The 72,089-nt window shown below is 43.4% G+C and overlaps 1 protein-coding gene and 1 pseudogene across 1 annotated transcript; both read left to right on the forward strand.

The window, feature by feature from the left end:
* The first annotated feature begins 11,604 nt into the window (after window positions 1-11,604).
* On the forward strand, window positions 11,605-55,194 carry BARX2 (BARX homeobox 2). The gene is made up of 4 exons (XM_066639776.1): window positions 11,605-11,791; window positions 45,025-45,322; window positions 53,513-53,597; window positions 54,946-55,194. The coding sequence occupies exons 1-4, from the start codon at window positions 11,605-11,607 to the stop codon at window positions 55,192-55,194; spliced, it is 819 nt and encodes a 272-aa protein (XP_066495873.1).
* Window positions 55,195-61,098: 5,904 nt separating this feature from the next.
* Window positions 61,099-61,218, forward strand: LOC136662772 (5S ribosomal RNA; annotated as a pseudogene).
* The last annotated feature ends 10,871 nt before the right edge of the window (window positions 61,219-72,089 follow it).

A 72,089-nucleotide genomic window follows, 5' to 3' on the forward strand; every position in this document is an offset into this window, starting at 1 on the left:
CCCATACCTCAACTGCCTTGTGGCTGCATCCAGTTATGGAAAAGGCTTCAGGAGTCAACCTCAAGGCAAAATCCAGAGCCGGAGTCCCTGAGGCAGTTCATGGCTGAACACAGTCACGTTCTGGCAACTCCTGAGACGCCGCTGGAACCAACCGTATTGGCCTCTGCCTTTCCATTGGACCATTTCAGCGACGTGGAGAGGGGGGATTTGCTGCATGGGAAACAGTCTATCCTCCATATCTACTTTACCCAGGCTTTGCGCACTGGAGAGGACACTCTGTTCCAGAACCACAATTCAGAGCGCGATACCATAGTCTTCCAAGACTGAAGGATGCCAACAACAGTTCAAGGAAAAAATTTGACTAAAAAGGGACATTATAGAGATTTGCATAATGTTCCACAACGTGCAGATAGCAGAAAGAGAGCTAATTTTCTCCCATAGTAGAATATAAGATTATCTGATGAAACTGACTGCCAGTTCTATGAGGTTAAATGAAAGAAAAAACAAACAAACTTCATATAACTTTTCATAATCAACTTATGGAGTTTCTGCCACTCAGCACAAATGGGGTGATGGCTGCTAACCTAGAGGGGATTAAACTGATTCATGGGGGAACAGGTTTATTGATGGCTATTAGAAATCAGACATGATGACTAAATGGAATGTCATGTTCAGAGACAGTGAGCCCCTGAATAATATTTGCTTGCTGGGGAACAATGATGGTCATGAAGGCATCTGGGAGACCATGGTGGGAAACCGTGATGGAACTCAAGTTGGGGTATTCTTACATTTTCATGTTCCCATATTTATTAAAGGGCATTTTGTTTTGAGAGTCACTTCCCTGCTTTCACCCTCCAGCATCACAAGGACCATTTTATCACCCATGAACTCACCAGTCTATCCCACCCAGGTATTATTTAGAAATGGATACCAAAGAAACGCACAACATTGGACAGTCTAGATCTGCAAATGGGATAGAATAGACCAAGAGCCCTTGGCAGGCTGAAAATATTTAGAGAGATATTTATGGGGTGGTGCACATTTTCAAATGGGTGTTACATCCTCCTGGCTGGGGGCCAAGAAAGGTAGGGTTCCTTTTGACAGGTGTAAATTAGGTTTCTTTTTTTTTCTTGCACTGCGGGGGAGGCAAGGAGTTTCAGCAAGAAAAACAAACAAATGCTTTGGGGAATTAGGATATACGAAGGGGAACTGTTGTCACACACAAACATAACTGCCATATCAGCCCATTTAGTGCTCCAATATGAAAATGGTTGGCTGAGAAATATGCTTTTGCAAGCAACATAAGGTGAGATAAGTGCTCCTTTGTATTCCTCCCCCGGAGTGTATTGTCACCACGTTGAACATGTTAAGTGGAGAGAGGATGAAGCAAACAGAGGGGCTGATTCTGCAACTTTCTTAATATATTTTTCTCTCCCAGAGATCACTAAACCCAAGTCATGTCAATGATAAAGACAAGCCCGTCCATGAGGTCTGTTTCAGGGCTGGCCTTAGGAGCTGTGGGGCCCAACTGGAAACATTTTTGCAGGGCTCCAGGTTCACAGTCAGGGTCTGTAGAATCTTAGAAATATAAATGAAATTTATTATGATTATTATTAACTTTATTTTTACCCCGACTTTCTTGAGGGACTCAAGGCGGCTTACAACAAAGGTTAAAACAAACTAAAAAATAATTTAAAAACAGATAAATCAAACAGATAAAAGCATATTAACAACATATCATAAAAACAGTAGTCAGATAAAACTAGACTTTATATCTATTATATAGATAGATAAAAATAGACTTTATATCTTTATATCTAATAGATAGACTTTATATCTCTGTGGTAGAATGGAAAGTCATCAAAATGTGCGTGGAGAAACTGCATGTGAGTTAATGGATGAAATGGATCTGAGCACATCTTAAACTGAGCAATAAAATTGCATACATGTAAGCCTGCAAGTACAACAAAATGTGTAGCTTGCCTTTGAAAAGTAAATAGTTACAAAACCCCTTTTGTTTTTCTTTTGGTGACTGTGCAATGATTTAGTAAAAGTAATTAATTTTTTTTTGTTTTTACCCTAACGATCTTAGGCACAGAGCCCAACTGGGAACAATTGGTCCAATTAACTGCAAGCCAGCTTTGCTGTCCAAGAAGGGGTGTCTCCCAAAGTTAAACTTTACATTCTGGCTTAGGTCTCACAAACCTATTGGGGCTGTACCTCTTCAAATTGCAGGCTAGAGGTCATACACTCCAATACTCATGGGAGAAAACAAAATCCACACATGCAGAAAAGTAGCCTGTCAGGGCTCCCTGACATGCTACATTTCTTCATGAAGGGATTTTTTTTTTGTATGAAAGAGTACTCAACTATGTGAGCCTCCACCTGCTATTTGAAGTGGTACAGCTCAGAACCAAGTGAGGAACAGGCTTCTGCTTCACATCTTGTTTCCTCAGGAGCTTATTTCTGTCTCCTCTTTCCCCTATCCTTGCATCTGGTATTCCTGAAGAAATCCTGGGATAGGTTTTACCAGACAAGGAGGCCTTTGGTGGCTCCAACAGCTGTAAGGGGGTTTGAGCCCCCTCAGCAGATGTTTGCTATTCCAGCCACTTCATTACTGTAGAAACAAAAACCCTGATTATTTCTGACCAAACAAAGTGACCTGGTTTTGATTGACAGAGAGCGTCTGTTTTGTACCATACAAACCATATTCTTGCACAGGGCACTATTTCCTTTTTGAAAATCTCATGATTGAGAGATTTTCCCTGGAACCTTTCAGAGCACAAGAAGTCACCAATCCCTCCTTCCCTTTTGGGGATGCTAAACCCAGCTTCAGTTTGATCATGGGACGTGGTTGAGTTTAAAGATAACACAGGCCTACAAAACTGAGGGTCAGAAAAGTTTTTCCCAAACTTTATGGTGGTTTGATATGAATTTGGGGTGCCAGTTCCAAAAATGGCATCTGTTTTGCCCTATCACATCTAGCTTTGGAGATATAGTATAGCCTCGTTAGTGAATGGTTCAAGCAGCTTCCTCATGAGGAAACCATGGTGTAGGCTTCCTGCTTAAACCATTCACTAAAGAGGCTATGCCGTGTCTGCAAAACGAGACGTGAGAGGGCAAAATGGGTGCCATTTTTTTGAATCGGCACCCCAAATATACCCAGGAATTGGTGTAACGTTAAAGGAAGCAAAATGTGTGTTGGCCTGTGTAACATAGATTAACTTCAGGTCTCTTTCCAGGACTTTGTTTAGTCATTTATTATTTTTTACAAAAAGAGAGGGGAAAGCTGTCTTGAAGTCCTGTGGGGATGAAACAGTAGCTTCTCTAAAATTCTAAAATTCTAGAAAATTCTAGATTTTCTCAAGCTAATAAGAGAACGGTCATTATTCTTTGTCTCAGAAGCCTAACATGCATTCCAGAGTCAATGTCCAGGATCTTATGTGGATAATCTCATTAACAGCTAATCTCATTAATCCTAACCTGTGCTGGAACAGGCAGGCTGGCTGGCCTGTGTTGTATCCAGTGCATGGCTGGGGCTGGCTGCAGTTCGACTCAGGGTAGGGGGAATCACTTCCCCTTACCTTGTGTCATGTTGCTGTTGTTGTTGTTGACTTGTGTCATGCAAAAACAGCCCAAATGGGGCTACTTGGATCTGCACTGCCTAAAGGGGTTGCGCAGATCCGAGAGGTCTGGTGTAAGGTTGGGTCACCTGAGAGGGGGGTTAGGATCCTGCCTACTAGATTCTGGTCCTGTCCCCCTCCGGGGCCTGATCCTCCCATTGGATTACCTGCCACCTGCCCTCCCACCAGCCTCCCACCGCCCGCCCTCCACAGTTCCCCAGACTCCCCCCACCAGTCTAGGCAGGCCGGTGCGTGTCTGTGCACTAGCCTGCCTCCTTCCACAGTGGTGTAAAAGTGCCTTAGCAGGAGATTAGCACCAGCCTAAGCGAACCTTTGGATTGGGCCTTAAATTACAGCGGAAGTTCTCTGATAATGCTAAGCAAACCAGTAATTCATTTAGCTCTGTTTTATCAACACTGTGAGCAGTTCTCCAGGATTTCCACTGGGAATCTTTCCCTGCCTTACCTGCACATGCCAGAAATTGAACCCTGGGCCTTTCTGCACATGAAGCTGATACTCTACCATTGAAATGCAGCCCTGCTCTGAGTCTACGTCGCTGCCCCTGAAGTCCATTTTAAGACTTCCAGCTGCAGACCAATACAGAGATGTTTTCTCTGGGAGAGTCAAGCTAGAACACACACAAGCATCCTCGGATCATGGCCATAAGAAAGTTAGGTTTAGTGATGCCTTTGCCCTATATCAGTGATCTTCAACCTTTTTCACATCACAACCCAAATATTTTAATTAATAAATAAATAACAGTGGAAACTCACCGCTGATCCTGCCCCACTCCATTTCCCTCTACCTCTTGTGTCTTCACAACAATCCTGTGAGGTAGCACCCTGAGCAAAGCCAGCCTTAGGAGCTGCAGGGCAAGACAGCAAGAAGTGGCTGTGCAGGACTATATCATGAACTGAGTTTTGATAAGACAGTGCCCTGAATGGATTGGATTCAAGCCCCTCGTGCACAGGCTTTGAAAGGTTGCTGTGCCCCCCAATGAGACTTTGAGAACCCATTAGGGTTGCCACCCGCAGGTTGAAGAACACTGTCCTATCTGATTGGAGGTTTGACATCCCCTGGGCATCTCTTCCTGTCTTCTAGCCTAGAAGGTGGTTTTGGGTTTCCATTTGGCTAGTGCATGACAAACCCAGCAGGTAAGATGTCTAGACCCAATTGTTCTTGGGTAAACCAGAGAAAGATAACAGCAATCCCCCTTGATCATGCCTTGATTTTTCTGCAATGCGCCTTATTTCAAAACGTCCTTCAGTCAAAGCCTCTACCCTGTTGAACCTTAAAGGAAATAGATGAGGAAACAGGAGGGAGGGAAGAGAGAGATCAGTCATCACTTCAGCTCACACTATTTGTGTTCTCTGGTTGTTGCTCATGAATGTCGGAGCAGTAATAATTTTTATAGTGCTTTAAACAGTTCCAAAGTGCTGCGCAGGCAATATCTCAGCAACCTGTACAGTAACGCTGTAAAGGACACTATTACTATTATTCCCATTTCATAGCTGGGGAAATGAGGTCAGAAATCCTGCCTTTCATAGAATGGATTCCTGGAAGGACTGAGATGTGAATTTGGGATCTCCTATACTAGCTCTCAATGCATTTGTGGAGTGAATTATATTTGTGATGTGAATGCATCCTCTGAGCAGCCAAAAGTTGTACCCTTACATGACTAACTTTAAGAGCTAGGATGGTGTAGTGATTAGGGACTTAGACCTGGAAGAGCCAGGTTCAAATCTCTGCTTAGTCACGAAGCTTCCTGGGTGATCTTGGGCCAGTCACTTTCTCTCAGCCCAGGGTGGCCATATGCAATAGAGGAGAGAGTGCCTGTACTTTTAACCATTGTATAAAAGAGGGGTTTTGGCTGCACCTGTCAAAATTCCAGCAGCTATACAATGGTTAAAGGTACAGGCGCTCTGTCCTCCACTGTATATGGTCACTCTGTCTCAGCCTCACCTACCTCACAGGGTTGTTGTGATGACAAGAGGAACTATGTACACCACCCTGGGCTCCTTGGAGCAAAGGTGGTATTAAAATGTGAAAAATAACTAAAATAAAAATAACCTGACTTTAAGGGTTATTTCTGTCTGAAAAATGCACATCTGACAACACCCTACTTCAGATGTAAATCCCATTGTGTTCAGTGGGGATTACTCTCAGGAAAGTGTGCATTAGATTGCAGCCTTATTCAAAGGGTGCTTTGAAAGAAACTGTTTCTCATGGTAGACTGATGAACCTCACTCATCAGTCCTAAACCAGCACAGACATACAGCTGTTGGAGGGCCGGCCAGTGTAAAAAGGGCAATGGTTTCAGTTCAGGGTACAGTAATGTCTTCAGATGAAACAAGAGACTTAGGGCACAATCCTAGGCATGTCTACTCAGAAGTAAGTCCTCTTGTGTTCAATAAAGCTTACTCTCAGAAAAGTGTGGCTAGGATTGCAGCCTTACCCACTCAAGCTCTTAAAGGATGAGATGCAATAGACAGACACAAGAGTTACCATTGGTCAGTTTCACTCTTACTAGACACTTAATAGAGGGGCTCCAGCAACACAAAAATTCACTCCAGAGCACAAAACAGGAGAGCACTGCTGCCATGGGGGGGGGGGAGTTAAAACACCTTGCTTAACACATTTCCTGTTAGAGATCAAAAGCTCTGTTTAATCAGAAGCATTAAGCGAGGCTTACTCCCAAGTCAGAGTGAGTGCAGTGATCAGGTGCATATTTATTATTATTATTATTATTATTATTATTATTATTATTATTAACAGTATTTATATACCACTTTTCAACTAAAAGTTCACAAAGCGGTTTACAGAGAAAAATCAAATAACTAAATGGCTCCCTGTCCCAAAATTAATACCAGCAGACAGCCACTAGAACAGACAGTGCTGGGGTGAGGTGGGCCAGTTACTCTCCCCCTGCTAAAAAAAGGAGCACCCACTTGAAAAAGTGCCTCTTACCCAATTAGCAGGGGTATTTACTAGGGTGAAGGTCTCCTTCAACTCAGCGGGAACTTACTTACAAAGTAATTCACTAACAAAGCGATTTACTGAGATGAGCGAATCACTAAATGGTTCCTTGTCCCCAAAGAGCTTACAGCTGCTGAAGAAAGGCAAGCAAGAGCCCCTGGAAAAGACCCTGAACGAAAGAGACACAGAAGTAATTGTAGTCAATGGGGTTTACTCCCAGGAAAGCGTGGATAGGATTGTAGCCACAGCTACTAAAATATAAGCTACTAAAATATAAGAGGCCACCACTTTAAAAGGTGCCTCTTTGCCCATCCTTCGAGAAAATTCACTCCATTTTTAAACTTCACCTTTATGCCTTTCCATTCAATAGGAATACTCGGGTGCAAGTCAGCCACATCTCTTTCCCTGCGTGTGTTTTCACAGCATATTTGACTATTTGCAGCGTGTCTGTCTGTCTGTCTGTCTGTCTGTCTGCAGTTCTCTTGCACAAGCTCCATTGAAATGAGTTGCAGAAGATCTCCTCCCCATTCATTTCAATGGGATTTGTGCTGAAGGGACGTCTCACAGAATCAGTTCTCTGAATGGGGTTCAAATAAGGTGTTTTGAAAGTTGGAAACCTTCAGTTTCATTTTCAAGCCACTTTACTGGTAGAAGCTAAACCTGAAGCCCAGTGGTTTTGTTTTTCTTCTGACCTTGTTTGTGATTTGTTAAAAAATAATCATAAATAGCATTCATCATCATCATCACTGATGATGTAGATATTTTACTTAAAGTGAAATGAATATAAAAATGAATGAATATTATTAAAAACGAATATTACAAAAATAAATAGTATACAAATGAATATTTATATACTGTACCCAGTTCCAAGTTTGTGATTCACATTGGCATGGTGAAAGGTAGACTCCAGTTTTCTCCCTTCTTAAAAAGAATAAATAAATAAAAATAAAAATTAACAGAATAAATAATGTCAATAGCCACAAATGCCTACTTCATCCTACTTAATTGTAACTTATTTGTAACTTCATCCTAATTGTAATTTATATAATATATATTATATATATAATATGCTATAATATGATATAATTATATAATTATACTTATATTTATTTATTACTAAATGATTTGTTTATTATTAAATAAATCATAATACATATTTTCTATGCATGTTGACATGTCCAAATTCAACATGTCAAATTGCACCTCACCCCCAGATCTGTTCATTCAGAAGCCTGTCCTTCTGTGGTCAGGGGAGGTTTACTTCCAGCTGCTTAGGATTGCAGCTGCCACCCCAGATTCTGTGCTCTGCTGTTGGGAGCCCGGGTTTCCATTGGGATTTACTAACAAAAAAATGGCGCAGCCTTCACCTTATATATATATCAGTTTCCAGACCGGTGAGCCTTGCAAGCCAGTTGCAGTAAAACAAACAACAAACAAAGGGATTTATGGCACCTGAAAGAGGAGCACCTGGTTGCCCTCCATCGGATGCGTGAAGCCTCAGTAGATCCGATAAACCAGAGATCAAACCCAACATCAGTTAGTGGTGCAATTTCACCCTGGAGCAGAGGATGAATCAGGCAGGGCGTTTGCTTATATCATATAGTTTGTAGTTATCAACAAAATCCTTTAAATATTATTTTATAATATTATTGGATGTTATTTTGTAATATTATTTTATAATATTTGAATTCTATATTTTCTATATTTTCTATATTTCTCTCCAGGTTTTTTTTTTTCCTATATGTATTTCTATAGATCTATATTCCCCCCCCTCCCATGGTACTAATGATCCCAGGTCGACGTAGAGTATCTTTTCCAAAGTCCTTTAATCGATCTCTTCTCGGGTTTCAGAATCAGAATTCTTTTGGCTGGGAAGGAACAACCATCGAAGAGACTCTTCGCTGGGTTGATCTTAGTTCGCTTGGCCCCTGCACCATCCCAGCCCCTGGATCTGATCGCATTCATCCCTAGTCACCTTCTAGAGGACTTTGTCCATTTCCATCTGCCGGATTGGAGGATGGGGGTCAAACCAATACCAATCAGGTTGTTTTTACACTTGGGGGGGCGGCGGCCACTCTGGGCAAAGTGGCCAATTCAATTAAATTGTGTGTAAAACGAGGAACCTGTGGGAATTTCACTGGTGTAAACCCAAATAAATCCAAATGAACAACCCAATGGGAAAGGACATTGAAGCCCTCCTCAAAATGTCAAGATGGTTACTTTTAAACACACACACACTTTTTTTTCCTAGAAAGTACAGGATATACAGGTTGGTATTCTATGCTCAACAACCCCACCCCCTTTTAAAATGTATTCCCATTGATCTTAGTTCCTGAGAATGATGGGAAATAATAATGTATATATGTATTTTTTATTTTTTTTTAAGAAGGAGGGAAATCTATTCTGATTTTTGTGTTGTTTGTGTTGTATTCTGGTGTGGGTGAAGTGAGGATTTCGGATCCCTTCGCAATTACCTTCCGTGGCTCCCCAGGAATCAAGCCATCGAGAGTCCTCGTTTTAATGCATTGAAATGAGCGATGTGCTCCTTTCAGGGATTTAAAAGAGCGCTGCGCGTTTTTGACTTTTTCACCGACGCCTTTGTTTGCCTAGGAATCATTTTATTATCGGCTGTGGGCTTAGAGCAGTTGGCAGCCCACCCACCCCCGCCCCACAAACATTTCTGTCCCAAGGAATGCACTCCTATGGAAAACTTTCTTGGCATACAATGGGTATGCCGCATTAAAAAAATGTTAAGGACGCATAAATCAAGAGTGATCAGGGATCTTAGGATGCCATGCTAAACACATACATGGGAGCGAGCCCCATTGAACTCAGTGGGACTTCTTAGTAGGCATACCAAAGATTGGACGGGCGATTGTATTAATCTTCCAAAATAAAAGGCAGATAAGAACAGTAAGAAAATATATTTATGCCCAGCATGTGAAAGAAAGAAAGAAAGAAAGAAAGAAAGAAAGAAAGAAAGAAAGAAAGAAAGAAAGAAAGAAAGAAAGAAAGAAAAGCCCCCCTTTCTGCTTCTCTGTCTCTCCTTCTGGCCTCTCCATTGGGGTCTTCTTGCCTCTCCCCATGGTGACCCATGCTTTGTTCTCCTATGTAATGATGCATCTGTCCTCTATTATTGTACTTAAACAATATTTCGCTTAAAATAATTGGGCACTGTAGAGCCCAAGCCTAGCCATATTTACTCAGAAGTAAGTCCCTCTATAGGCAGTGAGGCTTACTCCCCAGGTTAGTGTGGAGAGGATGACAGCCTTAGTGAACCAAGTCCTTGCCCCTAAAGAAAGACCTGCCGGCGTGAGGGACTCCGAGATCCTCGGCAGTTCGTCCAAAGGAGACCCATTCCTTCACTGAACCGTTCTTTGCTCCTGCTCACTTCCTGCCCACAGCACAAGTCTCTCCGTGTCTACTCAGAAATAAGCCCCACTGTGTTCGGTGGGGCTTATTCCCAGGAATATACAGGATCGCAGCCTAAGAGGTCTCAGACCCTGTGAAGAAATCCCAATGAATTCAATGGGAATATATTTGGGTGGACAAGCGTGTGTGCCCGCCTGCGTGCCTGTACACATTGGTGCATATAAAGGCTCCCTCTCAATCGCTCTGTGAGTGAGATTTGGTTGAAAAGCGATATATAATAATATTATTAGGTTAATGTAAACACTATATAATGCTTTCAGGGCAACTAACAAGAGGCCAACGATGAATTAGCGAAGTCAGAAAAAAAGAAAGAAAGCACCAAACACTTTCTCTCTCCCCCCTTTCATTCTCTCTTTCTTTCTTTCTCTCTTTCTTTCTCTCTTGTCTGCAAGCGGTCGATTCCTTGCAAGACCTTTCTGGTGAGACCCCTGCAACTGAATGCAGAAATAAAGAAAAGAGGAGAAATGAACGCCAGCGAAACATGGGGGGGGAGGGGGGAGAGAGATCCAAGTGGTGACAGCGGCTGGGGGCAGAAGAAAAGGGGGAGAAGAAAAAGAGGGGGAAAGAAAAAAAGAGTAGTGAGAGCAGTGTCACGAAGCGTCTGGCTTCGCCCTTCAGACCCCTATTCCCCAAGTGTCGAGCAGCAGGAGAGGCGACAACGAGGACTTGGGGGTGCCTCAAATCAAGGAAGGAAGTTTTAGCCCCACACCCGCTCCCTCGATGGGCCTGAGTGGGCTTCTGTCTGTCCGGAGTGGGAAGGGGAGATCTCCCCTTTGGCCCGAGTCCTCAGAATCTCCACTCAACTCATCCTCTGGGGCTTCCTTCCGAGTAAATGTATTGGAGCTCACATCTGCCTGCTGATTTTACCAGAGCAGAATGACTGGGTATGCCCTCTGTAAAGCAAGAGGTGAATTCAGAACAAGATTAAACAGTGTGTGTGTGTGTGTGTGTGTGTGTGTGTGTGTGTGTGTTTTCAATATATGTATAGGTATGTATACATAAAAGCACACATCCCCTGACCCCAAAGAGGGGAATCCTACCCACACACACACACACCCTGGACTCAAAGAAGGGAATCTTACACCCCCCACACACCCCCTGACCCCAAAGAGGGGAATCCTACACCCCCCCACACACACACACCCTGACCCCAAGGAAGGGAGCCCAACACACACTTCTGAATCAACACACACACACACACACCCCTAGGCACCCGCACAGACACACACAGACCCAGACGCTTCCCTCGGAAGCCAAGGAGGGGACTCCAACACGCACAGCGCCTGCCCTGCGCAGCCCTGGCCGCGTTCCAGGGGAGGGAGGCAGGCAGCGAGCCGTCCCCACCCCCGGCCGGGCTCCCCAACTAGGGCGCTGCTGCTGCTGCGAGCGGGGCGGACGGCGCCTGATTGACAGCCGGTGTCCTCGGCGGGCTCGGCTATATAGGAGCCGGAGGCGGGGAGCGCGGCAGAGCAGGCAGGAGCGAGCGAGCCAGTCTCGTCTGCGCTGGCAGGAGGCAGCCCCGGCCCCGATCCCGCGGCTGGCTGGCTGGCTCGCGCCCCCCGCCCCCTCCAGCATGCACTGCCAGGCCGAGGGGCGGCTGGCCTCCCCCGGGCAGCTGAAGGCGGCCAGGCGGCGCTACAAGACCTTCATGATCGACGAGATCCTCTCCAGGGAGACCTGCGACTACTTCGGCAAGCTCTCCCTCTACTCCGTCTGCCCGTCCCTCGTGGTGCGGCCCAAGCCCCTGCACTCCTGCGCCGGTAAGAGCCGCCTCGCAGCCTTGGGACGAGCGATCCTTTGCGCTCTTGCACCACTGCAACTTTGGGGCAAGTGAGCTCTCTTGCGCGTTTGCGCCTTTGCACTTTGTTAGGGAGCATTTGCACTTTTGCAACTTTGTTACAAGCGAGTCTTTGCAGTTTGTTAAACGCGAACCCAATTAGGGAAGGGAGAGGAATCTGCTCCCAGGTGCTCCCAACCCAAGTCTGGTGGTGGCTCATGCCTTGACCCGGTTTGATCCTATCTCCAAGGAGAGCATCCGTCAGGTACAAACCATTGCCAGGCGCTAGAAAGTATCCCCTAATCGCTCAGTGTGAGAGCTGGGCAGTGCTGTGTGTTAGGGGTCAGCAACTGGAGTCCCTGGGGCCAAATCTGTCAATGGGCCCCCGCCCCAGTTGTTGACCATCCAGGTGCACGGCTGTGGTTAGGAGATTGCTGGTTGTCCAGGTCACAGGATCAGGGGCCCTTCACCACCTCCAGCAAGGAGCCCCCTGTGAAACTAGGTGCTGACCAGGACTGTATGCCAACCAAAGCCTTTCCGATGGGGCCAGTTTTCAAAACTTGGTGCAAAGAGTTGAAGGATCTTTCTCTCCATGAGTTCTCACCATGTCTCAGTTTAGGACATGGTCAGTCTTGGACATGGTGTCACTCTTGGCGCGGACACCTAGCAGGAGAATAAATTTTTCTGCTTCCGTCTCTTCTTGAAATCACTTAGAGCCCAATCCTATGCATGTCTACTCAGAAGTAAGTTCCATTACAGTCAATGGGGCTTACTCCCAGGAAAGTGTGGATAGGACTGGGCTGTTAGTCCAGTAAAGAACTAGAAATGACACAGAACTTGAGGGGAGGAAAGTGAACCCTTCGAATGTCAGAAGCCACTACCGAGCTCAGGTGGGAGGGAGTTCATTCAGTCATGATGTGTTCAGTATTGGTCAAATGCATCAGCTCCCTTGCTTGAACCACTGTTTTGATTTCCCAAGATGAGTGGTTAAAGGGTGGGGGGAGGGGTGGATTTCTCTCTGCCTCTCATCTATCAATTTATGTGCAAAAACATTGATCCTAACCTGCGTGGATTGTTGTGAACATGGAACAAAATGGGTGGTAATTTATTTTGGAAACATAAGCTGAGAATTGTTAATTCTTGTGTGTGTGTGTGTGTGTGTGTGTGTGTGTGTGTGTGTGTGAGAGAGAGAGAGAGAGAGAGAGAGAGAGAGAAAGAGAGAGAGACTAATGGGAATTTCAGACCTGGCTGGAACCGCCAACCTGGAGAAGAGTTGATGAAAGAGTTGAGGAGGGAGAATTCAGGGTCTTTGCCTTGATTTGGACATTTGCTAAGTTCCCACCATGTCTTCTAGTTCCTCCCATCCACAAACGTTCCACCTCACCTTTGTGCAAGTTATTCTGGAATAAGGTCCCATGGCTAGACGGCATTGGTACAAGATGGGGCAGCTGTTACTGCATCCAGGTGTTTGTGTACTTGATTGTATTTTCTTAGACATTTTGGATGGCATAGTCAAGGGAGATGCAGTTTCATTCATATCCCTGTTCAGCTCCATGGGTCACTGGTGATTTTGGATAACTCACGGCCCCTTGGCCTACCCTTTCTCCCAGGAGAAAAGATTGTGAGAATAAAATGGGATGACCCCAGCTATGCTATCAGGAGCTCCTTGAAGGAAGAATGCCAAAGAAATAAATAATGGCCTAATAGTTTCCAAGTAACATAATCCTAAAAGGTTATGAAATATTTCCTTGTGATGAAATAAGCTCAGCGAAGATCCGGTGAAAAGTGAATTGGAAACGGCCTGCATCTCAAATTCTCCTGGTTTAGATATTCCTGCTCACAGCTCTTTCAAAGCACAAGTTGTTGATTTGTGAGTTCTTTAAAGGAGCGGTGCATTGCAAGACTGGGATCCCAAATGGTTCTTGGTGGCCGATCAACTTATTTTAACAATGAGGCACTGGAATGAGAGCCATGCTTGTGAGTCATTGCACAAATGTTTTGATTGTTCAGGGTTTGGGAGTTGTTCGAAACAAGATGATCAGAGAGGCGCTTACCAAAAATCTTTCAATCCCTCCCCCCCCCCCACAAAAATATCAGAAATGGAATATAGTCTTACTCCAATTTTGACTGAATTTAACTTTTTTTTTTGATAACCACAAAGTTAATCACTGTTCAGCGCCATACATTTCAAAAGGAGCATTCTTCAACTGGAAGTTCCCTTTGAAAATATGAATTGACCTAGAGCACAATTCTCAATCCTACATTCATTTCACTGGAACTTGTCTGGGGTTTCCAAATGGAGCAAGGTTACCTTCTGAAACAGGCCACCTTACCTGTTGGATTCTTCATTATCTGCTGGACATTTTTGCCAATATCAGGCACTGCCAGACAAATCAACAGCTAAAACAGTCCCATGGACAAAATGGAATTGGAGCAATTGTCTCATTCCTTCCAGTTATATAGGACAAACTTGGGACCAAAAAAAAGCAAAGAAAAGACAGCTCTCAGCTGGTCAAAGATTTGTTGTTAAACTGATTGTTAAAGAAACATGATAAGGTTTTCAAAACTCACAAATTATTCTTTTGATTGTTGAACAGCAATTTCTATATAGAAAGTCAACAGAATGTCGGTCAAAATGAGACATTGAAACTTACTGAGAGTTCTGTTTTGCAATCCATTTTTAGGGAGTGAGAATGAAGAAATTATTCTCCAAGCTCAGCAGCATATGAAACAAAGGTGATTATGCCTGTGTTTTGTTCCATAAAGTGCCATGAGCATCAGTGGTGTTGTATGTTACTTACACATAATAGTATTGTATCACATACTACCATATACTGCAGTATATAAACTTTATGTTGTGTCAATCGGAATAAAGTAAAATGTTTACTGCATTGCTGTTCAGAAACTCTAGAAAGCCAACTTGTTTTGAAATTATAGCAGGGAATTATTTGCTTCAGTGAGCTTACAGAGCAATCCTATGCGTGCCTACTCAGAAGTAAGTCCCACTGACTTCAATGGAGACAAGTGTGTATAGGAATGCAGCCTTAAGGTTGTTGGTTGTTGTTTAAAGGGGCTTCACCAATGCTCATGAAAAGTCATGTTCCCAATAGTCTCCTTCAAATCCTCAAATAAATTTACCTGGAAGTCTGTCTTAAAGCAGAGAGTAGAATGTGTAACATGGGCTGATTGTTGTTTTAAGTAGGACTGGGAGAGACAGTTAAATAAGGCAGAACTGTGATGAACGCCTCCGTTGTGTTTTTGATCTTGATCATCGAGGTTACCCAGAGAGTTTGTAGGGACTGAAGCAGGTCTGACTTTGGGGGAGTTCCCTACAAGGACCCATGGATCTGTGTACAAAACAGGGGGACTGCACGTGGGATTATCTCACCTGCTGCTCCTCCTTTCCCCTGGGAACAAATCCCTGCTAGTTCTCGCGGCAAGCATGACTGGGCAGAGACTGTTTACCTTGGCGATGGGCCTACCAAAGGAAAATGACATTGATCTGTTTGTAAGTGAAGCATTTATTAAATTTGTGTTACAAAGTCAGGAACTCAGAAAAATGGGAAGAGCAAAATTAGAGACACTATCTTTGTTTTGGTGCAGGTCAGGGGAACTAGGGAAATATTTTCACTCTGTGAGAATTAGGGCTACCCTCTTCTTTAAGGGAAAAGACTTTGTACAGAAAGCCGTGCAGTTAAGGGTGCCACTGGTTGTTAGAAACTGATGGGACTGTACAGTTTACACAACATGATCTGACCAAAGTATATCTTTTTTGTCTTTATGGATCTGACATTATCATCAATTACATCCTCCTCCTCTTCCTCATTTATTGGCATTTCAAGTATTTTTTCCAAAGAAGGCAGGATCAAATGACTTGGTCTGTTCCCACCTGTTGCTGGAAATGCACATCTGAAGGAATCTAGAACAGAATCTAGATATTTGCCATCAATCTAGTTGAGAAGCTTCCAAAAAGTGCCCACATCTTATCTGAAGGTGTGCAGAATCAAATCATCCTTGATTTGAAAAGCAAGCAAAACGCATCTTGTGATTCAGCGTTGCTGACATCTTGTGGATATGAAGATGGACAGGGATTCTGCAAACACAACAACTTTTTCATCTTCTGTAACAGCCTTCAGGTCAAAGATGGATGAGAATAAATTTGAAAGTTTCTCTTTGGGCTTGGTGAGGGTTTGGAGCTCTGGAAGGAACATGGCCAAGACTGTGACAAACACGTCTGCCCTGAATTTATCATCAAGGGAATAGATTGTGTATTCTGTGCTGACTTGGAGATGCATCTACCTTCCAATACTTCTGAATTCAGTGGTGACACCAATGACCTTTGCTTCTAGTCCTCACCAGGAATTCTTCACTGCTAGATGTTCCCCAAGAGGCTCTTAACATATTGCACCCCATCTTCCAGTGTACGCCTGGGTCCCTGCAGAAATTTGCCACAGAAACAGATGCACAACAAGGATGAATTCAAAGGATTGTATTCACTCAGCAAGACCTGAAACATTGACCTGGCTTTCTCCACTGTAGACAGAGAAACCAGGACCCCTTGGTAATTTTTCACAAGGGGACTAATGACATCAATTCTTGAGTTCCACCTAGACGTTTACCCAGAGGGGAGAGAGAATCCTGCAGTTATCTGAAGATTTTTCTATCTTGCTATACTGCCTGAAAATGCAGTGTGCAGCTTCCATACATTTCTGAAAATTTTTTGACTCCATAGCTCTTGGTTTCATGGCAAAATAACAAGCATTCTGGTGAACACTGAGGCCAGGCTGGGGCAGGAACCCTTGCTTTTTGTGGGCTTTGGGCAAATGGTCTCAGATGTCCTCCTAGCTGCTCTGCTGTTCATGCCTCCTTGAGGAGGTTAATCCGGGCCAGAAGTTCCATTTGAAAGTCACTGAAGTTAGTGGAAGTTGAGTTGAGGAATTTTGACTCAGGTGGGAAAGCACTCATTCCTACAGTCACCCTCAAGGTCCCCAGAAAGGAGATCATTTTTTCTTTTGTGCAGATATTTGAATTCCTGGAGAAACATATTGCATAGTATAAACATAGTATATCGTTAACTGAAATGGCATAAAAGTACATGGAGACCAAGGCTGCAATCCTAACCACACTTTCCTGAGAGTAAGCCCCATTGAACAAAATAGGACTTACTTCTGAGTAGACCTGGTTAGGATTGTGCCCCCAATCCCCCAAATTCTCAAGCAACCTATAGTTGAGATCTCCCTGCTACCTTGTCATTCATATTTTTCATATCAGTTTCCTTGGAACTTATTTTAGGCAAGAGGTGAGCCAAGAGTTTTGGAGGAAATAGAGCTGAGGACAACATTCATTTTACACTTTTATTGCTCCAGTTTCCTTGATAGAGGCAAGATAATGAAAGAGGATCTTTGCAAAGTGAAAGTCCTAATTAAAAAAAGCAAAATAAAACCTGTTGGAAATTAGAGATTGCATTTCTGGACATAATTCTCAAGCAACTTGTACACTAATGCAAAATGTTCATGTACAAGCTGAAATTCCTCTTTCTACCTTGTGTGAACAATCAATTCCATCCTGAGAAAATTCAAAACAATGCCTAATTTAATTCTGTGACACCCCACCCCCACATAAGCAATGCAAACATAGATCTACAGAATAGATCTGAAGATTACAGTTTAATAATGCTGCATGAAATCCTATACACACTTTCCTGGGAGTAATCCCCATTGATTCTAAAGGTACGTCTGAGTAGACATGCCTAGGATTGGGCTCTAAGGGCCCAATCCTATCCCATTTTCCAGTGCTGGTGCAGCTGTGCCAATGGGGTATGCACTGCATCCAGTGCTGGGTGGGGCAATCACAGATGCCTCCTCAAGGTATCAGAACATTTGTTCTCTCACCTCAGGGCTACATTGTGGCTGCACTGGTGCTGGAAAGTTGGATAGGATTGGGTCCTAAGGCTACACGCTTTCCAGGGAGTAAGCTCCATTGAACATAATGGAATGTATGATTCATATTTCATACTCGTATTTCTAAGTAGATTGCATAGGATTGTAGTGTAAGGATGCAATCCTAATCTGGGAGTAAATCCCATTGAACTCAGTAGAACATCTGAGTGAATACTCTTAGCTTGCATTGTTCATGCCAGATCTTTGTGTACACACACACACACACACACACACACACACACACACACACACACACACAGAAATCCAGGTTCTTGTGTCATCATTTTTCCTGGGGGTGGTGGTGCTGAATTTAATTTGTAAAGATGCAATTTAATATTTTTAATGAGTTACATTTCTCTCATTCTCAACTTGCCCTTGGGAAGGGTGAGCTCATAGCTAGAGGCTACCCTGGTTTGCAAGTATGAGTAAAATTAGGTGATTCAATAGCTGCTCATGGATAATGCTATTATAACTACTTACGCATTCAATTTACTCAAGCCCTATTCATTTTGTGTTTGAAAAGCCATGTAAGTCTTCCTTAATTCTGCAAGCTTTTGACGTTCAGCACCACTTCTTGCCCTGACAGAACCTACCATCAATTGATTGACTGATTGTTGGAGTATATACTTTGTTAGCAGAGTTGATCAAAATTTGCAGAGTGGAAAGATTTGGCCAGTACAATGAAAAACCCAAAGTACAATATTTTTGTATACAGTGCCAGTGTATATTATTGTGCTGGTCATGTACATCATGCTTTATAAAGAATGAAAGGAAAGAGAGGATTGTACTGCAGTGGAGCGCTTCAGAATAAAAACGGTATATAATTTCTGTTCAGGAATAATCAGAGGTATTCCTACCAGATCATACCCAGGCTGGTGGTGCTTACTGTTCTGGAAGTTCAGAGGTGACATACTGATGTAATCATATCACCCTTGATCTTCCAGGCTCTTGCATTGATTTAAATGCAGACAGCCCACCTCCCTTTGGCAGTCTTTGGACTGCTTCAGAGCTAGCCCCCATGTGCTCTCACCAGCAAAAATAGGATCCATGGTGAAAACACACAATGGCTGGGTTTGACACAGCCCAAAGATCACCAGAGGAAGGCTTGGTCAGTGTGGCCACATGGCCCTCTTGAGCCTCGCAGCTGGGGTGACCCACCTGCTGCCCTATCCTAGTTACACCACTGGGAATAATATATCTTTCTCCAAGGAACTCATTCACCATCCACATATTGACACGTGGGACACAATAGGGGAAGGGAAGGAAAATACGCTTGGGCCAGCATATTTGAGAGGCCACCTACTTTCAAACAGGTCATTGGAGAGGGCCCTTTTGGTTGTGCTGCCATTAAGAGCGGCAAGAGAGATAGCTGCCAGAAACAGGGTCTTCCTGGTGGTGGCTCCTATACTATGGAATTCCCTCCCCTTTGAGCTGAGAACAGTTTCCTCACAATTAGCCTTCCATTGAGGCTTGAAGATATTTTTAACCTGTTTCTGCCCAGCCCACAGTTGTACACATTTGATTCCTGTTGCATATACGTATGCAACGTTGGAAATGGCTTAATTCCAAAAAGCATTTGGCACCTGGTAGGGTTTTAGGGTACGGTGGCCTGCAGGCAGTCTTGTGCTTTTTAATAATTTAATGTTTTATGATTGCTGTTTTTTTTATGCTGCTTCCTGCCACCGGCTGGTTTTTAATGTTTATTTTATCTTTTATAGTTTTTGTATTTTATTGTTTATGTATTTTAATTGGTTGTGAGCTGCCTTGGGTGCCCTTTCGGGGAGAAAGGTGGGGTAAAAAGCAAATACATAAAATAAAATGGAGGTGGAATAAATAGAGAGGCAATTGTATTCAATTGTATGCAAAATGCAGCAACTGTTACCCTGCATGTGCTCAGTCTCGTCTGATCTTGGAAGCTAAGCAGGGTTGGGCCTGGTTAGTACTTGGATGGGTATTAGTACTTGGATGGTTAGACTTGGATGGGGCCTGGGAATACTGGGTGCTGTAGGCTTATACCATAGTCTTTTGAGACTGAAGGTTGCCAACCATTTGCCAACCATTTGTATGCAATTACTATATTTCAGGTACATGTGCTTAAGTTGAGTTAAGGTAAGGGGATGGGTGACTAGAGGTTTGTACCAAAACCTTCTTGGAAAATAAGCTAATGTCATGGATGTTGTAAGACTGCACGAGGAAAAAAAAAGTGACTCCTTGTCTCCAATGTATCCAGTTGAGACTCTGACAGTGGGGAAAAAATGGAAAGGGTAGTTGAAAGACGCAAGGGCATACAAGTTTAACTTACACAAAGGGCCCAATCCTATCCAATTTTCCAGCACCCGTGCAGTCACAATGCAGCTCCATGGTAAGAGAACAAATGTTCCCATACTTCAAGGAGACCTCTGTGACTGCTGCCCTACCACAAGATGCAGTGCATGCCCCATTGGCACAGCAGCACTGGCACTGGAAAATTGGATAGGATTGGGCCCAAATGCAGCTACACTAATGAAGGGTTCATTACAGCAGGGAATAAAGATGGCCAAGGAGCAGTTTAGCAAGGGTGCCCCTCAAAAGGTGGAAGTTAAAGAGGCATTGGAGGAAGAGAAAGATTAGACCACATAGGAGGATGTTCTAGACTGAAAAGGACAACCAGTAGCTACAAAATACAGCACTATTAGGAGTTTATTTTTAATGAATTCTTACATGGTTCCAAATTAAAGATTCCAGGACTCTGAATGTAACTGTAAAAAGTTTGGCTTGTATATTTGTTCATGTAAATATGAGGGGAAAACCCCTGTTGATTGAGGCATAGAATGGCCTCGTAAATTTCGGTGGCCTTAACAGCTTCCTTTTGTAAGTAGAACTGAGCCTCTGATCTAAAAATTGATCTGTTTCAATGCTTTCAAAGTTGTGAAAAGTTCCTAAAATGAGAAACTGCGACATTCACAATGGTGGCGCAGTGAAAAAGTGTGCATGTGTATATCCACATATATATAAAATAAGCATCTTATTAAAAAAAACAAGAACCTAAAAGGATGATTTTCCCATTTCCAGAATATAATCCACTTGCTTTGATATCCTCCTGTCTGTGGAGTGAATAAAGACTGCACCATGTAACTCTGTCCAAGCGTGACTGGCCTTAATTGAAACCGTGTAAAGTTTGCCCAGATATTACAGCAAAAGGCTGCTTCTAAACTGCTTGGAATAATAATCTTCATAATTAATCACTTCATCTTCGCAGCTGTGCGGGAGGACAATTTTTCTCACGTCGGGAGTCAAATCTCCTAGTATTTGTGTTGGCCAAAGTGGCAAAAATCTTTCTGTTTCATCTTCGAGCCACTTGGTTAGGAGCGTCCGATACGCTTTTCTAATATTCTCGGAGATCCCACTGAGACAGGAATGAGATAAGATGTCTGCAGACTTATGCCTGAACGGCACGGCAATCTAACACAGTCCTCTTTTCATGAAAGAGTAGAAACCTTAAAAGCTGAAAACGCCGATTGCCAAATCTCACAGTTTTAATTGTTGCTCTCCCAAGAGATTTGCCATGAACTCTGAAGCTGTTCAGCACTGCTTTTAACCACAGTGCCCGAACTTGACATGTACTTCACCTTGAGCCTCCCTGCAAGAAAATGCAGAGTAAGAAATACTACTACTACTACTACAAGTTTGCGCACTGTACTTAAAATAATAATAATAAAGACAGACTTGACTAATCGTACATGTATATGTAACTTTCAAGTTTATTTTGCCCAATAACCTTTATTCTCTATGGTCATGCTCTTTATTTCTATCTAAAAATTGTCAGTGTCAGTGTCAGTCTCTCTCTCTCTCTCTCTCTCACCATATGATCTCCCCTCTGCTTAGTGGGTGTTGGATCTGGTTTGTGCAATTAAGGGCACAATCCTCATCCACTTTCCAGCACTGACGTAGGGGTAATGCAGCTCCAAGGCAAGGGAACAAGCATTCCCTTACCTTGAGGAGGCCCCTGTGAGTGCCACCCAACTGCAAGATTCAGCACATGTCCCATTGGCACAGCTATGCCAGTGCTGGAAAGTTGGTTAGGATTTGAGCTTAAGACTCATAGGCAGAATTTCTGTTAGGATCAACAAGAGTGTGTAAATTAGAATGCTGCAACTGCAATATGTACAAAGCAATTTACTGTATTGTTAACAACAACAACAACAACAAAACCAGTTCTTAAACTCTTGGATATAGTTTGAACTAGTGAGCTCCCAAAAATCTCAGTCCCAATATCAGGTGGGCTGTGACACCCCTGATAATAATTATATTTACTACTAAGGTTTCTAGTCCATAGCGTCACACAACAAAACTTGAGAATGTGTCTTTAGCATTTCCCCAAAGACCAGAAACCAATGACAAGACCTGACTACTCCAAAGTATCAAAATGGGAGCATTGTATTGATTTTCATTCAACCTAGTTTGACCTCAACCTTCTCAACTCTGGATGGTCTGCATAACCTGAAAACTTGCAAACTTCCTGACCAACAAAAAGTTGGTCTAAAAGACATTGGTGTTTCTCATCTGTTTCAGCAAAATGACTTTACTACGGAACAGTTCACAGGTCATATGAGATTTTCCCCCCCTTGCATTCATAACTTTCTAAGCATAAATGTGTATGAACATTGTAATGTGTACAGTGGGTGATCATGGTTGTGGATGGCAGTACTGAATATGTGGAATGGCCCTGTGAACACCAGCTGCTGGGGACAGAAACAAACAGGGGAAAGTTCTTGCCTTGTGTCCTTCTCATGAGCTACCCAAATGCCCCTGATTGGCTGCTGTTAGTTAAAGAATGTTGGACACTATGAACTCTTGGTCCAATCCACCAGAGCTCTTCTTACGTTCTTGTCTCAGACAGTATTTACCAAGGGAATTTACAGCTGTTGACGTCTCTGTACGAAAAGCAATGGAATGCTTCTCTGTGGACAGAACTTATGAAACCCATATAATTAGCAAGATTCCGCTGTCTGCATTGATGGCTTAGATTGTGCTTGCAAAGAATGGATGGATGGAGGAAGAGAAGCCATTGTCCTGCACATTTGTATGGCTAGATTCACCACCATAAGTTGGTCTGCATTTCTGAATTTATACTGATGACATCTAAATTGGCAAGGGCATATGTAAACTCAAGTATTGCAGTTTAAGACTTTTGTACATTAAAGTCTCAATATCTTTCCCATGTCCATTTTTCATTGGGCACTGAGAAATTTGTGGTGATGTGTCTGTTTCTTATAGATGATATAAATTAAGAGCACAAATGTTGGTTTATGTTAATGCTTGGATTTATATTACTGATGAAGTCTGATTTCAATATATATGAGATAATGGGTGGAAAAACATGGGTTAAAATGTATCCATCAATGTATCCATTTTATTTTATTTCCACTTCTCTTTTAGCAACCTGGATACCACTGCAGAATAAAATGTAGAGTAGTGGTTCTCAAACCTTTTAGCCCTGGCCAGAAGTGACATCATCAAGCAGGAAAATTTTCAACACCCTTTATGGCAAATTCAAATCAAATGAATAAATTAAGTAAATAAATTAAAAGTTTACAATAAGTTTAAAAATTTATTTAAAATAAAGAAGAACCCTCCCAAGCAGTTGTGGATCTATTAAAAAAAAAATCCCCGAACATTCCAAAGGCTGTAGTTCTATTCACACTTACTCAGGAATAAGCCCCATTGACTATCATTGTTAAAAGCACATACATAGTAGCCTGTTAAAAGCACAGATCTGCAACATATTCCATTGGATTGTGAACCACCTAGTGGGTCCCGCCCCATAGTTTGAGAAACACTGATTTAGAGCACAGTACTTGGTAATTTACAAAACCCTCAGATTATTGTCATTAGGTTCTGATGGCCAAATTAATGGATGAATATTAATGACAGACTATTTTTAAAATAGCTTTATCAGTTAGATCTATTCACCTTGACTAGAGGTCATGGTGTGTGACAGTGATCTAGAGGTCAGCTTGCCTGTGGATTTGATGCACTGAGTGTTCAGAGTAACTGATTTCCATGCATACAAATCTGCAATCCACAATAAATCAGAATGCAGGAGGGCCCCAAAGGGACCAATCAAGATCAGCCCTCTGCATTCATAACCTGGCATAAGATTCTGCTGTGTGTGGAGCAAAGGTAGAAATAATTGCAAATTATGTACGTACCATGCCGATTCTTGAGAGGGCTCCCTTTTTTCCTCCCTCTGTGCTGAGACCAAGCAAGTGCATTTTGGCTGAATGAACTACTGGCTGCTATAGAGCTGTGACTGTCTCTGTGTTTGTTAAGAGCCTTAATATCTTCCTTTCCTGTCAGTTGCAAATGATGTTGCAGCCCAGATCTGGCTGCAAAGATCATCTCCAAAAAAATCACTATATGTGGTTATGGTTGCGAGCGCATGCTCTGGTTGAAGTTATTCCTGGAGATTTTATTTTTCTCCCCCATATCAGGGCATCCTGTTAAAATCTCCAGGATTGCTTTCAGTAATCACCTGAAGATCACTGCTGATTCCTGGAAACTCCAGTATAATCCTTGAGAGTTGGCAGGCCTGGGTTAAAAGTTGCACAAAATACTTTTCTTTCCCCATAGCAGGTGTCTCTTGACAGACACATCTGGCGTTTCAGACAGTAATCCTATACAGCCTTAGGTGTTACTTCCAAGTAAATGTGTGCAGGTTCAGGTTGATAGTTTCATGTTCTGTTCCACCAGTGGAGGGTATGTTTGGTATAATGTTCAATTCCACAGCTTTAAAGTTTTTCTATAAAAATTTGTGCCTACTTTGCTCTCTTGGGTATCACATTTTCCCCCATGACTATTTTCAATCACAATGATTTATGCATTTATATAGAGCAAAGAGTACAGGCATGCCCCAATATCCACAGAGGTTCTGGACACCCCATGGATACTGCGAATCTATGGATATTGGGGACGCCATTTAAAAAGGTAGGGAAAGTAAAACTGTGCCTAACAAAGTGCAGCAAAACCACTGCATTTTTAGGGTCACAAGCCATCTTCCAAGCTGCCTGCAGTCTCTCTTCCTGGTTCCATAGAGGAACCTCCTTTCACTCAATGTCACCCCAGAATGCATCATGATGCATTCTTTTCCTGGTCATGATGCATTCCCTACCTTTTCAAAAGGTGTCCCCAGTATCCTCTGGATATGCAGATAACTGAAACTGTGAATACTGGATCTGGGGATACCGGGGCCTGCCTGTATACAAAGATCCTCATGTACATTAAAAAAAACAAAAACCCTGTGATGTACATCAGTATTCTTAACCCCACCCCCACTTCAGAGCAAAACGTGTTTTGCCGCAAGGTCGCCTAATCAGGTAAGATTTGAATCTAGAACTTCCTGATCTTTGGCTCGGTTTCTTTGCCTCGCCATTTCAAATGGGGATCTAAAAATACACTAACCCGTCCGACAACCTCTCGGCAAGTACTGCAGAACTGAGCCATTTTTGGATGTCTGAGATGAAAAGTCATCATGTCATCCTCCCCTACTCATTGGGAAACCGGAAACGAGAATCTGTGACTCAAAGCTTTATTCTCCATGTTGTAGTGAGTCTGGCCCTGTTTGTAACCTTTCCAAATGGGATGGAATGAGGAATGACCCACTCTAAAGAGTTTCAAAGTCCTGGCCATCCAAGTACTGCTGAAATTCTTTTTAATGTTTCATGGACTGACCTGCACCACCTTTCAAGATGCAGAAATGTAGGATAGGCTCTTTGGCTGTATAATAAAAATGATGGCTTTGATATTTCTCAGCCTCAATCAGGCTTGCCGACTTCATGGAAAAACAAGGGGAGGAAGCAGATTTATGACATATTATAAAACAGTCCAGTTGTTATATTGGTGACCCCCCCCCCGCGCACTACGAGGAATGCCATGTGGACAAGGTCGCAGAAGTTCCAGCATGGAATATTGAGCTGTGTTTAAATTTGATCTGGGACACTCTTCAATATCTAAGTGGAAACCATTTCTGCTGGGAAATATTTGGCCAGACCCTTTCCCCTTTTAATTGAATGGATACTGTTACGGCATTCCTAGGGGACAGTGTGGAGCTGTGGGAACGGGAGAGGGGAATGGATACAGTGTATGTTTATCAAAGTGTGGACGAGCCTGAGATACTCTTCCACCCAAAGCTTATTATCTGAAACCTAACAGCTGTATTAATCTAGCTAAATAAAACAAACACAATATCGTGGGTAATACCTTTTATCACCCTCATTTACACCTGAGCCTAGTGAGGTTTCATCCTGTCCATCTCATATTCAGTTGGAACTAGATTGCCGGCTATAAATGTGGCTACCTTCACAAGCTCAACTAAGGCTATAATCCTGTGCAGTGGTGCTGCTATGGGAGTGTGGTGGAGGGGGAGGTTGCAGACTGCACTGGGTGACACACTCAGGGGGATGACACCACTGCTGGTCAAAATTGTGAAAATCATGGCAGTTGCAAATAATACCATCATGTTACATATCATTGATGCGTAATTTCATGCAGAATGCAATGACACAAACTGGGTTGAATTGTGGTCTATCAAACTTTATGGCCAAATAATCAGAAAAGGAAAACTCAACTGCCTTATGTAACAAAAAGTGGATTTCTCTAACTCAAAACTGACCAATGAGACTGATTGTTCTAAGAGCCAGTGCGGTGTTACTATGACCTAGCAGGGAACCAATAAGGTGTTAATATGAGTCAGCTCTCATTTCCATGTATCTGAGCTTATTCAATTGTGTGAGTGTCATCAAGTTGGCCACTGTTTTTTTTTTGTTTGTTTGTTATTGATTTGTTGGGTGATCCTTACTGTTATATATTAAAATAGAGTTAATGGGGATTACGCCAACCCTAGTGAGGCCACTGCAATAAGGCTGTGTGTATGATATTGTAATTTATTCTGTATGTTCTGGTACGGGAGGAGTTCCATTTTGGGGATGATGCAATGAGCTTTCGAATTGGGTGAAACAAACCCTAGTGAAGCCTCTGATCTTGTGCACACTTTCCTGGGAATAGGCCTGTAGGGTATAAAGTGGCCCTCCCCTTGCCTTCAGAGCCAATCATGGCTGACAAAGCAAAGTTCCAGGAACGCCAATGCTTAACTATATCTCAATGCTTAAAATAAATCACAAAAGTCAAATGGCTTTCTGTTTAGGAAGACTATAGAACCTTGTTCTGCCCCAAACCAGTACTGGTTCTAAAGATCCAATTGCACTGCCTGATTTTCGAACAGACCTCTTCCGGAACAAGTGGCCCCATTTTCCATTCCAGTTCTGGGTTTGGCAGTATTGAAGCTAGCACCTTAATAAGTACATGCTAGTCTCCCTGCAAAGTCGCTGAACAAAATCTACTTGTTATGGATTTGTGCAACTTGGAAAAAAGTTCTAAGTGGATGTTCTGCTACGCCTTGACTCTCACACAATTATCCTGCCCTTCCTCCTCCACCTTTATCAGGGCTTTCAATTTCCTTCGGTTTGTTTTGTTTCTGCTAATCCAATTGTGCATATCACGTCCACCTGTTAACCGGGAGTGCAGGTTTTCTGTAAAAAAAAATAAAATAAAAGGAATTGAGAAGACACATATAAGTGGTGGTTTAGTCTGATTAGACATTGCGCTGGTGAGCTGAAAAGAATCAGAATCGATGTAAGTGTGGTTAGTTTTTTTCCCCTTTAAGAAACACTGTAACAATTGTAGAGAAACCAAAGAGCATGAATGAGTCATTCATATGTCTATTAAAAGGTGCTGATAGCCCTGTGTCGCAAGATTGCTTATGCTGCTGTTTTTAAATGAAACTTTTTTTTTCCCCCCACTCAGATCCTAAATGAGCTCACAGTCAAATTCTTGGCAATTTGACCAAGAACTCCCACTATTCAATTGGACTTGTTTCTTGGTAAGGGTGAGAACTGATGCAAGTTTGGAAGATTAATTGGCATAGGTTTGTTACCTATGGTTAGAGGTGTGCTTTTTTGGTTTTATTTTTAGCAGAACTTTTTTTTTCCATAGAAATGAGAAGTACAGAAAATGGTATTATGTGCTTTTATCCAAGGGTGCATTTTTATAAAGTATAATTGCAATCACTTTAGAAGTGTACTAGGTAGGTGATAGAGGTGGTATAGTGTCAGTAGATGCAGCCACAATCATGCAAAGGCTTTAGAGAACTGTTTTATTTTTTTTCACAGATTTTGGAATTGACCCATCTCTATCTATGGTGTTCACCCACAGTCACATCTTGAGTTAGAGATGTATATTTCAGCAAGTCAAATGCTTGATCCACTGTTTGTCTTATCCTCTGCATGCACCAGTATGTTGGCTGCAATTTTTATGTGTTTCATGTGTCTTTTTCTCAATCTGGGGTAGCAAGAAAATGGCAAGCGTCTTCTCTCCAGGATGTTTCAGACAGTAGCTTCATTTGAATAAAAAGTATCTCAGTTTAGCCTTGCACACCATAGGCCTCAAGTAAGTTATTAAGCCCATTAACTTTCTCTCAGCCTCACCTACCTCACAGGGTTGTTGTGAGGACAAGAAGGAGGGGAGGAGCAGCTGTGTAAACTGCTCTGAGCTCTTTGGAGGAAGGGCGGTATAAAATTGTGAATAAATAAATAAAATAAATAAATATTGATTAAGGATCATTTGTATGCCTGTACTTACAAGTAGCTCATATAACAGAGTACAAGATAGCATCATTGCATGAATACAAATGCCATCCATTTCTAGCGCACTCATTTCAATGGCATGTGCATTGGGACATGCCATTCAATGCCACTGTGCATTGTGCATTCAATGGCATGTGCATCTGTATCCTGCCCAAGTTGGTCAGCAGTGCAGAATGGAATCAAGGCAAGGGTGGATTTGGTGTCCCAAATGCTTTCCATCTTCCTCCAGATGCCCACTCCTTGGGGTGAAATAAGGGGTGAAAAAAAATCACCCAAAGAGGTGCTTTGCTGGGGATGAGAAGGTCCATGAAACATTTCTTCACTTCTGCTCCATGCTAGAGTGCACTGTGCTGGATTTTCAAGAGGAGGAGAAACATCAGGCAGGCTGTATAAATGAAGTCGATTTCACTCTGACAAAATTTCATTTTGCCACTTGCACCGTTGCATCCTGGGATCTAAATATTGTATAAGCTAGTGTTAAAATAGAAGAATAGAAAGAAGAAGTGTTAGAAGAAGAAAATAGATCACCGACCCAACCGGTGATCAGTTTCATTTATGTGCCTGTCGAGCTCAGTGGAATTTGACGCATAGCTGCATGTTGTCACTGGTCCAAAATTGGCCATGCAGGAGTCTTGACCCTTTCTAGATTTCTGTGGGTTTCATCTAAAGCCTATGAAGATGAACAGTATCTTCTGAACATAGTGGACTTGCAGATCTCTGCCTCACTTTATTGAAACCTCGGTCATTATGCTGCAGGTATACTCAACACTAAGTCCTACTCTGTTCAACAGGGTGTATTTGGCTAAATGTGCATAACATTGCAGCTTAAGCCTCCTGCATTTCTCAAACAAGGGACAATTCTTGCATCCATTTTTGTGGCTTGCATCCATTTTTGTGGCTGCATTGTGGTGGGGAATCAAACTTTTCCTGGTTGCATTATTACTGAAGGACTTGGGTCAGCCCTGACTGTGGACGTGCATGCAGCCCTGTTCATTTGTGACTTTCCATTCTTACATGATGATATTCATTCATTTTTCACATTTTAATACCATGCTTCCTCCTAGGAACTCAGGGTGGTATAAAATGGTTCCTTCTCTCCTTTTGTTCTCACAGCAACCTTGTGAGGTAGGTGAGATTGAGAGAGAGAGAGAGAGAGTGACTGGTCCAAAGTTATCCAGAAAGTTTCATAACTGAGCAGGGATTTGACTCTAGATCTTCTAGGTCTACACGCAACTCCCAAACCACTACATCATCCTGGCAATCTTCAATGCTTCCTCAAAGGACGGGATCTTCCCTCACAAAGAAGTCTTGTGAGAAAGGAAGTTTGCAACTTTGGACACCCTTGCAGAAAATCCCAGAGCTCAAATTTGGGAAGGAACAATTAGATTACAGATTTTCCTGATGGTTTATTACCCAAGTTCTAGGTCCCACACACTGTGCACGTCTGAGCATCTCTTTGAGTGTTTTGATTTTGATGTGTGTCAAATGTTACATAGCAAAAGCTGTTAAATACCAAATACTATGATGGCTATCTAGTGCAATGGACTATTAATTACTATTGCATACCTCCTCTCCAGTGCTGCTGTGTACTAAATACCATTGCATGTCAACTTCCCAAACTGATTCCCTGTCATTACTGAAACCCAAGATCAACAGTACAATATAAACGTAATTAAGATGTCCCAATTAAGTATCATGATTTCCTTTCCCTTATAACATAGTCTGGCCTTGCCATTCTCAATATGTTTTCTCAGGAGTAAGTTTCCAGTGCATTCTGTGAGATTTCCTCCTTTCAAAGGAGGACTGTTGCTTCAGCTCTGTGTGAATTCAAGTTAAACTTTTGAACTTGCAAAATTGATCAAATCAGGAATTAAGGAAAACCAGTTTCCCCATGCCTGGTGGTGAAAAGAGTTTCAATCCTCTAAGCAAGGAAGAAAAGAGGGGAAAATAATTAAGAAAAGGGCCCCCATCTCCTCCGCTTGAACACCTGTAATAAAGTAAGTTCCGCCTATGATTAATGATCGCACTTTAGATAGACACATGGAAAGACGTAATTTATCAGTGTAGAAACTATTTCCATACCACTAACTCATCAGGGCTGTTCTTGGAAATTATATGTTAAAGTCTCAGCAAGCTGCATATTTCCTAATTGAATAATGTATCTACAGATGATCTGCACAGGAGGTGAAGCAAATGAGCTCCTTGTCTTGCTGCTTTTGCCCCGTTCAGACTTTCTTACAGCATGTGAATCCACGTGGAGAGGAGTGGGGGGGGAGGGGAAAGTGGCAAAAATGGGCGTAATTTGTTATGAAATGAATGGCGGCCTTAACAAAGCAATCAGAAAACCAAGATTTTAGAATTATTTTTTAAAAACAACACTGTATTAGGAAATCAGTTAAAGGGGAAAAAAACCATAATCTTGCACATTGCTGTTTTGGAGTGGAGAGCTCTATGAAATAAGAACCCCACTGAATCAGGCCAAATGCCCATCTAGTGCAGCTTCCTGTATCTCCAGTGGCCTACCAGTTGCCTCGGGGGTACAAAAGACAACAAGGCACTATTGAATTGAAATGAATTGAATTGAAAGGCACTAAAATTGAAATGAATGGGGACCCACCTGAAATTGGCTCACGACCCACCTAGTGGGTCCCGACCCACAGTTTGAGAAACACTGCTCTCTAGATTTCTCTTTTCCAGTGTTTAAAATGGTGTGTCTAATATTATTGAAATAGACTTTCTTCAACTTCCTTTCTGGCATCTTTACCTGGATTAGGGGGCCATAGTTGATGTAAGTGTATGGCACCAGGACCTATACATTGTGATAAAATCTGTAGTGCACTGAGGGTATCCCTAAAATCCTAATCATGTGCCTGCAGAAGTAAGTAAACATGGTTGTTCTTGGTGGGACTTCTAAGCCCTTAGGCAGTGATTTTCAACCTTTTTCATCTTGCACACAGTGGAAAGGTACTAAAATGGTCAAGGCACACCATCAGGTTTTTGACAATTGACAAGGCACACCATGCTGCCAGTGAGGGCTCACCTCCCATTGGTTCTATTAATAAATGACCTTCCCCCAAATTCCTGTGGCACACCTGTGGACCACTCGCAGCACACCAGAGTGCCATGGCACAGTGGTTGAAAATGGCTGCTGCAGAGCTTGCTAACGGGGTTGCACATTCCCACTTTTGTACAGGTCCACAAGAGTGTCATTGCTTCCCTAGAGATGTTCCCATGAAAGGGATATCAGTCATTGAGAACTGGTTGGGCAATTGCTGGATGTCTGCATTTGTTGCATTTAAAATTTGTGTCGGCGGCACATAATGAGATTTCCTCACCACCCCAAAGAACAAAAGACAAATCGCTGTGCAAAATGTCTCTGCAATTTATGAATGGGACATCTCGAAGGCTGTTAGTGCTTTCTCTTTCACCATTACTGAAAGGGGTTTTGTTTTGTTTTTTTAAATGCTGTAGCATTTAAGCCGAAGAACACCTGGGTGTGAGAGGCATCTGCACCTTCCTTTCAGGCTGAGAGGAAACGGAGCCCAAGGCATCTCCCTAGTTCAGGCACTTTGGTCACCCTGATCCTCAATTCAGTTAAGACAGATTATTTGGAGAGGAACTGATTTAGTCGCCATGAAGTCAACAGGATTAGATGTAACATCTTCTGTGCCTTAACTAGTTAGGTAGATGGAGTTTGTAGATTATATTCCTGGAATCCGAGTTCTTCTGCCTCGCATCTCTTTTTAACCAATTTCCAATTATGTTCAGAGGCAGCCCCGTGAAAAATGCACTGTAGTCATTTATGCTCGAGTTACACCCAGATTAGATGACGGTCAAAGCACAAATCTCCCTGCGCTGCTGCTCTTGACCTGAATGGTTGTGATTGTCCCCTTGACTGTCCCCATCTCTGAATACAGAAAGTATTGTAAAAAATGCCTGCATGGACAGCATCCAAAATCCTGGTGTGAATGGGAGATGATATAATCTTTCTGGATTGCCTGGTCTTTTTCATTCTATCCCCAGTCACACAAATACATCTTTCACTTTCACATTTATATCCTGGAGTTCAGGACAACGAACACACTTTCATACTCACAGAAACCTAGTGAGATTAGGTAGACTGAAAGATGGTGACTGGCTCAGCGTTACCTGGTAATCTTCATGGCTGATTTGACTCAGGGTTTCTGGTCCAAGTGAAGACTCTAACCACTACACCCCACTGGCAGCTATCAGAACTGGTCATCAGGCAGAACTGTAGCTCCCTCAAGGCCATCCCATCCATCCCATCATATTTTAAGATTGAAGTGTCAGTAATGACCAAAGGAGCTATAAACAGGTCTGTCTCACACCATTTTGATGCAAGAGGTGGTCAAGTACCCACCATCAAAAGTAATTGACATGGGTTCATTTAGCTCAGCACTGTCTACTTTGAGAGGTGGCTCACCCTCTTGCCAACCTAACTAGTTGGGGACATCCACTAAACATCCTAGTGGATGTTGGGGACATCCACTAAAATTGAGTGTTGGGCAGGTTAGGACAGACAAAAGAAAATATTTCTTTACTCAGCGTGTGGTCGGTCTGTGGAACTCCTTGCCACATGATGTGGTGCTGGCGTCTAGCCTAGATGCCTTTAAAAGGGGATTGGACAAGTTTCTGGAGGAAAAATCCATTACGGGGTAAAAGCCATGATGTGTATGCGCAACCTCCTGATTTTAGAAATGGGCTAGGTCAGAATGCCAGATGCAAGGGAGGGCACCAGGATACAGGTCTCTTGCTATCTGGTGTGCTCCCTGGGGCATTTGGTGGGCCGCTGTGAGATACAAGAAGCTGGACTAGATGGGCCTATGGCCTGACCCAGTGGGGCTGTTCTTATGTTCTTAAACTACAATTCCCAGGAGGCCTTGCAGGTCTCTTGTTATCAGGTGTGCTCCCTGGGGCATTTGGTGGGCTGCTGTGAGATACAGGAAGCTGGATTAGATGGGCCTCTGGCCTGATCCAGTGGGGCTGTTCTTATGTTCTTATGTTAACTGCTTAACTAGAGATACCAGGAATCAATCTGAAGGCCTTTTGCATGCAAAGCATGTACTTTGCAACTGAGTCATGGACTCTGCTGCTGAAGAGGTGGAGAAACAAACTGGGCTCCTGTAGGAGAACAACCTGATGGTTTGTGGCTCACACCTGTCTGTCTCTCAGCCCGTCTTCTTTCGTGACACCCAGGGCCTGACATGGCCTTGTGGTAGGCCCAGATCTGATTTCATACAGCAGCAATCTTCTCTTTCCATCAGTTTTTAATACAAACTGCATAATCTGGCCCCCTGCACCCAACTTCAAGGCCTCTAAAATGTGTGTGATTGTGTGGGAATGAGGGCCACAATTTCAAATTCATTTAAGTAGTGGACAAATTGACAATCTTTGCTAGATTGGTCAGTTGGGGGTAGCCCACATTTAACCGGTGGGTTCTGTGGGTTAAAAGAGCACATCAGCTTGGTTTTTGAGGCTGTTTTGGTTCCAGAACATAGGACAATAATTAGGAATGGAAAAAGACCATTTTGCTTTCTCATCATGGATGGTTATGAGCAGCAGCCAAAGATAACGAAATTTCCTTTGGTATCTCCAAGGAGTTTCTTTGCTGAAGTTTTGGACATATGGAAATATACTTTAATTTTATTGATTAGATCAGTAAAAAAGTTGATGATTGATCAAAGACAAGTCTTTAACTGGAGCTCTTTTGGGAGCGAAATGGTGGGCTAAACATCAGACGAAGCAGTAACCAGTTCGCAAGAGGATACTTCTTCTACTGTTAGCTTCTAAGTATGACGAATTCCTCTTTTATTGCAACTGTGACACCTTGGACCCTCTCATGGGTGTTCAGAGCTTGCCTGGACAGGTTCTGCAGTTGGTTAATGCTTTCTTTATCTGTGTGGTTTGCTGTTCCTTCCTCATTACCCAACCGCAGGAGATACGTGTGGGCTAATTGACAAATGCAAAGGTTGAGATGGCAGACTAGAACTCTATCATGTGTCATTCATCCATTCTTCCAAATTGCATTGTTTGTGCAGCTGTTGTGTGCAGGACCAGCCACTGGGTTTATTTTTGTCCCATAGTGCGGGTGTGTGTGAAAGAGAAGAGTATTCTTTCGATTGTGACAGATCTGAGATCAACGAATTAAAATAACACAGTTAATGTCCTGCTAAGGATCTATGCCTTGGTGTGATCATGTCAGCACAGTTCTTGAGACAGAAGGAACTTGGAATTGTCATGTGCAAGTCCCCCGGAAATGAATGGGGGTGCTGTCGGTGGATTGAGGCCAGTAACTACAATAGAGGACCCTTGAGCTGAAACATCAGTCGCTTTCTGGCTTCCAGATTCAAAGTGGTGCTTGTTAGAACTATCATTGAAATATTGTCTAAAGAATAAGTTAGGTGGAATTTTTTTAAAATTGTTTTACATATGTTGAGGCACTGAGGACCTCGCACTGTGGAGACCAAGAACATTTTTATCAAATTAGCAGAACTGCACGAAAATGTTTCCAGGATTGTATCATTTCAGACTCCAAGTGATGAGGGGGTGTTTGTTTGAATGATCTTTGATATAATAAAAATTCCAGTTTGCATGGCAGCCAAATCACCAATACAGAACAATTAATTTGTAGTGGTAGAATAGAAGTGATTGCCTGTGAACGTATGAACTGCAAAGCTTAGTTTAATGGTGGTTTTGTGGTCATCTGCCTTTCATTTTCTTTCCTCTTAGTAGTATTTTGAATCCTTACTTCTATTTCTTTGAACAATTAATGTTGCATCATATGTTAAGTTCCCCGCACATGAAAAATTAGTATGTCAGGGGGAACCTCCTCATTGATATCCTATTTTTCTACATGTAAGTTGAGGGGGGAGGGACAGGATTTTCCCTGTCATTGCCATTTTCCCACCTGCTGCATGTAGTGGTAGATTCTAGGAGAAGTTTCAGCTTTGATTCTCCAGACAGCGGCATATCTAGGATGTGGCAGGTGTGGACATCTGCCCTGGACACCCTTTGAAGGGGGGGTTGCCACTGAGCAGAAGGAATGGGGGACAGCCAGATCAGCACCTTGTATTTCAGGAGCTTGGCAATCTGGCTGCTTCCTTTAATTCTGCTCAGTGGCATTCCACCCCTGCCCCTTCAAGGGGCATCCCTTCAAGTGGGAGCCTCCACAGGACAAGGAATGGGGTATCCATTGGCAACCAGATGGCAAAGTGTCTCCCACCAGTGCCTCTTCCTTCTCTGGGAGAAAGCAGGAAGTATCTTGACATCACGTGACATTTTTATGTCACTGCCCGGGGCAATGGGGCATTACATACACTGCTGACTACAAGTCTGGCACCTTTGTTTCTCTTCCTTCTCTAGTGTTCACGGAGAGCATGAGTCTGCATCTGGGATAAACCACCCTGGCATGATGAAATGCCCCATGAACAAAAAGATCCCTATGAACAGAATTCAAACATTTCAAGGAGAAAACTAGACCAGAAAACTAGAAAATTCAAGAATTACTGAGACTCTTCTCAGTAAGGTCTAAATTTTATTTATTTTGTTTTTTAAATGGAAGAACATTCCATCATATGAGGCCTCGCCAACAGTCTGATGTAGTACAGCTCAGCATAGACTTATTTCCCAAGCGAAATCTAGACCTGAGATGGACATTTCCTGGAATTGAAAGTCTCCTCTCTTGGTTATGAAACCCAGTTCCCATCCTTATGTCACTTAATGCACATAAAAGAAGAACTTGTTTTGCTGGGAGATAAATGCAGTACATTTCCTGAAAGGTTTGCAAGCCTAGTATTAAAACAGTTTGCTTGGTTTGTTTTCTATTTTATTTTGCTTTGTAAATCATTAATTTTCACTTTCTGTCCCAGCATGTCACTCATCAAATTATTTTACACACTGGAAGCAGGAAAAGGCCGTGGCATTTACAGCAAGTATTTTCTTGGCATCAGGTACTAGGATGGGCTTGTGAAACCCGAGGAGCTCTTTGTGTATGCTGTGAGTCAGCAGCCCAGAATTCATGCTTGCTTATGGGATGTCATGATAATTAACCCAGCAGGAAGTAAACGACTGATTGATTTATATTTAGGGGTGCATTCACACAAATGCAGGCATACCCAGCTTTGGTAAGGAATCCTGTAGAAAACACAGATTGATTTACAATCTGATCTTCATGTTTATTATGTTCATTGGCACTTGCTAGCAGGGAAGTGTACACACATGATTGAAATCATGCAAGGGCATGAACATCTGAACATGTTGTCCCAGAATGACTGTTTTTGTCAAGTGTGCATAGCCTCTGAATTGGCCTGTTTGGTTCTTTCCCCTGGTACAGTTTACAAAGGACCATTTGATACCCTTGTCCCCAGGGATGGGAACTCGACTTGAAAAGGTTCAACCTGAGTCACGAAAACACACGTTTTTCACAACATGTGTTAACTTGTGTCATGGATGTCACTGACTCAAACCTGACTCATGACTCAGAAAAGAGTCACAACTTGAATTGACTCGAGTCCCGACTCGCTTTTGTGCATGCTTGCGACTCTGTTTTGTGTGTGCTTGTTTATTTATTTTTTTGCCACACCTGCTTCGCGCCGTGACTCATTTCTTGTAATGACTCAAATCAAAAATGACTCTATAGTGGCTCAGGATAAGTCACAACGGCCACCCATTATGACTTGCGAGTTGACTCAAACCAGGAGGGTGGAGACTCACAACTTGACTCACAACTTGGTGCAGTGGCTCCAGCACATCCCTGCTTGTCCCTCACCTCCATGCACTCAAAGACCCTGCATATATATCATACATACACTTAAACGCATGAAAGATCCTGCTCACACCATACCCTTAATTGAAGCAGGCAGGGCCAGTTCATTTAGACTGATGAAAATGAGAACAAAACTCATGAATGAAGTCCTACATGCTCTAGGTGGTTCTGTGCTTTGGGTGGAGTTTGGATGGTGCATTTTTAAACGGTGGTTATGAATGACTTTTGCACTTAGGTTTGCGGGCGGGTCTCCTGGTCTGCCTTAATTTTATTAAACTGAATTTGCTTGCATTTTAGATGGTGGCAGATTGTTCTAAATTTTGGAACTAATTAGTTACCATCAGTGTAATTACCTGAAAGATATAAATAGTTGTATGTAAAGTGTCATCATAAATAAGTGCTAATTACCTTCCAGATTAATTTTTGCTATAACCTCCAAAGGCCTTCAGGCATGGGAACTTTAGATGCAGTCAAATTTATTAATGGCTTTATTATTATCCCAAAATTACAATTCATTATTGAATCGATAGGCTGTCACTAGGTGATGGGCTCTGTTACAACACCCACCATTGCAAACCAACTGAGAATTTTTTTAAACATTGGGAACTGTGGAGTCTGATGCATGGGGAGTTTTGGTGTCCTATCTAGCACAGGAAAATGCCCTTGGAAATAGATGCTTCCTTTGCTGATTAACAGTTGCTTATTCCTGAAAGAATTTGAAAATGAAATGTACTGTATAATTGGTAAGCATAATTATCCCAGTTCATTTGGGGAATTACAGTTATGAGACCAAGTGACTGGAATGATCTAATATTAGTTTTCTAGTTGTTACCTCCTCTTTTAAGGACAGATCGAAAACATTCTAGGGCAAGAGAGGGCAATATTGTTAAGCTTGACTTAAGGTCTGGAGAAGCCAGACACTTAGGCTGCAATCCTATCCACGCTTTCCTGGGAATAAGCCCCACTGACTATAATGAGACTTACTTCTGAGTAGACAGGCATAGGATTGGCCTCTCAAGGGATTTCTTGAGTACATGCATTTCAGTTAATGGGCCGCCACACTTGTACATCAGTATGGTGGCGCAACTCGATGTCAAAACATTCCACTTCTTTGCAAGGTTTGTTTTTCTTCTAGAACTGCCATGTGATTCAGCCTCTGAAAAATAGCATGAAATGGGTTTGGAATGATACGCAGGAATGTTGGTCTCTTTTTTCCCTTGCTTTCTAAAACCTGACAGTTTGAACATTATTGGAATGTCACCACATAAGTATATGGGTGTCCGCAGTGAGTGCTCAGAATGTACTGAGTTTGTAGAGTGGATGGGAATGTATTTTTGCTAGTTGAATAAAGATGCATATTCAAGGCAGCCCTTAGCAGCTTCATCAATGGAATCCAAGAAGCAATTGCTCTCTTGGACTCTTGGCTGCAGAAGATGGTGTAGGATTCTCCCCAGCTTTCCCCCCCCCCAACCAATGGCTGTAGGCACAATATTTGTGAAGTGATTCATAGGAGAAGAGTAGGAAAGGGGAAGGATTTTTGTTTGAGGCTGTCAACTTATACAGTAACTGGAGAGTAAACCCCATTGAACTCAGAAGGACTTATAGTAAACATACCAGGATTGCTCTGTGGGACTGTTACGACTGCTCTGTGGGACTGTGGAACTGCTTGTATTTTAATGGCAAAGCTTAGAAATTGGATCTGGTATATGAATGAGGTATAAGCATGGTCAGTGGTCCTGTAAAGATACCAATTTTGCCTTCTGTAGAGCCAGACCTTTGATCCACTTGGCTGAATACTCTCTCTACCTGACTGTCAGCAGACCCAGGGTTTCAGGCAAGGTCTTTTTGTCCAGCCCTACCTGTCTTGGAGATCTTTTGAACTTTCTGCAAGGGAGCTCATCCACTGAGCGAGAGCCTCATTCCCTAAATGAATAAACACTTTCCATCTTATCTTCGGGTAATGTGATGTTTAAAAAAAACAAACCAGCTCTTCCAATCATGAATTAAAATGGGGCAGACCCAAGTTGGTTAGGTTCTAGCAATGATTTTTCCAAACAGAAGCCCTTCTCACTTGGAAAAGTGGGGGATGATCCATGAAGAGGTTCTTTTGCATAAGCACCAGAGTTGTACAAGAGTACCGTGACACCTGGCAATGATGTCCAATAGTGACATCGCATGCCCCAAACGTAGCAGAAGCAGAGCCTCACAGAGCACAACTGCAGTCCATTTCCCAGGATATTGTGCTCCAACTGCACCAGGGATCAACCTCGAAACTGAATCAACCCTCTTCGGTTTCCCTTCAGTTTTGATGCTCCCAAGTCAGCAGATTTATAGACCTTTTTGTGTCGCAAGTTCATTCATTTTCTCCTCTTATTTACTTTGCAAGGCTGCACCGCGTTCTCAGCAAAGATCTCATTTCTGCCCCCGAGCAGAGCCGATGTGCCAAGAAGGAGATGATCCATAAATCTTTCCTTCCTTTGTCTTTTCTTCCAAAACAGATTTAACTTTTTTGCCTGGGAGGGAAGGGTGTCCTGCCATCGCTGGTGTTCAGACAGTGCAATTAATTAGTGCTCCTCTCAGACTTTCCCCTCCTTGTCTCAGTTTTCCCTGTCTCAGAACATCTGCAGTATGGATCCATGTTGGCCTAAAAGGGGCAGAGACAGAAAAATGACAGAGAAGAGCAAAGGGATTCTTTGGGCTCATTGAAACTCTTGAAATATAATCTGGTGGAAAATGCCTCAATGCCATGTCATGTCCAGTGGGCTTGAGAAGTGCTATCAAAACCTCCCAATAGATATTCATGGCTGATTTCCAGGGTTTGTGTGATGCAGACCATGCGGTTGTTTCCAAGCCTAGCAGCCCATTTGGAATCCTTCCCCTGTGTTAAAATTTCCACCTAAAAAAGGGAGGCCAGATTTCCACACTTCTGGACTGACATATGTATCATTTGAAAGTGTTTGCTTTTAAGTAGAGGGGAGAGAGAGAGAGAGAGAGAGAGAGAGAGAGAGAGAGAGAGAGAGAGAGAGAGATATCAGATTCTGAATTGTAATGGGCACAAAGAGGAGACATCTAACATAGCAGGGTAGTTAAAAGAATAAGTTAGGAAGCCTCCAGTTCAAATCTCATCTTGGTCGCAATCTTCCTAGGCAGCCTTTGGCAAATTGTGATCTTGCATCCCTGATCTGTGATGAAAGGGTGGTCAGATTCATATACTTTGCAGGGGTGGTTGCAAGAATGACTGAGAACACCATGTCCACGAGGCAGGGAAGAAAAGTGCTACTGAAATAATAGGGGTGATTTCTAAGCGAATGTCTTTAGGATCGGGGTGCCAACAAGTGACATGGAGATGGCGATGCAAAGTGACTTGTTAAAGGTCATGTAGTGAGTCAGATCCCAGAATAGAACTTGTGTCATTGCAGTTTACTGCCCGTGTCTAATCCGTTGGACTCCGTTAATTGCTTCGTTTTTAAACTTTGGCTCCCTCCCACCATTTTGGTTTTTAGCATGGAAGTCTTTCGTGTGGTTATGATGTTTCACTGGCAGAATTCAACTTTCTCTCTCTCTCCCCAAAACTACTGCTTTTCCAAATAATAATGTTTGCAACATGGAAAATAATAACAAAAATGCAAATCCATTCAAATAAAACAATTGCAAATTCAAGGGACACCAGGAAAAAAAGAACACTCCGATCAATCAAATGCTTGCGGCTTGAGAGAAGTCTTACAACCCATCCAAGAATTTAGGGCCCAATCCTAGCCCACTTTCCAGCACTAGTGCAGCCACAATGCAACCCCAAGGTAAGGGAACAAATGTTCCCTTACCTTGAGGCAGCCTCTGTGACTATCTCCCCACCAAAGGATGCAGTGCATGCCCCAATGGCACAGGTGCACCAGCACTGGAAAGCTGGTTAGAATTGGGTCCCCAATCAGGAGATAGTCCTCCCTTTTCTTTTCTTTTTTCTGTCTCTAAACTCTTCAGTAAGGAGGCTCCATCACTTTGGAACCAGGAGTGAAAATGCCTGGTTGGCAGCTTTACCACCCTGATCCAAGGTGGCAGAAGCTGTGTGCCTGAAAACTGCATAATGTATATGTTCTGCAAGAGGCATGCATCAGCAGCAAGAACAGTGCACTAACAGGGAATCCATTTTTGTATCCTCCTTTCTGCCATGCATTGGTCAAGACCAGGGGTGTCCAAAGTTTTTGGCAGGAGGGCCACACCAGCTCTCTGACACTATGTTGGGGGCCGGGGGAAAAAAAGAATTAATTTACACTTAAAATTTGAATAAATTTACATAGGTTTACATAAGTGAATATATTAAAGATGAACTTGAATGAATTAAAGTCTTGCAATAGCTCAAGGCCTATAAAAGGCCTTACACAAAGCAAGGCTGGCCTTTCCTTTGCTGCTGCTACTGCATCACAGTCGTGAAACAGCAAGCAGTGGAGGGAGCCCTCATCCCACAGCTCACGCGAGAGGTCAAGCAATTGCCCTCACGCTGAGAGCAGTTGTGTTGGGCCAGTACGGGCTCCAACAAATCTCTGGAGGGCCAGAGGCTCATTGGAGACTGGGGGCTCCCTGAGGGCCGCATTGATAGGACTCGAGGGCCGCAAGTGGCCCCAGGGCCGGGGTTTGGGCACCCCTGGTCAAGACCTTAGATCTGAGCTATTCTGGCTGCTCACATTTTTGCAAACTAACACACAGCTCTGTTGCTCTTATATTATTGGTCATTTCAGTGCCGGCTAGCAATAACGTCCCCTGGTTAATTATTCATTGTGTGAAAAAGTATCTCCTCTTATTTGTCTTATAGTAACGGGTTGTCAATTTACATGTCTGACCCTCCAGGTGTTGTTCCTTGAGACATTATATTTCTTTATTCACTCTCCCCAAATAATTCCACACATTGCTTTTTCTCTGACTTACTCATATATATATATATATATATATATATATATATATATATATATATATATATATATATATATATATATATATATAAACCTTATTATTTCTTCATAAATAAGATCATGTATTCCTGGGACCATTTTATATCCCCTTTTCATATTCCTAATATTGTAATATACTTTTGGAAGACAAATAGCCAGAAGTACACATTATCCCCCGTTTAACCCTACAGACAATTTTTAAGAGGCTGTTCTTGCTTCCCTTGTAATGTCCAGGAGTCCAATAGTCCAAGTTGCGTTCACATCCAACAGACAACACCAAATAGGTCCAACTTTTTCTTTTTTCCTGGGATTTTGGAGGAGAAAAAAAAAATCTGAATCCAAATCTCCGTTCTGACACATGCAGGGGTTCCAGAGGACACTTGGAACTTATAAAAAATAAATAAAAAGAGGAGGAACCGGGCATTGCTTTAGGACTCTAGTCCAACTTTGGCAGGCTCTGTTAGGGATTCCAACATCCTAAACTGTAAGGCGGGGGGGATTTTGTTGTTAGTATTGTTAAACAATTAGAGCAAGTCTACTCAGATTCTCCACAAATTCCATTGTGTTCAATGCAACTTGGTCCCAGGAAAGAACTACTAGTAGATTCCTACTGACCTTCTTCCTGCTACCTGGACTGGCAAACTCTTCTGTAATAAATAAGTATCTTAGAGAGGGCAATGATGGTGCAAATGTACAAAGTTCACATGTTCCCCTCAACGTTTGCTACTTCACATGCTGCTTTAACATGCTAGCCCCACCGCTGGTGTTACTATAGGGGGTCGAATGTCCCGCCGTTCATTGCTCCTGGAGCAATTCTGGCCCTCCCATATTGCAGCAATTCATGAAATCCTCTCCGCACCACCACCCAAATGGGAAAACGCACATGTTAACCCCTGACTGTTCTGATATAGAATACCCTCTTGCTAAGCTCCTGAGAAGCCAGCCCCTTGTAAAAATGCTTCCCTCCAGAAATTTCAGTCACCTGAACCTTTTCACTAGTTTCTGAGCTTCGTTGATTTATAGCTTTTTAACTGTTTTCTTTGGTTTTCTTTGGTGTCTTGCTGGAAACAGGCAGGAGGGGAAGACAGAATGTATCAGGTAGCAAACTTGTTGGTGCCACTTGTGAAGACAAGAATGATATTTTCGGGGGGAGGGGAATGCATTGTACTCAGGCGCACATTTTTTCCAGCATTTAAAAACAAAAATAGGAAGATCCCTATATTTACAACTACTATTTCTTGCACTAAGGATTTATTTATTTCAATCTGAGACCTACACATGTTGAGTTCTGGGTCCTCCAGCAGCATCAAGCTGGACATTTAATTTCATCTTCCAAAATAAGATGCCTTGGAGATTTTAAACTAAAAAGCGGAGTCCAAATATTTTAGCTAAGCACATGAAATTGAGCTTGATGCTGCTGGAGGACCTAGAACGCAACATGCGTAGGTCTCAGATTGAATCCCAGGTATAGAATCATAGCGTTGGAATGGATCCACAAGGTCATCTAGTCCAACCCCCTGCCTGTAGCAAGAAATCCTTTTAGAGCATCTCCAGCCTGTCAAAACTCTGCTTGAAGATTTACAGCAAGGGAGAATCTACTGCCTCCCTTGGCAATCTGTTCCACTGCTGAAAAATTTTGAGTTGAGAGGAACTGTGGTAGCAGGGTGGGGAAAGATCTGGGGCCTTGGAGAGTCGCACAGTCAGATGTTAAATTTCTTGGACCAGATAGATCAGTGCTCTGATTTGGCACAAAAGCAATGTTATAGGAATTTGAAATGTGGCAGTGTGTAGTGTTACAGTTCAGAGTAAATTAGAGGGGTAGTTGCTTGGTCAAGCTCTGTGCCAATGTATCCACCAGTCTTACTTGCTGAAAGAGTGGCTGTTTGCACATGCAAGTTTGCCACAAGTCAAACCCAAGTGTCGGAATCTCAAATGTTTGGGGGGATCAGAGGCATGTCTAAGATTCTGTTTAGAGATTGCTGTACAGCAGTTGAGGCTGCTGTTCTCTTTGCTGTGGAATACATATTGAATTCTACAGCCTGCCTCTGTTGTACACAGTTATAGTAAGCATATTATCTGACCCCCAAGAACTTACAGGGTCAATGATCAATGAACTAGGATGAAACTAGGAGTCAGTAAGGAACCTGAGGATACACTTGCTGCCAAGTTGCTGAGTCCAGATTAGATGTTTAGAGCAGCATCTGATGGTTGGGACTCACTTGGTGGTTTGTGACCTGATTTCTGGATTTTTGGAGGTCCGGCAGAGCCTCCAATGAAAACATGGGTGATGGAAAGATCAGATGATTACCTGATCAATTAGTTGCCTCAAGCCCTGAGGCTATTCAAAAATCAGATAGCTGCTAATTGTTCTGCAAACAGCTGAGTTCCTGCAGTTTGCAAGCTTCTGCCTATATAGGAAGATAAATGTTTGAGTGTCTTTTTTTTTTCTAGTGTGTTCCCCCCCCCCAAGTCTATCAATGACAGGTAGTGGGAGCAGTGAAGGCTGGGCATATAACTTAGCCCTTCAAGCCTTGAGGTTCTCCATTAGGGCTGCCTTATTATGAGAAATGAATCAAATTTTCTGCAAATAAATAGAATATTACTTATAAATAAATAAAAATATTACTTCTTTCTAGATCACCTTCTTTTTGAAATCTCATAAAGCTAAGTAGGTTCCAACAGAGTGTCATTTTTCAAAAGTGGGTCCAGGTGCTAAAATGTTTAAGAACTACTGTTTTGGGGTATTCCCTCAGTGCCACACTTGCTAGCTTCTGTTTGCATCTAATCATGTTTTTGAGCATTTGTGCATCTTTGCAAATTCCACATCCTGGGGTTTAATCCTCTCCTTTCTCTGACTCTTGTTCCCGCAGGCTCCCCTTCTCTGAGGGCCTACCCTCTCATCTCTGTCATCACCAGGCAGCCTTCAGCGGTCTCCCACTTCATCCCCACAGCGAGTGCGTCTCGAGTGCTGTCACCACACCTGCCCCCTGGAAGCACCTGCTCAGAGACGCAGGCCAGTGAGACACATGGGAGCAGCGAATCTGAGACAGAGCAGCCCACCCCACGCTTGAAAAAACCTCGCCGCAGTCGGACCATCTTTACGGAGCTTCAGCTTATGGGGCTGGAGAAGAAATTCCAAAAGCAAAAATATCTATCTACGCCAGACAGGTAAGTAGAGGAGGTTCTACTCTGCCAAGCTGTTTAGGAGTTTGAGAACCGTGACAAGGATCTTAAGATTTGTTGGTGACAAACTCCCCTTAAACAGTCACATGAAATTGTCTCCTATGGACAATATCACTCTGCTGTGGTTCCAGTTGTGTTGGGCCCAGCTTGATTTTCCTATGCAATCTTGGCCTGGTGATGTTTTAAAACCACAGGAAGCAGGTCAAACTCTGGGCTGACCAAACCAAACAGGTAGACTTGCAGTGCTCTCCTTTGCATTTCTACTTGGAAGTAAGTTCCATTGTCTTCAATCAGGGTTTGTTCCCAGGAAAGTGGATCTGGCAGTGGTTGCCAAAGTGATGGATCATGACCCCCCATGGGAACCAGAAGATGCCCCTGAAATGCGCGTCCCACGACATGATTGCGGTGCTGTGGGGATCCAAGAATTTGTAATCATACCTGGAGGAGTCTTGCTGGCCTTGGGGAGTGTCTTAGAGGCCTTCAGCCCTCTCTGTGGGCTTCCCTTATGCTTGAAATTGCTCTGATCTATAGTCAGAGTGCACTTCTGTTTTTTGTTCAACAGCTGAAAGTTGACCTGGAAGCTGCTGGAGTACGAATGAGGTAGTACCCACATTGCAAAGCTGCTGCCACTGTCCTCCTTCTGAAACCAGAAATGACATCACAGCATCACATGATGTCACAATGACACATGACATCATTATATAACCACCCTAGGCTATGCCACTGCTCTCCACCTTGCCCTCTTTAAGAAAAACAACCCAAATCTTCTTGTGCGTTAATATTTGGTGATCTCAAAACCTGCCATTATATATATTCATGATTATCCTTGCAGCAGAACAAAACAATTTGGATTTTCTACCAGACACTTTCAGTTTTCTGGAACTTCCAAATTAATCCTCCAAGATTCAGGTTGATTGAAGCTGGTTCTCCTCTGACTTAAAGAAAAGCTGGGTGAAAACTCACAAACGAACCAAAACATAGCTTATATGGACTTATATGTTCTAATTTAAGTATTTATCTTCATATGAAAGAGAGCCAACCATTGCTATTTGACGTGCTAGAGAGAAAATAAGAAGGCGAGTCTAGTGATTTTGAATACTCCAAAATAGTCCCTTAACTCTTTGAAGGTCAGTCGGCTTCAGTAGTGTTGCCAGGGGGCTGTGGGGATGCGGCCTGCATTGGGTGATGTGCACTGTGGGGTGGGGTGACACCAATAGTGATTTTAAAATAGCTAAAATCGTGGCTTGTAGGAATAATACCATCATGTTATATACCATTTGATGTGTAAATTACAGCAGAATGCAATGAAAAAAACCGGAGTGATCTATCTCCATTCTATCAAAAGATATGGCCAAAAAAACCCAGCAGGGATGGAACAATGGTACATCACCAACCCCACCATCCAGATTGTTGCCCCACCCACTGCATGGGAAGAGGTCCATCATGGGAGTGACATGCTGGCCTCCTGCATCGGGTGATGCAAACCCTGGTGACGCCACTGGTCAGCTCACAACATAATTGATGAAAGGGGGCTTTTGGTGGCTTTTACGCCTAGATGACACCATTTCTTCAGCAGAGGTGGGGTTTTGCCTCAGAGGCTGCAAGAACAGCCACTTGGTATGAGCTCCCCTCAGCTGTTCGGGTGCTGAGAGCCTAGTGATGGCTTCTGAACATGTGCAGATGAGCCTGCTGTCGGCTGAGTGCTGGGGCACATGACGAGATTAGATTTCAAAGCTCCCTTTCCCTAGAATCAAAGGCGACATGATCATATCAGTGGGAAATACATCCCAGGCATTGGAAGTGTTTGATACACGCGCATGCCAGCATGGATTTCTGTGGACCGATACGTATGAGAAGCAGAGGAGAAAACTTGCTTCCTTTCTCAGACCCTTCGCAAGCATGACTGATATATTTCCATAGACCGAGGTAGAGAGGGAGGAGCTGTGGGGACTGGGGATTGTGGGAAAAGTAATAACTGAGTTTTTATTTTATTCATAAGAAAAGGTCTAAGGCAGTCATTTTCAACCACTGTACCGTGGCCCACTGGTGTGCTGCGAATGGTTCCCAGGTGTGCCACGGGAATTTGAGAGAGACTCATTTATTAGTCGGGCCACTGGGGGATATGAGTCCTCCACTGACAGCGCAGTGTGCTTTGTCAATTGTCAAAAATCTGATGTGTACCTTGACCATTTTAGTGCCTTGCCAGTGTGCCCTGAGATGAAAAAGGTTGAAAATCGATGGTCTAAGGCAGGGGTGTCCAAAGTTTTTGGCTGGAGGGCCACATAATCTCTCTGACACTGTGTTGGGGGCCGGGGGAAAAAAATTAATTTACATTTAAAATTTGAATAAATTTGCATAAGTTTACATAAACAAATATATTAAAGATGAACTTATATGAATGAATGAAGGTCTTGCAATAGCTCAAGGCCTATAAAAGGCCTTCCACAAAGCAAGGCTGGCCTTTCCTTTGCTGCCTCTACTGCATCACAGACATGAAACAGCAAGCAGTGAAGGGAACCCTCATCCCACAGCTCACGCGAGAGGTCAAACAGTCGCCCTCATGCTGAGAGCAGTTGTGTCGGGCCAGTGTGGGCTCCAACAAATCTCCAGAGGCTCATTGGAGACTGGGGGCTCTCTGAGGGCCGCATTGAGAAGCCTTCAGGGCCACGTGTGGCCCCAGGGCCAGGGTTTGGGCACCCATGGTCTAAGGAGTGGGGAGTGTATTTGCATATCAATTTGTGCAATACAGTTGCTTGCATAAGACCTGGAGCAAAGAAATTGTAAGGCTTTTACTTACAGGCAAAGAGAACTTCAAATATGCATTAGTTTCAAAGAAGGAATTAAATCAATTTTATTCAAAAGCTTAACTGATCAGAAACAGCACTAGAGAGGTAGCGTGGCATAGTGGCTATAGTTCTTACATTCCAATCCAAGGCTCCAATGGATTAATCAGGCTACAAAATTATTTCTTATGCATTACTGTATATATTTGTACAAAAGGATATGGTAAATCATACTCCCCCACACCTTAGATTTTTTTTTTCCTGAATTATAAAACAATGAAATAAATTCAAACTTGTTTCTTTTTCGGTGACACCCTCCCACCTCTATTGCCCAAAGCCACCTGAGTTTCTTTATGAATTTGTTTTGCTCCTTCAGCTGTTACACCAGAACTGAGATTGCCAAATTCCCCGCAAAATTTCACTGGAGGCAAAATTCTAAAGACGAAAACAGAGATCCCTTCCAGCATTTGTAGTTTCTCTCGCCCCTCCACCAAATTCCCAACACATCCATAAGAATTTTGCTTTTTGGAGCAAAAGTTGACTGAATAAGTTTACAATCCTAACCACACTTTACATAAGAACATAAGAACATAAGAACATAAGAACAGCCCCACTGGATCAGGCCATAGGCCCATCTAGTCCAGCTTCCTGTATCTCACAGCGGCCCACCAAATGCCCCAGGGAGCACACCAGATAACAAGAGACCTCGTCCTGGTGCTCTCCCCTACATCTGGCATTCTGACTTAACCCATTCCTAAAATCAGGAGGTTGCGCATGCACATCATGGCTTGTACCCCATAATGGATTTTTCCTCCAGAAACTCGTCCAATCCCCTTTTAAAGGCGTCTAGGCTAGACGCCAGCACCACATCCTGTGGCAAGGAGTTCCACAGACTGACCACGCGCTGAGTAAAGAAATATTTTCTTTTGTCTGTCCTAACCCGCCCAACACTCAATTTTAGTGGATGTCCCCTGGTTCTGGTATTATGTGAGAGTGTAAAGAGCATCTCCCTATCCACTCTGTCCATCCCCTGCATAATTTTGTATGTCTCAATCATGTCCCCCCTCAAGCGTCTCTTTTCTAGGCTGAAGAGGCCCAAACGCCGTAGCCTTTCCTCATAAGGAAGGTGCCCCAGCCCCGTAATCAGCTTAGTCGCTCTCTTTTGCACCTTTTCCATTTCCACTATGTCTTTTTTGAGATGCGGCGACCAGAACTGGACACAATACTCCAGGTGTGGCCTTACCATCGATTTGTACAACGGCATTATAATATTAGCCGTTTTGTTCTCAATACCCTTCCTAATGATCCCAAGCATAGAATTGGCCTTCTTCACTGCCGCCGCACATTGGGTCGACACTTTCATCGACCTGTCCACCACCACCCCAAGATCTCTCTCCTGATCTGTCACTTTCCCGAGAGTAAGCACCACTGAACAAAATTGGACTTACTTCTGAGCAGACCTAGTTAAGGTTGTGCCCTAAGTGTGATCAGAACCAGTTAATATACCAAAAAAAGAAAAAAATCAAACTGTAGATAATTATTATTCACCTTGGAGTCACGCTGTAGATTTAGGAGCAAAAAGTTAATTTAGGAGTTAATTTGAAAACAAAACTAGACCATGACTTCCTTCTTGTTACCTGACACATTTTTCTAAAGAAAATTTTCCTTTTTCTCTCTCCTTTCCCCAACATTTCTTTACACTAAGAAAGTCCCATCACTCTGTCCGCAAACAATTATCCCCTTATTTTATTGTGGGAGGTCTTTATCACATGTTCTGTGTCTGTAGCTGCCAAGGTAGATTCTATGAAGTTCTGGCTTATCACTCTAATCTAGTCCCTTCTTTGGGCCAGAACCTGGTAGAGGCAGCCAGGTTCTGCCCCGACATAATATCATCCAGGTTCAAAACCTGATGTGGACTCAAGCCTGCCATGCTCTGAGGATATCATGTCCATTCAGGGGGCACTCTCTGAACTTGGTGTTTGATCATTTTGTGGCACGCTACAGTGTGAGAAGCTGTCTGGAGAATTAGTCTTAATTTATGATCAAAATGAAAGCTTCACAGATGTCTTCATTTTAGTCTCCTTGATTACCTCCCTACTCTTTGTGTTGGGAGCCTCCAGTGTCTAGCCTGTAATCTACGTGTGTTTTTTCCCCAACATATAAAGTCACACTAGTTGCATTTCAAGTGATTGGCATCTACAGTGACGGTCAGATGCTAACCAGTGCTCCAAACACTTAAGACTGTTAGATTTCCAGAGAAGCCTTGAGCACTCAGTGTGCAGGACTCTTTGCAACCGTTTAGCAAAGTGTCCATCTTCATGACAGTTCAAGCACCTGGGTGGTGAACGTGGTGCTAGAACCTCACATGACTGGTTGGACAACACCATCAATCACACACACTGGCTGATGCTTTAATTTCCTGGCGCTCATATTCCCTGGTGTTGTACGTGACCAAGCCTGCTGAGTAAAGACTGCTCCTACAGATCTTCTCCCCCCCCTCTGTGTTTGTTGCCCTCGTTTCCTAGACAGTGCCAGCAAAACATTTAACCAGCACAGTGACAGCTTATAATTGTTACAGGTAATATGACTGCATTGAGGCACGTGCTAGTCAGTGCAAGGAAGCCAACCCATTTCCCATGTGAAAGTTGCACATTTCCATACACACACCAGATGTGCACGCAGATTTTCTCAACATCCTTGCAACTGCAGGATAACCCACCTGTAGGATGGCTTCAGCAATCCCAAATTCCCATGTTGTTCAGGGCTTTCTGAGCAATGGTGATGTTTTTGGGGATTCTGCACAAGGAGGGAGGCTTGGCACATTGGGACTTCCCCATCCTACAGCAGATAGGAAAGAACATAAGAGGAACCCTCTTGCATCAGGCCACAGGTTCACTGAGTCCTTCATCCTACTTCCACAGTGGTGGACTAGATGACTGCAAGAAGCCCACAAGCAGGGCATGGAACTAATAAACCAATAACTCCCCTCTATTGTTGACCCCTGCCTCACGAAACTGGTATTCAGAGGCCCCCTAACTCTGAACATCCTGGCACCAATTAGTGATCATGACTATTAGGACAGCCATTGAGATATCCATCCTCTCTGGATTCAGCTAATCCCTTTAAGCTAGTGGCCATTGAAATAGCTTGTGGCAGTGAACTCTATATATTGTGTGCTGGGTGAAGTACATTCAATTTCATTGCATTGCTATGAGTTCCTGTACCTTGTGTGTGTGTGTGTGTGTGTGTGTGTGTGTGTGTGTGAGAGAGAGAGAGAGAGAGAGAGAGAGAGAGATTGAACTTCTGTCTATCCTTTTTCTACACCAGTGGTTCCCAAACTGTGTGCCATGGTGGCTAAGGGCACTGTGGAAAATTCACAGGGGTACTGCAGGATGCCCCTAGCATCTTCCCAGCTCTCTTGGATGCTGCCATCTTAATTGCATGAGATCTTGCATGAGATCTCAAGAAACTTGAGAGCTGGGAAGAAGAGGCTGCCATGAAAAAAGGGTGCCATGACCACTGTAAATTTGGGAACCCTTGTTCTCCAACATGCTTCATTTTATAAATTGTTGTCACTTTTCCCCATATCCCCAAGTTCCTTTTTCCCCCAAACTAAAATGTCATGCTGGCCCACATGAACTAGGCTTTGAACAGTTAAGAACCACCCCTTGTGAGTCATTTTTTCAGCAGGGACCAAATGGAAACCTGTCACCTGTTCTCACCCTCTGAGCTAAAAGCCTTTAATACTCCCTGATAGTGCAGTGAAGGAGGGACGCAAGATGTAATGTGTACACAAGCATTGGAAGTCCATCTCAGAGAAAACCATGGCGAATTACAGAGTCTTTCAAAGTCAGTGAGCGTGGAGTAGTTGGGGTGTGTGAGACGTGCCAGGGTGTATCAGTTTTGGCTTATGCTACCCTCACTCCTTTTGTGTTTCTGGTTCACTGATGTCAATCATGGAAGAGGCAGAACTCAAATGCCATCGCAGCAGGCTTCCATCAGGGTTCCTTGCTTGGCCAGTTTCATCTGAGGTGGTTTTGATTTCAGCCTCTCCTTAACTGATTGGCTTCAAGAGGTTGGTTTCATAAATGCAGACAACTTGGTTGGGGGGGGGGAGATGGAGTCCCCAGCATCTCTCCAGTAATGTCACACAGAAGACCCTGGCTGATTTGAGTACAACTCAGATTTGAATGTGTACCAAGCTCAGTTCTATACATCAGGAATGGGCAGATAATATGCTTTCTGGAACTATTCTTTCTAGTGTCCGTGAATCTTGGGAACTATTAGCAGGAAGTGACAGCTTGGAGAAGTAGGGTCAGTTACAACATGGCAGCTTGGGGAGGTGGAGCCATAACTTTTGGGGGATTGTTTTTATATGCACATACAACTCAGCAGTGCTTTCAGAGTGATATTCCACCCTTTGCTCAATATTCCACAAAAAAATCATGCACAATGCAATGTGTCACAGTTATGGCCCAGTAGGTCCTGTGCAGTCCAAACCTAGGGATTTCCATTCAGATGTAAATCCCATAACATCTTTAAAAATCTATTTTACAGTACAGTCCTATTTCTGAGTGAGTTTGCCGAAGCCCCACTGAGTTCATTGGGACTTACCCCCAAGAAAACGTTCACAAGGGTTGCTAGCTTTGGGTTGTATCCCAAGAAAGTAAGTCATGACTACCTTCAGTTCCACTGATTTTAATGATACTTAGTCATGTCTCACCTTCTTGGGATACAATCTTTACAGCAGAGGCTCCCAAACTTTTTCGACTGAGGGCTCCCTTAACTTACTGAGCCATTGGTTGTGACTCCCCATTAGGGCTACAATCCTATATGCTGTATAGGGTGGTGAGTTTTTCATGAGGATTTCTGTGGCTCCCCTGGCTGGTTTCCATGGTTCCCTGGGGAACCACATCTCGCAGTTTGGGAACCACTGCTTACAGCATAATCCTATACAAGTCTATTCAGAAGTGAGACCAATGGAACTTCTTAAGTAGTAGGATTGCAGTCTCACAGCTCAATCCTAACAAACTTTCCAGTGCTGACGCAGTTGCAACGCAGCTCTGAGGTAAGGGAACAAATGTAGCTTACATTCTCCATGACTGCTCCCCCATTGCAGGATACAGAATATGCCCCATTGGCACAGCTGCTTTGGTGCTAGAAAGTTGGTTAGGATTCAGCTGTATTCTCTTCCATATAAAATACCAGTTTGATGATGTTGTTCATTTTAACAATTAATTAGTTACACCAGAAGAATATGCCACTCGACCTGCCACCAGTTAACATCCTTGGAGGTTCTTTTTGGACAGACTGTCAGGATCCAGTATGACCAGATCTTGGTTGTTGACAGCTTTCTCTCTTTGGTCATTCATCTGGCTCTCTTGTTTCCTAGGCTGGATCTTGCCCAATCACTGGGTCTAACGCAGCTGCAGGTGAAGACTTGGTACCAGAATCGCAGGATGAAATGGAAGAAAATGGTTAGTGAACTTGTGGTTGACCTCTTGAAAAATAAGGGCTCGTTCAAGAGAAGGAGCAGCTTCAATGTGATATTGTCCCACCTCTGCAATTGGTAGTTCCTCCAGCTTTCACTTGTGACTAGGACTGGGAAGGGGAGAGAGAGAGAGAGAAAGAGAGAGCTCAATGCAACACAATGCAATACAATGTGGTAGATGAACACAGGAGTAGAGACCAGATTCTATGCTCTGGCCCAGTGTTTCTCAAACTGTGGGTCGGGACAAATCTACAAGCCTGCCAGGCCCTGCTTCAGAATGCCATGAGTTTCTGTAGCTTGTGTTACTTGTGGTGTCTGTGCCACATGATGGACACAGAGTGGGGAGCAATGTTGTACAGGGCCTATCCATCATCATAAACCACAGGGGCCCACCATAATTCTGAAATTATCCCGAGCTATTCATAACCAAATGCCCCAAATGGATTGCATTTCTTGGCTATGTTCTGCAATGCAAAATTGATCAATCCCTTAGCTTATGTGTTTGTTCACAAATTATGAGACAACTAAAAGTTAACATTGTTTCAATAAATAAGCATATTTTCTTCATGCTCTAAAACTAAGTATAATACTACAGTGTGGAGAGAGGCCAAAAGTCTTCACTGGAGGAAGGGGGCTATGAGAAACTATGGTGAACTATGTTTAAAAGAGCATCTATATTCTAGCACAGGGGTTCCCAAAGTGTGCTTTGCAATACCTTTGGATGTCACAGCATACTCACAGGGGCACTGGGGGCTGGCCCCTTCTAGCTTTTCTCCTGAGCACTGCCATCTTGAATCTTGCAAAATCTCACCAGACCCAAGATGGCAGTGCCTAAATCTTGAGAGTTTTGGCTGCTGCCATTTTGGATCTCACAGAATCTTTCGAGATTTGGGCACCACCATCTTGGATGTTGCAAGATTTCATTAGATCCAAGATGCTGGCACCCAGCTAAGCCAGGAAGAAGTGCCATGTATGAGTGCCATGACACCAGTAAGTTTGGGAACCACTATCCTAGCGCAGTATTCTCTAAGGAATGCCTAGTGTTGTATCAACAAGAGAACTATAACCTCTTTAGTGGAGCCTCTGTGTAGAGAGTTGCTTCAGATTGCCATAAAGTAGGAGAGCCAGATTTGATTTCTGTCAAAACAGTTTTCCAGTTTGTACATGGCTGGAGGAACAGGCTGGAATCTCCAGCAACATGGTTTCCCTTGGCATGTTCTGTGAGTGAATTTCTGTTCAGTGGCGCATACATCAGAAATCTGATTTTGCACACATGGGGAAAAATGCTATAGGATTTTGGTGACGGTAAAAGCTTCTGTCTGTGCTTGCTCTAGGTTCTGAAAGGTGGACACGAAGCTCCCACGAAACCCAAAGGCCGCCCCAAAAAAAACTCCATTCCCACCTCCGAAGAGATTGAAGCCGAGGAAAAGTTGAGCAGCCAGGCTCAGAAAGAAGCATTGGAGGAAGGCAAAGATGCTGAAGAACACCAGCCAACCCAGGAGCCAGCAGAGGTCACTTCTGAGTCGGAGGAGTCTCCAAAGCACACACCGGAAACGTCCCCAGGGGAGACAACATCGAGTTAAAAGGGAGAGGAAAAAAGTGAAGAGTGATAGACAAGGACAATGTTATATACTGTAAATGTGCCTAAGAAAATGAACCAGCTCGGCTGGTCACTGTGGAGCAAAGAGGCCCAGATATCCAACCGCAAACTTTCCCATGTCCTGTGTAGATCTTCCCTGCAGAGATGCTGGAGCCTGAGCTGTTCTCCAAAACAAGACTGCATGCTTTCAAACCAGACTGTGGAGACACCCAGGAGCTCGGTTTTCTGTGAGAAGAGTCTCTTTGGTGACTGTGCTGTGCTAACAACACTTGCCATTATGGTCCTGAGCTCTGAAACCAATTTCAGCGCAGCAACTGCCAAAAATCAAGAGAGGGGTTCCTTCCACACCCATATCCCACCATAGTCCATGGGGTTAACAAGTTCTTCATTGGGGATGAGCTAATACCAAACATTTTTAGGAGGTGTACAAAATGTTCTGCCACAACAAAGACCTTTGGGAAGGTGGGGAAAAAAATGGAAAAGAGTTTTCTGTCATTTGCGTAATGAGTTCCTAAGTGAGAAAAACGTACTTATTCCTCGTCATGACCTGCTTAACGACATCACTTCCTGTTTAATGACATAACTTCTAGCCCTCATCAGGCATCATGAATGCTATCCAGCCCACTGTATGAAACACGATTGACACCCCAGCTCTACACCATTTCAGACAGCAGGGAAGGACTGCACTTTTGAATGCTGCTCCATGACAGAACGACTCCTTGGAAGTTTTAAAAGATATATATATATACGTAGCAGGAGATCTTGCCCAGTTCATTCCTTAGTTGTGCCAGTTTTATCTTTGCAAGGATCAGGTTTTTTTCTTTAACACAGAGGAGCAGTCAAAAGTGTGGATTCAAACCCTGCCGTTTGAGGCAACACAACTCATTGTTTACAGTTGTGGAGCACATACAATTTGTGGAGCAGTGTCACTAAGATTGTTGTTCACCCAGTGCATGGCAGGAAGAATGGAAACAGGAGTGGGCAGAACAGGGGCATGGAGTGGATGAAACAGGATGGGGGGGGGAGGCGGCGATGACCAGAAAAGTCTCCACAGCTCAAGTCTACTGGGCTTCCTTATGCAGGGCCCAGATCGACCTGCTGGTTAGACTCCCCCCCTCCCCCAGCTGACATGGCCAGGAAATTTCCAGCTCCTCTCCTTTGCTGTCACCCCCTGTGGTGTCACCCAGTATGGTCCACACCTCCCACCCCCTAGTGATGCCATTGACCACATGGTTCTTTTGGCATATCTTCTTGCCCATGTCCTTTTGGATAGCATGATCGCTGGTGCATTCTCCACCCCTGCTGGATCTTTTGAGCCTAGTGAGGAAAGTTGAGATGCGGGTGATATCTAAAAAAAAAAAAAAGTTAGAAATAAAATGTAATTAACTGGTTGCTCTGATACGGGGCAGCTGGAATTGATCCAAAGGTCATTTCCTTTAATTCATCCAACCAAAGAATCAATTACATTGTTGGCAGCCATACTATTTAAACACTGGTACTTTTGAACCTGAGTGCAGAATGTAAGGTGTGAATTGTCCTGGAGCTACTGCTTTATTTCATTTTTTTAAAAAAACAAACTCGATGCCCGGCACTTTACAGAAACTTGGAGCATTAAGACTTTTTTTTCTGCTTTGGCTCTATAGCCCGTGTTTGCAAAGCACTTATTTTTCACAAATGGGGAGAGGCAGCTGCGGATTGTAAGAAGGAGAAAACTTTGCAGAAACAGCATTGCATTTATTTTCCACCCCCACGTGCCAAGATTAGATGAGATTAGATAAGTGGCGTGTTTCCGATAGTCTTGCTAAAGGGTGCATTTTTGCCCAGAGGCTGCAAAGAGATGTATCGAGATTACCTTTATTTTTTAATTAAAAATAAAATATATAAATAAAGGAGTCCGTGAAATCCTTCTTGTTCAAGGGGCTGGGGATTGTGTTGCTTCTAGGATTTGCTTCGCCAAGTCAAGAATCCTGGAGGAAAAAATCAAAGTTCCTGTGCTTCTTCTCATTGGTGATCACAGCAAAGCATGAGAATATAGTGTGCCTTTAACAGAGTGAGCTTTGTGCATCTAGCTCAATATGGTCTACTTAAGTGGAATGGTTCTTCTGATTCCTGTTTGGCTCAGGCTCAATTACGCCCAAACAACAAGATTGAGACAGTTGTGCAGGTGCAGATCTTGGCCCTGAGGTATCATTGAGTTCTCAGAGGAAGCCAGCAGCAGTGTTATCAAGTGGGAACTACCAACAAGTTTGCAAATGGATTGGCTGCTTGTGTGACTTTTATCAATGCACTTCCATGGAAGCAGTAGTAGAACAAACCTGTTTTCCTGCAGGAATCGAGAATGCCAAAGTATGGACTAAGTGAAACCTGGAAATGTACAGGGATGTATGGAGGACTATATTATTAGGATAATAAAGTGGACAGAACTTTAAAAAGGTATCTCTTTGCCCAACTAGCAGGGCAGGCGGTACAGCCCTTTTCTGGACTGTACCACTTCAGGCAGCTTTTGTACAACTTTTTTTTTCTGGACTGTGCCACTTTTCTATCGCTGGGTATAAAAAGCAGTTAGCACTGTCTGGCACTCCCTGCCCATCACTACCTGCTGCCTGTAGTGGTACAGTCCAGAACAAAGGCTAACCACTTGATTTTGCAGACTTTGTAAACTGGCCCTTTCAAAACACTGAAGGCTAGTAGTCTGCCATCTTCTCAAGTGATGGGGTCTCTCACCATTTATGAAAGATGACCACACACTGGCAGAAAGACCAGAAGAGCCAAGCTGTTCTCATTCTCATCCTTCTCAGAACTAACTACACTCAGTCCCATAATTATTTTCCTGTTCTAAAGCTGCCTCGGCTTCCCTCATTGACCTTGCCATATCCAGTGCATTTGATACATTGATTCATCCCATTGTTGACAGATCCTTCAAGCTTTCAGAATGGTGCGGTAAGGAGAATAGACCCCACTCCCCTTGTTTGATTTGGAACAATGGCATAGCTATGGGGGGGTCCAGGTTAACACATCTTGAGGGGGTGCCTTATGGAGCCTTACAGCAAAAACCAGAAGTGTCTTTCTAAGGCCTCCAGGAGGTCTTCTGAAATCAGAGGGGTGTATGGGAGGGTGTTAAAAAATTATGGGTCCTGAATACCAGATGCCCTAAATATGCCATTGCTTTGGCATAGGCTCAGTAGAGGATTTTTGACTTGGCCACAGATGTTTCTACGAAGCAGAGCAAACTGATTGACCCAAACAGAGGAGATAACACTCGCCCAACAAAAGGCTGCTTAGTCAGATGGTCACGTAGTTCACAGTAATCAGGACACGTTGCATCAAGAGCCAAGCAGTTAATATTAAATAACTTCTGTGCACCTGGTTTTGTAGTTCACGTCGCTTCACACTGTTATTAGGATTAAAGGATGTTACATAAAAATGTTTCGAGAACTGCTGCTCACACATCCCAGAGTTCCTGGTTTGCTAAGCCCCTGACTCATGCATTGCGCACTGTCTTGTTCTGTGTTCTGAGTGCTCGATTCATAATGCAACTGAGCATTAAGAGCTGGATAAATCTGAACGTGAAACCATTACAAATTTGGGTAGTATCACAAGGTTAAAGTGGTATGTTAGAAGCGACATGTCCTGTGGTGTTCCACTGATCTCTAGAGAACCATGTTTTACACCAAACCAGCAAAGTCTATGAACGGGGATGATCATGGGAATGGAATCAGGGGCAACACTGCCCCTTTCATACGTCCTTCAGCTCCCTGGAAAAACACACACACACACACACACACCCCTATTCTCTGTCTTTGAATACAGAATGTTCCAGATTCAATCCCCCACATCTCCAGTTAGGACTTATAAAGTCCCCAAGCCCTGGAGTGCTTCTGTAGTCAGTACAGTAAGCGAGATGGACCAGTGGTCTGATTTAATATGTCATATTTCTATGTTCATATACATTGATATGTTCAGCAACATGGTTACCAACACAGGTAGCCAACTGATCAGAGTATACCACAATGATTTTTACCACTGTGCTGCGGTGCGCTGGTGTGCTGCCAATGGTCTGCAGGTGTGCCACAGGAATTTAGAGGGAAGGTAACATTTTCGTAGGTCTATTGAAAGATGTGAGCCCCCAGCTGGCAATGCAGTGTGGCTTGTCAATTGTCAAGACACTGATGGTGTGCCTTGGCAATTTTTAGCACCTTCTCAGTGTGCCATGAGATGATAAGGTTGAAAATCGCTGGTGTACCAGCATGTTGGAACCATGTACAATACAATCATGGTAATACAGTGTGCTGTCCCAGTCAGACAGCTGGGGTTTATCTGATATTCCCAGATCCAAATCCTTACGGGCTTTTCAGACATGTAGACTTTTGTGGTGGTGCAGGTGGTGAGGGGTGGAGGACATGTAGCCCCCCTGCACAAAAACATTTTTAATTTTTGGTTGAACCCAAGTTTGAAAGGCATCCACAATACAGATTGACCTTTCATTCCAAATTGCTCAGGATTCACTCTTGTTCACAACTCTGTCTTAGACTCAACCACTCCAGGTAGATCTGAATAACAGAAATAATTACATTTCTGCACTGTGGCACTCAGAGTGAACCCAGACCTACCTTGGCTGCAGAGAGGTGTCAATGCTGCCAAGAAGGAAAGGTGTGCTTCAGGCGGTTACCAGACAAACAAGGTGAGTTAACCCCTACGGTCTGTCCCAACATGTCCATTACCCGGTGGGAACACTGAGGCTATTGTTTCTGAGAACAATCTAGAATAGGAGGAGGCCCAAGTTCCTTCACAGGCATTTACAAGTTCCTCCCAAGCTCAGGGGGCATTGTGGTAGTCTTGAGGTTTTGCGTTACCTTCTCTGATTTGGTAAGATTAGATGAAGGAATTCCCCGGTATGGGAGGTTAGTTATCAAGCATTGGCAATCCCAGGGTGAACAAAAAAAAATAATTACATAAAGCAAAAGATACTAAGCCATGGAAGAGAAAATAATACATTCCCCTATGCACACTACACCGCCCATGCCTCTTTTCTACAAAGGTTTGCTATGATCATGAGCAAGCAGTTTGGGGTTCCATGTTTCGAGCGACTTCAAAGGACAATGTCACTTTGCCCAGAGTTCCAGGTTTACACAATCTTGTGCCACAGTCTGAAGACCTGAATAGAGCAAAAGTTTCCAATAGGCAGGTATTGTGCAAGGTGAAGATGTTCTATGGTTAGCTAACCCTACTGGCTTCACGAGCAGGAAAGCTCTCTGATTGTCTTGCCTCGCACAGCACGTTGGTTAACCAAGGGTGACCTCTGAGAAAGCTTAAGGCATACACCCCTCACTTTAAAACATGAAAAGGTAGATAATTTGGATTTTGTCCAAAAATAATTCTGGTCTGTGTATAGTAGCCCCTTCCCCCAGATATCCCCCTGAAACTGCCACGTACCCATGGTTTCAGTTATCCACAGATTGAAAATATTTGAAAAAGATTCCAGAAATCCTTTCTCCTTCCTCTTCTCTGGCCTACCTCACTTTCCTCTCTGCCTCTAATGGCGCTTCACCCAACTGCTCCCTCCAGCCTGGGGATGCTTTGTTGGCTGTCAACATGGAAGCAGCCAACCAGCCTCCCCCCCTCCCACTCAGACAGGCTGATTCTGGGTCTTAAAACTTGGAATATGAAAATGCAGAATATAGGGTTTGTTACTGTCTGCAGTTTCAGATATCCATGGTAGGTCATGGAATGTATCCTCTGAGGATATGGGGGGCAGGGAAGCTACTGTAATTGGCTAAAAAGAGGAGGGATGCCATGTAATAATTTGTGCAAAGTGCTGCAGGAGATGAATGCTGCAAGGATTTGGGGGAAAGGGAGGGATGGGGGAACTGCATTTAAAGTAGCAGCTCATAACAGCAACTGTTACCCTGCATGTGCCCAATCTTGTCTGATCTTGGAAGCTAAGCAGGGTCAGGCCTGGTTAGTACTTGAATGGGAGACCACCTGGGAATATCAGGTGCTGTAGGCTTATACCATAGTCTTTCGAGACTGAAGGTTGCCAACCACCAACTTCATAACAAATCTGTGTTGGGTGTCTCAGCTAATTCCAACCCATTCCCAGTCCTTGGGTGTCAGAATTCTCCTATTTATTTATTTATTTATTTATTTATTTATTTATTTATTATTATTATTATTATTATTATTATTATTATTATTATTATTATTATTATTGGGTCACCCAGAAAGTAATGCACCACATTTTTTTTCTCAGCCTACAGTAATGGTACGAATGCGAAACTTTAGATATACATTATTTTAATTTTCAGGAGTGCACACACAAATTTTTGGTTTCTTCAGACAGATAGCGTAGCTGCAGCATGTTTCGAAATGGCGTCTGTAAGTGATGTACGTTACAAGCAGCGTGTCATCATTGAATTTCTCACTGCGGAGAAAGAAACTGTTGGGAACATTCACAAACATTTGTGTACAGTTTATGGAGAATCTGCAGTCGACAGAAGTACGGTTAGTCGCTGGGCACAGAGGGTGAGGCCATTAGAAGGCGGTTTGGCAGAGCTCCAAGATTTGCAGCGTTCGGGGCGGCCATCCACGGCTGTCACACCTGACAAGACGCAGCTTGCTGATGTACTCATTCGTGAGGACCGACGCATAACAACTAGGCAGTAGGTGCTGAAGCTGTCAATCAGCAAAGGAAGTGTGGATGCAATCATCCGTGCTCTTGATTACTCAAAAGTGTGTGCACGATGGGTTCCGTGCTGTCATACGGTGGACCACAAATCTCTCAGAAAAAACATTTCTTCTGAGTTGCTGAAACGTTTTGAAGATGAGGGGGAAGCGTTCTTGTCCAGGATTGTGACAGGTGATGAAACCTGGGTTCACCATTTTGAGCCCGAAACAAAACGACAGTCGATGGAATGGCGACATCCTCAGTCCCCACAGAAGAAAAAATCCAAAGCAACTGCTTCTGCTGCTAAGGTCATGATCACTGTGTTTTGGGACTGTGAGGGCGTCATACTCATTGATGTGATGCCAAGAGGCAGCACCATTAATTCTGAAGCTTATGTGAAGACATTAACCAAACTCAAGAAGCGCTTCCAGCGACTTCGGCACCATAACAACCCAGGTGAATGTTTGATTCAACATGATAATGCTTGGCCTCACACAGGTTTGAGGACTTCGGAACACATCACTAAACAGGGTTGGACTGTGTTACCCCATCCACCCTACAGCCCTGACCTAGCTCCCTCAGACTTCCACTTGTTTGGGCCATTAAAGGATGCCATTCGCGGAAGACATTTTGGGGATGACGAAGAGGTGATTCGCACAGTGCAGAAATGGCTTCATGACCAGAACAAGGAGTGGTATCGACAGGGCATACATGCTCTTGTGTCTCGCTGGAGGAAGGCCATAGAACTGGACGGAGATTACGTGGAAAAATAGGGAGTGTAGAAGAAACATCATTCTTTCTTGTGTGTAAGTTTCATTGTGTTCAATAAATAATTGTTGAAGAAAAAAAACGTGGTGCATTACTTTCTGGGCGACCCTCGTATTATTATTATTATTATTATTATTATTATTATTATTATTATTATTATTAACAGTATTTATATACCGCTTTTCAACTAAAGTTCACAAAGCGGTTTACAGAGAAAAAAATCAAATAACTAATGGCTCCCTGTCCCAAAGCGGCTCACAATCTAAAAAGATGCAAAAGAACACCAGTAGGCAGCCACTAGAAAAGACACTGCTGGGGTGAGGTGGGCCAGTTACTCTCCCCCTACTAGAAAGAGGAGCACCCACTTGAAAGAGTGCCTCTTACCCAGTTAGCAGGGGTTGGAATTATGAAGGAAATTACTGCCCTGCCATTTTTGGAGAAATGGGAAAGAGAGGAGGAAGGAAGGCTGAGGGCTGGCCCACCCATGAGGTTGACTGAGATGTTTGTGTCAGGTACAAATGTTGCCTGCCTCCAGCGCTCTACAATTTGGGAAGGAAAAGAGGAATGAAATGAAAAAGGAAGAGTGAAGGAGAGTGTTCTCTATACTTCCACCCATTCCCCTCTACTTTTATGAACCCAGGAAGCATGGGGGGGGGGAATGGGGGAGGCAGCAGCCGTTGCACATTAGATAAAGGAATGGTTGTATTTGCCGTGGTGAGGGAGTGCACAAGAGGTAGGCAACATTTGACATGCCACCTCAGTCTCCAGGAAGGAGGTATTTCTTTACTCAGCGCGTGGTCGGTCTGTGGAACTCCTTGCCACAGGATGTGGTGCTGGCGTTTAGCCTAGACGCCTTTAAAAGGGGATTGGACGAGTTTCTGGAGGAAAAATCCATTATGGGGTACAAGCCATGATGTGTATGCGCAACCTCCTGATTTTAGGAATGGGTTAAGTCAGAATGCCAGATGTAGGGGAGAGCACCAGGATGAGGTCTCTTGTTATCTGGTGTGCTCCCTGGGCATTTGGTGGGCCGCTGTGAGATACAGGAAGCTGGACTAGATGGGCCTATGGCCTGATCCAGTGGGGCTGTTCTTATGTTCTTATGTTCTTATGTTCTTATGAGGTATGGGCCAGCCTGGAGGTACTCCACATTCAAAATGAGAAGTTCTCACAACAACCCTGCGGTGCAGGGAAAGAAAGATGGGCAGTGCAGTGGAGCACTTAAAATATGTGCTGTGTGCAACAGATCTCGAATTCCTCTATTGACTGAGTTCTTCCCCACCTCTGGGCATTCAAAGTTCAGCCATGAAAGAGAGGAAGCGAAATAAATCCCCACAATCCACTTCAGTGACAACTTCCAATTGTGCCTTCCATCCATTTATGGAAGCTTCCTCTCCCTCCTGCGTTCATTTTTCTCTCACTTCAGCCCATCCTCTCTGTTTATTCTGCTTGCGGATGGATGGGAGGGCACACACAGTTAAGTGCCATTTCGTTTTGCAAAACTGTCATCGCCAGCACTCTTATTAACAGGATAATTCACTGACAAACTATTTAAACAGCAAAAGGAAGAAGGTGTGTGTGGGGGGTGGGTGGGAGGAGAATGTACTGCCTCAGGTCAATGAGCAGGCCAAGATCAACCGAAACTCAGCTGTGTATACCTTGAGTGTAAGATTGTCATCGAGGCCATCACAGCTTCCTTTATAATTATCTTCACCTATCAGACTGATTGTCGCTTTGCCTGAGTTGATGTTGGGTGTCGAGATGGTTTCTCCCTTCCAGCAAGTAACAAGAAAAAAAACACAGCCATGCGCAATACCTGAGAATAAAGAGACAATCATGCACCTGTTAATGAGGTATGTGATTTATCTGCGATCTGTCGTGTAAAGACATTTGATGGCCTCCATACTCCCCACTCGTCGTCCCCCTCCGCCTATTAAGCAAATATGGAGTAATCTGAAGCAGGGGAAATGCTATTTGTTCTGCTTACAACACTAAACTGAAATAAAAATGTCAAAGGGGAGCATTGGAAGATGTGGAAAGGACAACATGATGATGAAAAAGAAGGGGAGAATACACTAAAAAAACTGTAACCTATGCTGAGTCCCTGCCCCAACATTTACTTTATTTTATTGCATATCCTGAAATCATATAGTTGTGGGGTCTCCATCCTCCATCCTGGATTTCTGATAGTATAGACAAGAACTGGGACTCTGACTTACAGTGACCTCAGGGATCTCATTAAGTTTCATAATTTCTTGGGTTGGAAGAATTTTGGCATTTTTGTGGCACCCACCTGATGCTGAAATCAGTGCTCCAGCCTTCAAATTGCTAGAGGTTCTTTGTTGCTATTGCAAAAGACTCGTATGGTTACCCCTTTGGAAGTGATCTTATATGGTAAGAGACAGGAGATGTGTCTGGCTCAGGCTTCTCTCTCCCCCCTGTCACTCTGAGGGCAGCAAATCATTCAGCAGCCTTTGACCATAGTCAATTTCTTCTGCAATGCGCTTTCATTTGTGTGCGTGCGCTTGTGTGAATCTCCCCTTTCCTCCTCATCTTCACTCTTTCACTGTTACGGGGAGTGGGAGGTGGGATATGAGATTTTTGCTGCATTAATCCGAGTCTGGGGGCACAACCTCAAAGTCTCTGTCCTTCATCACCGGATTTGATGGCGTACCAATTGTGTAATCTTTTTCAAATATCAAATGTTGGCATAACCAAGCCTAAATGCATGTCACTGAAATAAACACATGTTCATTCCCTGTTTACCTTCGCCCCCATCTCTCCCCCCCCTTCCTCTCTTGCCTCCCCAGCTTCAAAATTTAGATTGTAAGCTCTCTGGGGGCACAGAGCTGTCTGCTGTTAGTAAAGTGACATGCACATCTATTGGTGCAAATAAATACATAAATGTATGGATCTCAAACGTTGATATCCATGTGTATGTGTGAAAGATGCTTGCATTCCAAGGATATCTGGAAAATATTCAACGTTCTCACAGGAAATGGTTGAGGCTCTTTTGGGGTGCCAAGTGAAGTTTCAGCTCTCTTTGGAACCCCAGATATCAACTATAGAACATAAGAACTCCCCCGCTGGATCAGGTCAAGGGCCCATCTAGACTCTTCCTCCATCAATCTGTCCAGCTCCCATTTAAAGACATTTAGGCCAGAAGCTAACAAAGGAGAAACATCCTATAGCAAGGAGTTCCGCAGATTAGTTACCCGCTGGGTAAAGTACGTAATATTTTCTTTTGTCTGTTCTAACTCACTCAACATTCAGTTTTACTGGATGTTCCCTAGTTCTGGTGTAGTGCGAGAGGGAAAAGAACACCTCTCTTTTCCTCGCATCCATAATTTTATATGCCTCAATAATGTCCCCCATCAGGTGCCTTTTTTCTAGACTGAAGAGCTCCAAACGCTACAGTCTTTCCTCATAAGGGAGCTGCCCCAGCCCAGTAATCATTTTGGTTGCTCTCTTCTGCACCTTTTCCGGATCCACTGTGTCCTTTTTGAGATGTGCAAATCAAACTTGTATGCAATACTCCAGATATAGATAGATATTCAATTCGGACTGAATTAACTTCTTTCGTTAACTTTTTTTTTTATTTCCAGAGCCTCTTTTCAGAGGCTGCTTCAAGTCTGCCACCCCTTCCCCCAACTCCATCTTCAATTGCTGCAAGCTGAAGTCTGTTGTGGCACCTACCGCATGTCGTCGTCCCCTTCTCTCCCCCTCTTCCCTGTTGTTTTTGTTTGCTATCTGCCTTACAAAAATTCAATATTTCACTGTTTTTCAGGTAAACCGAATAAAATCATTCCCTTGCTGTGGATGGTTTTTCTTCTAGTGGACCAAGATGGTTACACAACTCTATTTTTAAAAGATCACATTTTTTTAAAGATGAAGTGGCTAGTTATTTTTACAGACAACAGAGATGTACGGCACTGCCCCAGTTCCCAGGGCAATGATGCCATGTCATAATGTCACATAATGTCACTTCCTTGTTCTCCCCAGAGGAGGGGCAGTTACTGCAGCGGCTTTGCACTCCCCCATTCTTTCTCGTGTGGATGCTCTCCTTGAAGGCTGCCAGGCTCCTCCATAACTAGGGTGAACTACATAACTACAGGGCAGTTATGGACCCCCCCCCTTGGTGTGAGAGCCCAGGGTAGGTGCCCCTCAAGCTCCACCCTAGTTATGGTTCTGTGCGACAAAACACTGCACAGAGAGCTTGACTGATCTGGAGTTTGAACTAGGTGTCCCTATGCTTCTTATCCCCCAACTTGTAGGATATGATGACCTTACACATTCCTGCTTTATTCCCTAAGTGAAAGTTTTCTCTTCACCTGATCCTGGGGATATTGCTGGGCTTAAAATTCATTATACGTGGAAGATCAAATTGTCCTGTAAAGTTGACAAAAATGACAATTTCATCTCATTTCTCCCCCTCCCCTTAAATTCCAAATCACCGTGCAAAGCCCCTTGGCTAATCCAGTCAGATTCAAAGTTAATCCCTTCCCTGGATGGTATATTTGCGTGAAGGTATTTGAGAGATTTAAATGGACACCATTAACCTCCACAGGGCCTCTCTTCTTCACATACCTTCGAAACACAATCTGATGGAGGAAGATGAGACCCAAAGGTTCATTTTCCAAAGCACTGGCCTTCCTGAGCTGTGCAAAATGGAGGGAGGCAAGGAAGGCACAGAGACAAGTCTCGCGAGGTGTCCGACAAAGGCATGCATCAATTATCCCGCCTGACATCAACTAAGTGATTAATGTAGCTGCATCTCCTTACTGAGATGGTGTCATTTAGGGGTTATGAGAATGCAATGCATATCTAGAAGTTCTCAGTTTAAATCTCTGTGTTCTTTGTCCTGAACTCCAGTAGATTCCAGGGCTCATGAGAGGGGTACAGGGTCTAAATTGTACCTGGGCCCAGGGTTGAAAAGGGGTCCCAGGGAATAAAGGAGAGGGTCCAGAAATGTCCTGGGATCTTACATTTTCTGATCTCACCTGAGCCCATGAGACGAGGGTACAGGGGTTACACTGTACCTAGGCCTAGGGAGCCAAAGGTAGGGGAAGTCAGAAATTTCCTGGGATGTCAAAAAATGCTTGCATATATTGTACGAGGAAGACTAGCGTTCACATTTTGTGTAAGCCTGCATATTTTTATATATGTTTTGTTCCATAAAAGAAGGATGTAACAAGCCTTAGGAAAATTCGAGGAAAAACATAAAATGCAAATGTACCAACACATTTTTCTTTGTTTGGAAAGGAAAAGCCAAACCGCAAACCAACAAGCAACTTAACATTCAGATTACCACTAGTTGAGACACCATTGCTCAGCTTCTGGAATCATATTTTGTTGTTGGCAACCTTCAGTCTTGAAAGACTCTGGTATCGTGCTCTGAGTGGTGGTTCTGGAACAGCGTCTAGTGTGGCTGAAAAGGCCAATTCGGGAGTGACAATCCCTTCCACACTGGGAGCAAGTACATTCTGTCCCTGGTCTGTCTCCTTGGCTGTGGGCCTTCCTTCTTTGCCTCTTTGCCTCAGACTGTTGGCCAAGTGTCTCTTTAAACTGGGAAAGGCCATGCTGCACAGCCTGCCTCCAAGCGGGCTGCTCAGAGGCCAGGGTTTCCCACTTGTTGAGGTCCACTCCTAAGGCCTTCAGACCCCTCTTGCAGATGTCCTTGTATCACAGCCATAGAAAAGTTTCACATATGTTAACACATAGAAAACATAGGTGTTTTCTTAATCATAAACACATATCATGTGTTTTCTGGAATCATATACAAGGACAATATTAGTAAGGTCCTGATTGAGTTGTAATTACCTTTCACTGTCTAGTGGTGTTTCATTGCTTTGGTACTGTCAGTATTCTTACGTGTACTGTATTAATTGTTGGGCTTTAAAAAATTTTCTTTGTATTGTATTTGTAGGGAGTCGGGTGGTGCTCTGGAGGTCCTATGGATCAGTAAGCAGCCCAAACAGTTTAAGAGCACCATATAAAACATGAAGGGTGACCCTCTCTAGGCACAGGCTTGATGCCCTATGCTGTCATAGATGGCTGTCCGTCAGTTGTTCGTTGACAACAGCCCAACGAAGCTGTTACTGAATCCTGAAAAAGTTCACCTGATCCCTGAGATTAAAGCCGCTTGAACTTGCCCCAAGCGGCATGAGCCAACATTGGACCAAATATAAGCAAGACCAGGGCTCCATGCCTTTGAGTTTTTCCACCTGGATTCACCCACCTGAGGGTGTTGGGAAAAGGTGATTTGGCTGTAAGGGGTTCTGAGACTTCTATTGCTGTTTGATAAATGTATGCAATGCCACTCACCTTGGTATGTAATGCAGTCGCAGGACCAGGAACGGGCGCTGTGCTTATTAATGGTCCATGTTTATTAATAACAGTTCTATTTTAAGCTTGGCTTTGTAATAACGTTGGACATTTTTGCATAACAACTGCCTGTGTTTAACTAATGAATGTTGTTTGACAAGAAGTTAATTACCATACCAATATCAATTCTATCTTTTAAGGTGTGCGTGCGTGCGCACACGCATGCACGCGTGTGTGCGTGAGAGTTTGTGTATGTGTGTGTGGGGGGGTAACTAATTAAAATCAATTATTTGAGATCAGTTACTATTTGATCCTTTCTGAAATTTGATATATATAGGCTCAAATAATAACTGTTTTAAAATATGTTATGTATAGATTTTATATCTAAATTAATATAAATTTATATATATCTGAATATCTGAAATTTGATATTCGGTTATATATTTTAAATGAACTCCCTTGAGGTTTCACTGCTTTTGAAGGTGCTGGAGGATAGGTATGAGAGCCTAATTGAATATGATGTATTGTAAAGAATTTTAAGCAATGCATCCTGATGGGCTGGGAGGAATCAGCCCAAGCAATGACCCTTGTTGTGAGAACAGGGGTGCCATAAACCCACACAAGCAGTGGTATTTTCATCTGCAAAGCGTTGGAAGACAAACTACAGCAAAAGAGTTCCTGGTAGACTCAGGTCGTTGCCAGTGATAATCTTGCTGTTTTGCCAAGTACAGAAATATATTCCCCTCTCCTTTTGATTTTGGAAGGAGATGGAATTAGCACCTTGAGTATATAATGGCACTTTGAACATCTCTGAGGGCCAAAAGGCACAAGCAGCCATCGCATGGGGATCAGTTCAAATGGCTCCCTGTGGAGGCCTTCTCCATGCAGCTGTTGTCTGAGTCATCAGGGAAGGGAGAGAGCTGGGAGCACTCTTGAGAGCGCATTTGCAGGTGGCATTTCTTCGGCCACTTCAAGGACCACCTTGAGGATTAAGGGGGTAGAACCCGTCATCTTGAAGCTTTTGATTCAGGACTGGTTATGCTGCATGAAAGTCTAGGGCAGGGGTGTCAAACTCATTTCATACAGAGGACCGAATAGCACTCATGATACCTGCTGAGGGCCCAAAGTGACATCCTCAAGCAGGAAGTGACATCATTAAGTAGATGATGGCCAAAAAATACTTTGTTCTCACATAGAAACTCATTAGTTGCAAATAAATGTGCAAATGTTGCTAATAATTTCAAGATATGGAAAAGCCCAATTACCATGCTAGGAGAGTCCAATTACTGTATAGCAGGGACTAGATAAATTGCTTCCAGGGGTCATATCCATCTCTGGTCTGGGGCTTCTTGACCCCAGGAAATGTAAATCAGTTGACCATCCTGTTGACCAGATCAAGATAAGGGCACAACTTAGGAACCAAAACCAAGCATAACAAGTACCAGCGTGTTTTAAAACTACATACACATGCAGTCCAATCCTATACCTGCTTTCTCAGAAGTATTCAGTGGGGCCTATTCTCAGGGGGCATAAGGTTGCCACCTTAGTTGCTCCCAGCAAACTACTACTGGGGTTCCATAGGAGCAACCTGTTAGGAAACCCCCTTATACCAAGTCAAACCATTGACCCATCAGTCTCAGAGCTCTCAGTGTTGACCAGAAGCAGGGTTTCCAGGCTTTCAGACAGGGGTCTTTTCCAGGGCTTGACTTGGAGATATCTCATCTGCAAGCAGGTATTCAGTCACTGAACTATCTATTATAGAAGCAAGCTAAAGCTAAACCTTCTGAGTTCAATTAATTGCGATGGAAGGGAGCCAACGAACACCTGTGCATTGATCCCCCATGGAGATTATTGAGACTTAACACACAACTGTAGGCATGTTGTGTCATCTTATCAGGCATTTTTACACACTGTTTTATGGCTGTTTCCTGCTCTGGTTTTGCCTTTTTTTTTTTTTTTTTAAACTGAGAGTCACTGTGGGGCAGTGTGATTAGCTTGCTTGGACTAAGGTGACCCCATTTAAGTCCCCATTATGCTCTGAGGGTGACTTTGGGCCAGTCATTTTATCTCAGCCTCACATACCTTGCAGGGTTGTTGTGCGGAGGACAAGAAGCCATGCATAACACCCTGAGTTTCCCAGGGAGATTATAAAAGCAAAAGACAGACGTGAATTGTCACTTTAATGTTCAGTTGGTTTTAATTAGATTTTCTCTTGTGAAGCTTTGTACTTTTTTTAGCAGCCTTGTGTTGTTGTTTTTAAATTTGCTTTAAAACAAAATCCCCAGGAATAAATAAGTAAACAAATAACCTTTGCTTGAAACTAAGTTCAGCACTTGTAAGATTGCAAGTGTTCACTGTGTGGTCTTACTCCTAAGTAAGTGAGCATAGACTCACAATCTCACAAGTGCTTAACTGTCACACACACACATACACAAAATTTTAAAAATATTTATATTACACTTTTCAACCAAAAGTTCACAAAGCAAAAAAAAAGTTCACAACAAAAATCAAAGAAATAAATTCTCCCTGCTCCCTGTTCCCCAAAGGCAGCAGCAGATCTCCCCAGCCCCGCGCCCGGGGCAAAGGTCTGTGATGGCACCCTCCCATGGGCTATCGCCGCCCCCCCAGGGCAGAAATCCCCCCCCCAAATTCACCTGAGGCTCATAGAGCTTCGTGCAACCCAGAAACTCTTCAGGGAAACCTCTGTGATGTTCCCTATAAACTGTGCTCCCATCGGGAGCCTCAGAGAGGCTTCCACAGGGTTCTGGTGCCGCGTGTCTGGGGTTTGTGTCCCATCGGACCTTATGGTAGGTCCACAACTGCCCAAAGGGCTCACAAACTGAAAAAAAGATGCAGAAGAACCCCAGCAAACAGCCACTAGAAAAGACATTGTGCTGGGGTGAAGAGGGACAGTTACTTTCCCCTGCTAAATACAAGACAAGCACCACTTTAAAAAGTACCTCTTTGCAAGGATAGATATGCATGGGTGTGTGCATGCGATGAGTGAAAAGCCAAGTAAATGGCTGCCCTGATGTCTTGCACTAAGGGGTGAAACAGGCCAACCATTTCACCTAAGTAACAAAGGCTGTAACTGGTCTCAGCGGCCCTTTAATCTGCAGGGC

This window comes from Tiliqua scincoides, chromosome 11 (genome assembly GCF_035046505.1).
Source record: "Tiliqua scincoides isolate rTilSci1 chromosome 11, rTilSci1.hap2, whole genome shotgun sequence".
Taxonomy (NCBI): domain Eukaryota; kingdom Metazoa; phylum Chordata; class Lepidosauria; order Squamata; family Scincidae; genus Tiliqua; species Tiliqua scincoides.

What these genes read in the sequence shown, in the direction of transcription:
- BARX2 (XM_066639776.1), top strand. Translation starts at nt 11,605, where the DNA reads ATGCACTGCCAGGCCGAGGGGCGGCTGGCCTCCCCCGGGCAGCTGAAG. An exon ending in GCCCCTGCACTCCTGCGCCG is followed by an intron (nt 11,792 to 45,024) that starts GTAAGAGCCGCC and finishes TTGTTCCCGCAG; the next exon opens with GCTCCCCTTCTCTGAGGGCC. An exon ending in TATCTATCTACGCCAGACAG is followed by an intron (nt 45,323 to 53,512) that starts GTAAGTAGAGGA and finishes CTTGTTTCCTAG; the next exon opens with GCTGGATCTTGCCCAATCAC.